At 39.9% G+C, this 60948-nt stretch overlaps 3 protein-coding genes across 7 annotated transcripts; 1 reads left to right on the forward strand and 2 right to left on the reverse strand.

Moving 5' to 3' along the window:
* Window positions 1-6800: 6800 nt before the first annotated feature.
* On the reverse strand, window positions 6801-39137 carry rhbg (Rh family B glycoprotein). 2 transcript variants are annotated; one of them, XM_072679523.1, is made up of 10 exons: window positions 38270-39137; window positions 11854-12040; window positions 11606-11756; window positions 11148-11295; window positions 10887-11053; window positions 9619-9756; window positions 9287-9420; window positions 8314-8432; window positions 8078-8151; window positions 6801-7888 (listed from the first exon to the last, which is right to left on the reverse strand). In XM_072679523.1, the coding sequence occupies exons 1-10, from the start codon at window positions 38295-38297 to the stop codon at window positions 7811-7813; spliced, it is 1224 nt and encodes a 407-aa protein (XP_072535624.1). In that variant the 5' UTR covers window positions 38298-39137; the 3' UTR covers window positions 6801-7810. The 2 variants fall into 2 exon arrangements, with proteins under 2 accessions (XP_072535624.1, XP_072535622.1); XM_072679521.1 differs by lacking the exon at window positions 38270-39137 and adding an exon at window positions 16122-16372.
* hapln2 (hyaluronan and proteoglycan link protein 2) lies at window positions 31667-38830 on the forward strand. 3 transcript variants are annotated; one of them, XM_072679525.1, is made up of 6 exons: window positions 31667-31824; window positions 32429-32526; window positions 33840-34199; window positions 35292-35408; window positions 35587-35769; window positions 38196-38830. In XM_072679525.1, the coding sequence occupies exons 2-6, from the start codon at window positions 32448-32450 to the stop codon at window positions 38471-38473; spliced, it is 1017 nt and encodes a 338-aa protein (XP_072535626.1). In that variant the 5' UTR covers window positions 31667-31824; window positions 32429-32447; the 3' UTR covers window positions 38474-38830. The 3 variants fall into 3 exon arrangements, with proteins under 3 accessions (XP_072535626.1, XP_072535627.1, XP_072535625.1); XM_072679526.1 differs by having other exon boundaries at window positions 31667-31801; XM_072679524.1 differs by lacking the exon at window positions 31667-31824 and having other exon boundaries at window positions 32360-32526.
* Window positions 39138-39226: 89 nt separating the features above from the next.
* Window positions 39227-58432, reverse strand: bcan (brevican). 2 transcript variants are annotated; one of them, XM_072679520.1, is made up of 14 exons: window positions 58403-58432; window positions 51927-52015; window positions 51178-51570; window positions 50728-50902; window positions 48882-49009; window positions 48473-48766; window positions 47466-48341; window positions 43774-44814; window positions 43436-43543; window positions 43128-43286; window positions 42440-42522; window positions 41561-41705; window positions 41152-41334; window positions 39227-41053 (listed from the first exon to the last, which is right to left on the reverse strand). In XM_072679520.1, the coding sequence occupies exons 2-14, from the start codon at window positions 52006-52008 to the stop codon at window positions 40941-40943; spliced, it is 3780 nt and encodes a 1259-aa protein (XP_072535621.1). In that variant the 5' UTR covers window positions 52009-52015; window positions 58403-58432; the 3' UTR covers window positions 39227-40940. The 2 variants fall into 2 exon arrangements, with proteins under 2 accessions (XP_072535621.1, XP_072535620.1); XM_072679519.1 differs by having other exon boundaries at window positions 58281-58409.
* Window positions 58433-60948: the final 2516 nt, after the last annotated feature.

Genomic DNA, 60948 nt, shown 5'->3' on the forward strand with positions numbered 1-60948 from the left:
CTTTATTGGTTGTCCCGCATCTATCCGTAGTCATTTGTGGATATTTTTTCATGTCATTAGGATGGGAGATGTCAATGGCACCTAAATAAAGGAGTACTGGGGAAGAAGAGCCCAAAGGCTCTTTCAGCTCTGTGATTCCACCTAGTGGCCACAGCTGGCTGTACACACACCCACCCGTTGTCTGAGCAGCCAATGTCACATTCACATGCATGCTTCCGCTCATTTTGTCTGTTTATTCTCAGAGGTGCTGGTGCTAATTTCTTGACTGATGACAGCACTGTGCAGCCGGAAGTCTCTGTGAACGTGCAGTATCCTTCCGCCTCTCTGGGAGAGGTGAGAGAAAGTAGGGCCCATGCTTTTCTGGCTATGTCATCTGTTCATGCACCCGCTTCACGGACTCGGCGGCTCATCAACATGCAGTGGCCCCACTTTGTTCTCTTACTGTGTTGCCTTAAGACAAAAGAGTATTGTGCACACTCCTCCTGCTTTAATTACAACGAGGAAAAGCAGGGTGTGTGAATTGCCGCTTGTGTGTGTGCTAGAGAGTAAAAGTGTGTGACTGTGTGTGTATTGCTGTGCTGGTGTGAACCACAGTATGCATTTTTAGTGTGAAAGTGTTTATTCCCAGCTGGGATTTATTGTGTATTCTGCTGCATGCAATAGATTGTGCACACTGCACATATGCCAGTAGGTGTGTGTTGTGTGAATTTAGCCTTATGCGAAGTATATGCTCTGTATATAAGTATTGATTCTGTGTGTGTGTGTGTGTGTGTGTGTGTGTGTGTGTTTGGAACGGGGTGCAGCTGCGAATGCGTTGTTGCTTGTTGCCTTCATGGAAATTGGCATCCAATAAAGCAAACACCACAAAGGCTGTTTGTGTTCTAGGAGAGAAGAGGAGTGGTGGAGAGAATAGGAGAGGTTGGGAGGGGTTATGGGGACTGGACAGGAGCAGAATTCCCATCGGAGTGCTGGTGCCATCACAGCATTCCTGTCTCTCTCCCTCCCTCTTGCCCATTTCCCACCCACTAACTCCTTCACACCCCTGGGTGAAACCCCCCCAAATTATTAATGCTCATATTCTCCAGTGATGTTTAACTAGGTGTTAGTAGTGTGTAGCAGGTGTGACTGTTTGTCTATTTAGTGATTATTCTGATTTTATGAATTACTTATTTAAAAAATATTTAATAATTCATTAGAACACATAAAGTACTATTTTACCTAAATGTGCTTCGCTAAACTCATCGTTATAGCATAGTTTATAAATACAGTTAGATTGTGATTAAGGGTCAACATTACTGATTTATTCCAAAAATAATTTCTAATGAAATGCTCTTAACTGTAACATAGTTGTATTAATTCACACACTTTTATCTCAGTATGTTAAATCCTAACAAATCTAGTCATGTGCAGATCTTGAGCTAGACACCACTGACCAAATGTTTGTTGCGTTTCTGATAATTAGTAATCAGTATCCTAAAATGTAGTTTTTGCAAACAGTATGCTTACTGCTTTTCTGATCATTTGTCTGAAATGAACACTTTAGAAAATGAATATGAACAAGAAATGTGCCATAGAATTTTAAATAAAACATTTTCTGTTTTATTAAATGTCTTTTACTCCAATATGTTAGTGATTAGAATTCTGCTGTGAATATGTACAGTTTATTAAAGAATAATTAAAGAAAGAATCATTAAAAGATCATTTTATTTGGGGTGCACAAACGTTTATTTGGCTATATATTTATTAATAGCACAATTTTAAGCATATCTCTCTAATATTGTAATTATTATGCAAATTAAAACACATAGCAAATTAGTTTTATTAGCAAACTTTCAGCTGTTTGCAATAAACCCAACAAACAAGACCCTAGGCCATTCCTCATGTACAGTGGCCCTCAGTTCACTAATATTCTTGAGTTTTCTGCTGCAACCGCCTTCTTTAAATCCCACCAAAGATTTTCTATGGGGGTACAGTCAGGTGACAGTGACACTCCAGAATCTTCTAGGACTTGTTTTGAAACCATGCTTTGGTGGACTTTGAGGTATGCTTGACATAAATGTTGGAAAGTCCAACAACACTCAAGCTTCAGCTTCCCAGAAAGCATGAGATTTTCTCCTAGGATTAGTACTAAAAACACTTGCCATTAATAGGTTGAGTAATTCAGAGCCTACAGTTATCATTAAAAGTGCTATTTTGTCTTAAATTGGGAGAGAAAGCACTTTAAAAGCTATTTAAATCCCTCTTGTTTGATTGGTTTATTGAAAACAGCTGTAAGCTTATAAAATAACCCTAACTTATAGTGGGATTGAATAATTTTAAGAGCAAACGTAATTTCATTCACTTAAGCTCAGTAGCTGCATTTTATACTGTGGGACAAATGAGCTAGTACACATAAGCCATATTTTGCTAAACAATCTGAGGATAAAAACACTTTTTGGTTTCCCTGAAGAAGTTCTGTGATTTTTAAGGTATATATATATATAAAAAAATGTAATTTAAAGGTTCTGTAGAAGTTCTTCATATAACTTTCACATTATGTCGAGGAACTTTAAAAAGGTTCTTTACTCTTGCATATCTAATTTATAAATATGGTCCTCAAAAGAACCATCCATTAAATGTTTTGTGGCTCTAAAGAACCCTTAGTCACCATTATTTAAAAAAATTTAACATTACAATTATTGTATTTTTCTGCTGCAAGTTCTGTGCAAAAGGTACAGTAAATTGTGAGGGGAGGGGGAGGGATATATGTCTATATATAATCTTGCTTCTCCAGATAACTCTTATGATGAAGTGTATTTCTCCAGCCTGAGAGAAAACAACACACACACACGTCTCTGGACAGCTGTATGAGGGTTGTATGTGCCCCTGCACCATTACAAACTCCTTCAACAGCACACACTCAATTAAGACTGCATGAAGACTCACCCCACTTGACCCATCCTGACCCCTGACCTCAGGGTCATGCTCCCCACAATGCCAGGCGTGCGCATGGATGCGGTGGGGTTGAGGGGGGGGTCAGTCAGTGCCTTTGTCCTCCTCATGTCCAGCCTGTCTACGCTATAATGCTTTTAGTGGTTTTCCTGTTTAATAATGGTCCCAGCGAGACTTCCCATTAGAGATGGATTTATTCAGCGGAACTGAATAAACCGCTAAATATTACAGCTGAAGAATTGGAATCCGAGGCCTGGAGAATAAGTGCTACTGTTTAGTTTACCTGTAGCAATCACATTCATTTACAAACAAGCCATTACACTGGAATGACACATACTGTCTGTGTTAAAACACTCCTAAAAAGGCCACAACTGTATTATTTCTTTTCTGCAGTTTTCTGAATAAAGCACTTGAAATTCATTCATCTCAGTGGAAGCAGGTGTAAAGTGGGATGTCTTGCACAAAAGCTCTTCTATACATTGTTTGAGATTGTATTCAAAGCCATATAACAGAACAGAAAAACTACAAGCTTTTTTTCCACAAGAATCACACTTGATGTTAATGGTCACAAGGCCATTTCCTTGCTTGTTATCTCACGGCATGCCCTGGTTGTTCTTATTCGGTGAGAATAGTTCCTGCATATACGTGTGTATTTACCACAGTCACATGCATACGGCCCTCCCAGTTGCTGTGTCTCTCAGCAGGCTGGTATGGAGCATGTGAATATTGCCTGGAGGAAAAAGAGAGCCTGAAAGGGCTTGTGGCCCCTGAGCACCGCCTGCCTGTAATCCTGTTAAAATGAGCTAAAGTGAGGCACTATCCTCATGCAGAGAGGCTTTCAGGGGCCACAGAGGGCAGCAGCAGACGCCTTTACCCACTCTACACACTCCCACTGACCCATTCACAAGGTGCTTTGTGTCCTACAGCAGGCCAGGCTTACTACCTTGGCTTGGCATGTACGAAAACACATATGCACTCATATTCAAGATAAAATGCATGCATGAAAAAAAGCAATACAATTGGGTCAATTTTTTTTAGGACAGTGGAAATTTAGGATTTGAAATGAAGCAACCAAGATGTGATTGAAATGTAGACTTACAACAATAACTCAAGGGGTTACTCAATAGGCTGCATCTTACAGTTTAAGATACATGTCCCTCCATTTTGACAAGTAACATACTATCCATCCATCACCTTATTCACTTCTTTCTAGCCAGGGTCATAGTAGGTATAGAAACTACCCAGCATCACTTGGTGCAAAGAAGGAGTACCCCTCGGACAGGGCGGTAGTCCATTGCAGCGTGTCACACACACCCAGGGGCAATTTAGCATAGCCAGTTTATGTGTATTTTTGGGAGGAAACCTACATGGACACGGGAAGAACACACCCAAGTCCTTACAGACTGTAAGAAGAAAAGGATCGAACCCACAACCCAGCCTCCTGGAGCTGTCAAGGTGCACACACTACCTACTGTGGCACCATGCCGTTGCCTTGGGCAAACTAACAATTATATATGTAAGGATTGCTTTTGAAGTCTGGAACTCATGGACATCAACAGCATGCTAACTGTCCTCCCCTGATGTGCTCTGTTTTTAGCCTTTACTGCAACTACTTTTTACTTTTGAGGTCAGGTGACTGACTTGACTATTATGTTTTTGATTTTTTCTAAAGAAGCTGTTTAGATGCTTTTGCAGTATATTGTGGGTCATTAATTGTACTATTAATTAATTGTCATACTAATTGTCCTATCAGGTTGGCAACGTTTCACTGAAGTAAAGTGCTATGAACTTCAGAATCCAGCCTGCTATTTCAATCCACAGTCATAACACCACTGGCCCAGTTACACTGGCAGCCATTAATGCACATGCGGTAATGCTTTCGCCTTGCTTGGGGGATGATGTGTCATGCTTACATACTCTTTTCATCCCATTGTTCTGGTACAGCCTAATCTTAGATATCATCATCTCCTCACCATTTCTGTGATCATCCACTTTACGTTCACATTTACAGCATTTAGCAGACACTCTTATCCAAGTGCTTCACTATTTACTCAAGAATAACCTCCACTAGTTTGAATAGACTAAAAATTCAAAGATACCTCTAAGCTTAGACACTACTAAACACAAGTCAATGTGGAGACCATACTTTCAGTGTCAATATGGAGACCAACTTTAGTTGTCTTGAGAGGTCTTCTAGGCCTTTTGGTGTTGCTAAGCTCGGTAGTACATTTCCTTCTTTTTTTTTAATAATCTACCGAATTATTGATTGAACCATTTCTTAAGTTCATGACTATATTAAGTTCTACTACACCATGATTATTATATTATGATTATGATCAGAGCAGTTCAACAGTATAGATGGTTTGCTAACTTATATCAATAATTAATAAATGGTGCTGATTAGAGGATAGGTCGGGTCCCCCTTGTGAGTCTTGGTTCCTCCCAAGATTTTTTCTTCCAGCTCTGAGGCCACTGTCGCTGCTGGCTTGCTCACTGGGGGTCTTATATTTTTCATGTCTTTTTATGTTATTTCTTTTTCTTTTTTTCTGTCTTTTACTAATTATTGATTATGTAAAGCTGCTTTGTTACAACAACAGTTGTAAAAAGCGATATGCAAATAAATTTGACTTAACTTGACTAAAGTTCCTGCTGTCTCTCTAGCAGGTTTCTTTTCTTTTCCAGGCTAATGATGACCTGCTTCACTTGTAGTGTCACCTCTTTGACCCCATGAACAGCTATCAGTTAGCATGTAAAAATGCAAAGACCATGTATCTAAATGTCTGCATTTCTTAATCAATTAAGGCAGCATTTCTGCCAAACCTCTTCGTCGTAAGTGCTTCATTTCCAAACTACTGTGATGGTGTACAGAGGCGAAATTACTAAAATACTTGGACCGGACTGTACACATGTCTGAAGTCACATGTCTGTGTTTTATCAGTTCAGTAATGTACCCCGGAGTTCATTACCATTCAAAAAAATGGACAAGCTTCCAACTACATGCAAACCAACCAATTATGTAAAATCGTTTTCCATTAGCAGGCCTAGTTCTTTTCTAAATCATTGCAATTATGATGAGATGATTAAGCACTTCAGCCTTCACCCATTCTTCAGCGCCCAGCTGCTCACCTGTGCAAAGCCTGGGAAAAAATCAGGCTCCATCTCACACTCAGACGGAAGTGAAGGAGGGGTGGAGCTCTTCTAACATGGCCCCCACTGAGCTCCAGGCGCTGCTAACAAACGTGCTAGCAAAACAAGGCCGGGCCTTTCTCTCCACCGTTTGATCCCAGAAAGTGAAACTGTGCTAATTACTGCGACGGAGACCATCTGGACCCAGCCTTAACCCTTTCCTCGTTAATTGTACACATAATTAAGTATTCAGATGTTTAAAAAACACTTTCACCCAGAGCTCTGCGGTTTGGGATTACTGTTAACCCTCACATGATCTGTAAGAAACAGTGAGATTTCCATACTGCTTTGTTTTACTTTAGTCTCCACAACAGGCTGTTCATGCTGCTCGTCCTTTAGAAATATATAATCCAACTAAAAAATAAATAAACATTATATATATATAATTAAAATTACTGGATTAAAACTTTAGATTTAAGGAAAGGGTTACCATTAGGGACCCTCATTTTTTTCTATGATAAATTTCTCATTAGACAATCATCAGCTCTGACAGGTCAACATTTAAACTGGTATGATCCTTTATACTGTGATATTAACCCATAGAAACCGTACCAGGCCTACCCATTAGATACAGCGCCAGAAAACCTAGTAACAGCTAAAATCAGTAGTTTATAGATTTTATAGACTTTGTATCCCCCTGTGCAAATTTACTGTAAAACCAAAGACTGAACAAACATGACAAATATTTTCCAAACAGACTTTATTGAATTCAAAGGACAATAATGGAATAATAGTTCAGTTTAATGCCCTAACAAAAATAACAAAGAAGAAAATTGACCAAAGCTGAGCGGATTTTAGGGAGCATAACTGGAGTTGTTTTACTTTATAAAAGACAAATATAAGAAAGAAAGAGTTTAAGAGCTTTATGATCTGTCTGTTTAAGACCTCAACATTTATAGACAACTGGTTTGTTGCATAAAAGCATTTGTAATGGAATGTTGTTTGCATGGGCATGAATCTTTCATTGTAAGAAAAACAGAAATAATGGCATTTTCTTATAGCTCTTATCATATTCACAATGCCCTTTAAAAATGCAATGCAAACGACGAAAAATGAGGTGTGATGGGCAAGAAAGTCCTAATCAACAATAAGTATTTAGAGCTGCCCGTGAAACCAGCAGTCTAGCCTATCACCTCTCACAGCGCACTGCAGCAGAATTAAGCGATACTGTAGCACCATCTGCTGGCTGGAGAGAGCAGGAGTTCATTTGAAATGAATATGATAATAATATAAAGTAGGTGATAACTCACTTTTTGGGTATATTATTTGATAAATTCAATTTTTTTAAAAAGTATTTGTGCTTTTTTGGGCACAAATCTGAAGGATACATTAAAGATATTAATGGATTGTTCATAATTCAAAGGTAGTAGCAAAGAGGATTAGGTTATTGTTGCTGTGTGTTTATATGGGTCAGATTTCTTGTCATAGGTCTGTTTTTACAGTGGTAGTGTGATAAGCAGTGTATTACCCCCTATTCCCTAGGGGAGTTCATGTTTACACACATGAATCGAAGGTCTGTGTAAATTCATACCTCTGCAATACTCACACTCAGTTTGAGTGTATACCCTTTTAGGTGTGTTGAGGCAGGTAAATCAATACACACATACAAGCACGCACATGTTCACACACTCTCTCTTTCTTGCTTGCTCTCTCTCTCTCTCTCTGTTGTTACCAAAGGCCGATTTGTAATTTATCAATTGAGTTTCTCCATCTCCTCTGGTGCTGTTTTCACTAGAGTCAGCTCAGTTTTAGGCTCCTCTTCTCCTGGCATCTGAGACAACAATGACAATATTACAAATCAATTCATGACGGGACAGGAAAAAGAATGGAATGATCTAATATGTGTAGCGTTGGCATTTCTCACAGTGCACCCCCGCAATTAAATTACATCTGCCTTGATTTGTTTTATAGTTTTATAGAAAAAAAAATACAGTAGATTTTTAAAATTAAGCACATTTACCTCCCAGTAGATTGAATCCTCATAGCAGAGGTTGTCTGGTGGGGCTCCATAAATGGGCAGCTTCAGAATGAACCCTGAGAACATACACACTTTAATATGAACCTTACACACTCTTTACAATAGCTTCAGTGTGCTTATTACCACCATAACCTTGTTATCACTTCTGAAAGTCTGAAAACATCATAGCGAGGCGACATCATGTTTTTGAAGCACTTTGTGTCTTTCTTATTACTTACCAACAATGAGACCACCTAACAGGGCCATGCCCAGGGTCACACCCAGAGAGGCGGCTTGCATCCCAGCCTGTCTGGCTGCAGATGAGCCTTTGGCGATTTCAGGGAACACGTCGCTCATCCTGCAAAATAGATCGGAAGAGAAGAAAGCCTCTTATACACTTACCTCTAACAATTACCTTAACTTAACTTAGTGAATTACTTAATTATGTACATGCCACTACGCTGATTAAAAAATGAATTAAAATGTACTGCTTCATTAATGTGCACATTCATTACTCAGGTAGAAGTGTAGATACTAGAGTTTAAAAATACTTCTATAGAAGTTGAAGGATTAACTTAAGCTTTTTCCTTTTTTATTAAAGTATTGGGTTAAAAACTACTAAAGTATAAAAGTAAAAGTAATGTAAGGAAAACAAATGCCAAAAGCTAAGGCCGCGCCACAGTGCGCTATCCCACCTCCCCAAAAAAACATTTTTCTAAAAGTCATAATAACTCTAATGTTATATTAAAATGTTAATGTTGAAAAATGTTGGGATGCACTAGACTACCTGTTTCAGCTGCAGATCTGCCCATTGAAAATGAATTCATTTTAATAATATCAAATATATTAAAGAACCATCTATGTGCATTACTGAGCATTAACATGTGGTTCATAGAACGGAAAATATGTTGAGTAGTTGCCTATACGTATTGTAATGGTGCAAAAAGTCAGTAACTTCAGAGGCATGTGATCAGTAACTTTATTGAAATGTAAATATGGGGCTTAGTTGGGACATTTCACTCGAGTTCTCTTGAGTCTCTGCCACATGTCCTTGCTGGAGTGTGATGTGACATGTGTATCGCTTACAAACCAATAGGGTGTCAGAATGGTATATGTTTATACTTCTCATCCAACCACAATCAAATTCACACTCTCCGACTGGCGCAATTGTATTGTATTGTAACACTATAGAAAGCATAGAAGAGTTCTCACCCTAGGCCATACACGTCAGTGGTTGCGGCCACAGCTGTGACGATCCCAACGATAGCACCCAGGACACCCGGCATGCCGTGCAGGTTATGGACACCACATGTGTCTTGGATCTTCAGCCTTGACTCTAAAAAGGGCTGCCCGAGATAGAAAATGGAACAACAGAAGCACTTTTAAATCTTAAGTCCAATTTAAGTCTAAAATGGTTCTTTTAAGAACCACTGTTGGTTCTATAAAGTACCTTTCAACAGATGTTTTATATGATTACAGCTTTTTTTTTTCTCTCAGAACTTGAGTACTTGAGTTATAACGTGGTGTTTGAGAGCACTACTCACCGAAAGGTACTTATAGCCCAGCACAGAGACTGTCCCAGCCAAGAATCCAACAATCATGGAGCCAAATGGAGTCAACATCATCTCACCAGCAGTTCCAACAGCAACCCCTCCTGCCAGTGCTGCATTCTGAATGTGCACCTAAAAGATCCAAAGGATAAGATTAGCAAATTGCCCATCTAAGTCCCTCAGCCAAAAAGATGTCTCCCTGAATGCTGGTATGTGGTTTAACTCCACTAACTGCCACTACCTCTGCTGTTGCATTTTTTAAAATCATACTAGCTTGAAACATTCCTCTTCAGATAGCCATCAAAAATGCTACAGTGCATTCTACAGATGGCACCTGCCATTCACTCGAGTGATTTCCACAGTTTGCTATTGCATCTCCTGAAGAGCAGTTCAACACAGCTGTGTTACGCAATGCATTGTAGCCTATTGAATAAGGTTTTGTATGTATGAACCCTCACTATCTGAGTACACAAGCACAACAATCAACATGAAACGCCTGAAGTGGTCCTAGAACGGTAACCTGTTTCACCTTGACATAGCTGAATGATGACAGTTTGGTACGTGGAAGTGATCTACTATGAACGTCAAACACTGTTGTATCCTCTTCCAAAAGCCATATGAATTAAACTGAACTGAAAAAACAGACCAATTCAAAAACCCTAAAACTGTTCTTCAACAGCCATTACTCATGTTATTTACACCCCCAATATTTACGTATGTGAAAGCCTTTCAAGGCAAAACGCAACGCTACTTCAGGAGAAGATGCACAAGGAAGCAAGACTAAAAAGATTAAGAGGAAGAGCAGGAGGGGCTGCTGAATCTACCTGAGTGCCAGTCAGGTGCCATTCTTAGGGCTAACCTTACCAGATGCTACTCCTCAGCTAGCTAACTGCACACCATGTTGTTTGAACATGGAGAGGACCCAGAGAGGACACCAACATTATCCAGGAAGTTACAAAAAGTTTGTGTAACAGTCCTAAAAGTTATGTTAGGTTAGACTCTGCTGCTGTCCGCTCTCACACACGGACTTAAACCGTCAAACAAAAGCAGAGCTTATCTGCCTCATCAAAAAATAAATGTAAAAAATAATGTAAAATTAAGAAGGCATGACAGCTTTCCAATATTCCACTTAAAAACCATTTTCTGGGAAAAACCTATCCAAGAACCTATCATCTCATTGAGAAATATGCATATGAAGATCCAGTACACCACCAACACCCACTTAATGCTTTAGCACCGTTTGCCCACAAGGGGGCACTCACCATGTCCAGTTTTCCCTCGTGGCTGAGCAAAGCAGAGAAAGCATATGTGGCCAGAGTGCAAGCAGCCAGAGAGTAGTATGTGTTCAGGGCAGTGCGATGCTGGTCATCTCCATGAGCTGTGATGGCCGAGTTGAAGCTGGGCCAGAACATCCACAGATAGATGGTGCCTAAATAGAATCCATCACAAAAATCACTTCATTAATATCCGAGATACTATGTTGAAACATGTTCTCCTGCTTCTAAGTAGATAATGTGACTAACCAATCATAGCGAAGAGGTCCGAATGATACACAGAGCAGTTCCTGCTCTTGCTCTTATCCAGGTTTTGTCTGTACAGCACACGGGTCACCATCAGGCCGAAGTATGCTCCAAACGTATGGATGGTCATAGACCCTCCAGCATCTTTTGCCTGTAAATACCAACACATTTATTAATACCCAAACAATGTTGTTGTTTAACTCCTTGTGCTGATAACTGACCAGGGTCCAGTGTTCCTAAAAATCTTAGCATTAGGATTAAATGGCAGAGAGAGAGAGAGAGAGTTCAGTTTGATGCTCTCTCGACCATTTAAGAATCATCTTTGTGCTAAGATGTTTTTGGGAAACCCGGCCCAGATTTCCATTTCCATGAACATCTGGTCAATCTATTTTTTTTACTTTGATAAAAAATAATTAAATAATCCAAAATACTCAAACATCAAATAAATCATATCTACTCACCCCGAGAACAGAGAGCAGGACAAACTCATTGACTGCAAACAGAGTGACTTCAAACATCGCCATTATCAGCATCTGGACAGGGCTAGTCTTCCCTAGTACTGCCCCGAATGAGATCAGCACCGAGCCAGTGCAGAAATCTGCATTTATCATGCTGCAGGAGAGAGAGTTAAAGGTTTTTAGTATGTTTAGACACACAGACAGAAAGACAGGGAGACAGACACAGACACAGGGCAACCTTAGCATCTCACCTCTCCACTCCGACATGGATCTTGCCTCCATGCATGCCATGGAAAAAGCCCTGCATGAGTGTTGCCCACTGCAGAGAGAAGGCTGCGATGAGGAAGTTGAATCCAACACTGCTGAAGCCATAACGCTGCAGGAAAGTCATAAGGAACCCGAAGCCGATGAAGATCATCACGTGTACATCCTGGAAACCTAGTGTAAACACACAGCAGAAACATAAGAAAAATAAACCTAAACCACTCTAAAAACAGGTTACCTGTTCTTTATATAGTACCAGAACTCCTAGACATGTCTTAAAAATAGCTGAATGACTTTCTCACTGTTGGGTCTGACAACTTAAAAAAAAAAAAAAAAAAAAACATTGGAACCACGCTTCACATCCCCTCAGTTACTTTCCATCAGTATGCATTGTACAGTATCCCTATAAACATAGCTGACAGGTTTTCATGATCTGATTATTTAATTGAGGGCATCTAAGGGCATCCGAGTGTACTGAACTTGGCATGTACTTCATGTGGGTGTTCCCACTAATGCCCCTTCATTAGACTCATTCTTTTTGCCTATCTGCCCCACACTATCAACACAATGATGCTCTGTGCTGTTGCCAGGCAACTAACAACTGACACTGGCATCAATGAAGATGGCAGAGTCCCTGAGGGCAAACTGTCCCACATACTCTAAACCTTCACTCATTGCTCCTCTCTCAACAAATAACTGTACAAACTCACATGAAAAGAGACTGACATTCAACAGACTATTCCTTTCATCCACAGTTACTGAAAAATGTACCTTTACCTACAGTACTGGTGTAGCATGCATATAAATTAGATACAAGGCATAATCATTATCATATATATATATATATATATATATATATATATATATATATATATATATATATATATATATATATATATATATATATATATATATATCCCATGTGGGATAAAATTCATACCTACCCTGAGTTCAGAGTCATTTCAACGGATATTGTCTTTAAGCTTTCAACCACCTTTTACCCTCAGCTACAGTGTTAAATGTTATGCAGGTATGTGTGCATAAACAGGGACCCAAGTCCCTCATGCCTGAAGTGACAGGTAACGACTGGCACAGGTAACCTTTCTAACAACTATCACATCACTACTCACATTCCTCAACCCTCCTCTATTCCACAGAAGGCTTTAGTAAGCCAGAGACTAGGGCGTACCAGAGTGGCACTACCATTTGATCTCTGGATGGCAGTGGCATCGCTGCTTCCCCTATCAATATCTGTAGCCAACATAGATGTCTGTTGTAATTCTTCTCCCTGTGCCTTCAGATGTCCAACAGGATTGTGTTAGTGGCAGTTTAGAAAGATCACTCAGATGATTCATACTTTTGCCTTCACAAAACAATTATTTTATGAAATCTATGTAAAAGGGGGAGCAAAGGCAACATATTTAATTTAGTAAATGCGTTTGCATTATTACTTATTTTTTATTTACTCGTTAAAGGTTAATTCATTGAACCACTGAGCCAAATATAAATATATATATATAATATATATAAATATAAAACCAAATATCAGTGGACAGATTAAAGTTCGGAAAGAATAACTTCTGTCACTTTTGTAGTCTTTGTTAAAAACTGCATTTGTTCTCTGTGTATGATTGTTGGGAATCTTATAGTTTGTGTGTTTAACAGTTGTTCCTGAGGAAGGTTTATCATGAATGGTGAATGAAAAGAGCAAACACCAGAACAGACAGAACAGCGTCAGGGTGTCTAACAGCCTGGTGTGACAAACACAAATGGTGCAATTCAAACAACAATACCAGCCTACAGGACGACTCAAGGTCAACTACAGGACTGATGACACTGGCATCAAGGAACATACTCGAAATCTTTACCCCACCCCCTCCCCCCATATCGGTGAAAAAAGTTCTTATCCAGAACTATCATGTCACACAGAAAATTTGTCATTAGGGGCCGTACTCAAAGGGACGCCAAGTGAACCATCGGGCTAAGACACTGCTGCTATGACCTGAGATCGCTGGTTTAAATTCCTGCATGCTGCCATTAGCAGCCTGAGCCTGGGAGAGCACAATTGGCCTGGCTCTCTCTGGATGGGTATATGGTTCTTTCTTTCTCTCCCCCTCCCCACATCTCTTTAGTGTGATGCTGGTGGCGTCTGCTAGCTGAGGCATAGCAGCTGGGTTACTAGCACATTCCATCAGCGCCAGTGAAAAGAGGCGGTTTTGGCTGCGCGTGTGTAGGAGGAGTCATATGTCAGTCTTTATCATCTCAATGTTGGGAGCATTATATGTGATAGGGGTTTGGGTAAATGGCTAATCTACAAAACTGGGTAAAAAAACAATTCAGGTATAAAAAAAACCCCAGAAAGGAGTCTTGCTCAAGGAATCTTATGATGTACCAGTGTGCCACAGGAAAGGTGGTGTTGTTACCCACTACACCAAGATGAGACTGATCAGAGAATACATCAAAACCCACAGTTTACCAAAAACAAGCAATATGTAAAAAACAAACAAATTGTATCTAGCCTGAGTTAAGCCACTCATCTCAGAAGTCTCAGAAACCTCCCGCTTTCCCTCAGCTATGGTGGTATGCAGGTGTGACCTCCGTCCTTCAAATGAGAAGTGACAAGTACAAACAGCACAGGTGACCTTTCTAACACCTTTCACAGCCCCTACCTACTGTCTTTAGTGTTCCTCTATTCCAAAGCAGGCTTTAATAAGACGTCACCACACTGTATAATTGCAGATATTACCACACTGTATAACAACAGTGGAATTGAGCTCAATGATCTACAAAATGTTCCCTTTGATTTCAGTAGGTTTATAGTTTTAATGGAATCTGAAAAAAATGCATTATATGCACTAAATGTTTAAATCACAATAAAAGGCACATGAAGAACTGTGTAGCTTTCTGAGGTTAAACTACTGTGAGAATTAACATCATTTACATTTCTCACTTCTCCCTTTCTCACCTCAGTGCCACTATGACTTATTTTTAATCTTCTCTGTAAATGTTACACCCAGGTGAGAAGGAAAAGTCAACTGCCAATACAATTCAGATACTTACTTTCACATTCATTGGTTCTCTAACCTGTTTTGGTTGTGAGTGAGTTGTGGTTGTGAGGGAGTGTTTCAGCTGTTATGCAAGAACTTCACTGAAGGGAGCAAACATGGCATAGGACAGAACAGAGCGTCTATTACCCTAGTTTGATGAACACAAAATTCCCAAATTGAGGCAATAGTACCACCCTACATTCAAGAACGGAACTGATGAAAAAAAAGTGAAATCAAGAAGGTCCCACCAAATGGTGGACCCACTATTCCAATGAATAAAAGTATAGCTGACACCAAATCACCTGCATAACAGGTATGAGCAAAAGCACAGCCATGGCCCTTTAATGCATGCAGCACTAGATAATATGCTATTTTATTTTTAATTGTGTTCATGCACTTTGTCCCATACTCCTTAAAAATATATAAATAAATAAATAAAATGAAAGAGCAAAGAGACTCCTTTAAAAAACTTTGAACATTCAAATTCAGAAGATCCAGTCAGTGTGGATCAGAAAATGGTCCACTGATATTGAGCATCTCAGTATTATTCATCAGTTTCCAGTTTCAGTCTGGACATTGCACCTCAAGCCATTAGGGGCTTGATCCTTTTCTAAAACGTCACTTTAGGTCAGTGGTAGCAGAACTTCTTGCACATCTCAGGGTTCAAAAGATTGTTTTAAGGAACCACTGGAGGAATTTTAGTACTCTTGCAGGCTTCTGAAGTCTGGCAATGACAATGGCTCCATTATCTTGTGTATGTAGAGAGCCTAGACTCTTTATTGCACGGCTAATAATTGCACAATAATAACGAAACACCTGACACCTGTTTTTGGGTGTGTTAGCACAGGGCCGGCACAGAATATGCAGTGTGTGGAATCCCAGAGTAGCTCTGAATTTGCTGAACAAACCGATTTAGCTGTCTTCAGTTTACTTCATTTGGCAAGACTTGCACTGATTTATTTAGCTACAAATATGACTGACATCTGAATGATGTGCAACAAAGCCCCAATTCTGTGCAGCTAATTACTTCAAGTTATTACCCACTGAACTGTCACCCAGTGTATTTCTCACATCATTAATCAATGCTTAGATCATATATTTAATGAGGGTAAAACGCTGGCTAGTTAAAGCATCTAACGTTGTTTGCAAGAGTGAGTCTCTCTCTCTCTCTCTCTCTCTCTCTCTCTCTCTCTCTCTCTCATACTTACTGGGATAGCGATAGTAGAACTCGTTCTCATAGTCTGTTGGCTGTGTCTTGTTTTTATGCCATTTGTAGGAACTGGTATCATGGTCGTACTCCACAAGTACTCCAAAGAGGATGATGAGAATGACCTCCAACACGATGCAAACGACTGGCAGTTTCAGTCGCAAATTGGTGGAAGATTCAGTCATGGTGTCCCCTCTCTCTCTCTCTCTCTCTCTCTCTGACTCTATTTCGCAGTGGCTAAGCTGGTCACAGCTCCTGGACAACAGGTGTTTGGAGTGACAGTGCTGTTGAATGAGACATGTCTTTTTGATGGTTGGATTGACCCGCTTGTCGCTCTTGTTTACACCCACGTCACTTAAAAGTCTGCTGATTGGTGGAGGCCCGAGTTTAGAGCCACACCCAGTTTGTCCTTGCTGCTGCAGGAAGGTTAGAAAGAGGCAGGAGAAAAGTAGAAAGTCTAAAAAACTGGTTTTACTGCACATGATTTGAGCATTCAGAAAGTCTGCATGATCAAATAGTAATCATGCCAGTGTTAGTCTCATAGGAATATATATATTTTTAAATAAAGCAAATATAATTAAATATTACAGAATATTACTAGTATTTCTATTTACTGTAGCAAGTGTGTAGATTAACTTGGTGACAACAGGAATATGAACTGATGTACTAGGAACTAGATACTGTAAGTAGATTGTGACACATGACACTCACAGGGTTAGAAAATGTGCACAGATCTAGATCTCAGGTCTGTCTTCACCTAATCTAACTTATATCAGTTTCACTATACACCACTTATGTGAGTAGTTGCAGCACTGTGAGAATTTCGCAACATTCAATTCTAAGGCCGTTGTGAGGTCAGATGCTGATGTTGGGAAATGTTACATTACCCTGTTACCCAAATGTTAGCCTGTCTTTTTAAACATGTCTTTACATATAGACATAATCTAATCGAAATAAACAAATTCAACTGAAGCAGCATCATACAGGAAGATGGCAACATCTTGCATCTAACAACAGGGGGTACACATTAGACTCAGCCCATTTCCTTCCTCTATACTCTACTCACCCACCACATCACAAGCTCTGTCAGGTAGACTACTCCCTTCCTATGTTGCTGTGGCTGTTTATGATCTAATCAGTAACGTTTAACATTACATGAACTAATATATGAACATGAGACGATCCTACACCTAAAGATTAAGGTTGCTGTGTTTTTTTCTGGAACAAGGAAAGATAACAAGAACACCTAACAGTTAAGGCTACACATAATCTTCCCTTCACCTATACACTAATCACCCATTACATTGCCTTAATAAAAATTGTTAATAATTTAATTAATAGACATGTACTGTAAGTTAGGACACTTTGCGCCCTAATAGCTGGTATTCCCTCCTTTCGCTGAGATAACTTCAAATAGTCATTTTCTATAACTGTCTACCAGTCTCTGACATCGACTGGGAGAATGTTTTCCCACTCCTCTGTGCAGAATTGTTTCAGCTATGTGATGTCTGAGGGGGTTCTAGCATGCACAGCCTGTTGCAAATCACCCCAGCAGGCAGATTTGCTGCATGTTTGCATGGTCCACCTTAGCTTTAGCTTCAGTTTCTGGACAGATGACCTTACATTTTCCTGGTGCCCCTGTAAAACAATAAAGAATTCATAGTGGATTTTGTGATAGAGATATTGCCAGGCTCTGCTGCTTTCCTCCTTGCTCACATCCCAGCAGTTTCCTTCTGATGATAGATGCTGTACCAGGCAAGAGCGACCTGCAGATCCCGTGTTTTCATTTTTGGATTGTTGGAGACTTATTTACACAGCTTATGGTCTGCTCTTCTGATGAACTTGCTAGGATGGCCTAACCTGGACATGTTGGAAGTTGTTTTGAAGTTGTAAGTTTTTTTGTGGACAGTGGAATGGCTGATATCTAATTGTCCCAGAATCATATGTATGTACAGCCATAGATCTTGCCATGGTTATACCACTCACTTTTCAACAATCAAGAGCAAACCAAACTAAATGTCTGAGGTTTAAATAAGACAGGCTCTTCCAGAATCCCCTCTAATGATGTTCTAATCATCAGTGTCTAATTTTTGGCATTTTTGTAGTATTAAATGTTGGGGTGTCCTTACTATTTCCTCACACGAAAATTTGCATTTCTATAAATTACATTTTACAAATGTATGTTTATGTTTTATTACCTATGACAGATACATGATACATACACTATATTGCCAAAAGTATTTACTCACCCATTTAAATCACTGATTTCACGTGTTCCAATCAATTAAACGGCCACATGTGTATAAAACCAAGCACCTGGGCATGCACTCCTCTGTGCAATAAGTCAACTGTCGGTGGTATTATAAAAAACTGGAAGCAATTCAGCCACAAAGTGGTAGGCCACGTAAAATGACAGAGCGGGGTCAACGCTGAGGCGCTGCTGAGGCGCATTGTGCGCAGATGTCACCAACCTTCTGCAGAGTCAATCGCTACAGACCTCCAGAACTTCGTGTGGCCTTCAGATTAGCTCAAGACCAGTGCATAGAGAGCTTCATGGAATGGGTTTACATGGCCAAGCAGCTGCATCCAGGCCTATTAAACCCTAATTAAGAATGGGATGTTACTTAAGTTCATATGCTTGCAAAGGCAGGCGAGCAAGTACTTTTGGCATTATAGTGTATGTGCGGGTGTGTATGGGGGTACGTTTATGAAGATGTGTGTGTCTGTCTTTGAGAAACTGAGAATAGACAGGTTGCAACATGCCAGTATAGAGAGCCAGTAATCTCTATCTCCATCTCTCCTGTCTGGTGTGCACCTTTAAAACTGCCTTTGGTTTTGGGGAATTTCAGTTATTGATACTTTTGAGACCAACGGTGTGAGATAGCATCTGGTCCGTCTGGTGCATGAAAATCAAAGAGGGTAAATGGGCAGAGATGGAGAGTGAACTGTGACAAGTAACATGATTGGGGTTTTACTCCTCTACTGAAACTTCAGAACATTCTCCAGACTGAGCCCAAATGAAGTTTCTCCCGCTGCCCTGTTCACCATGTTATATGAATCCACATAATGGCTCAACTTTCTAAGTATGTACTTTTCAATGGCAAATGTCTTCCTGAGCAATAACCTTAAGTGTCATCCAGTATGTCACCATCATTGCTGGCAGGGACACCACATGGGAGTGGGGGTTGTTTTGCAGAATTATTAGAGATGTGATACCCAGTGTTATATCTTTTAATGTGGCCTAAAATCCCTGGCAGCGCCCCTGATTGCTGTAATTGATGTAATTTTATGTGAATTGTTTCTTACTTGTAGATCACTGAAACAAGAAAATCTCAACACCACATTTGTGTGTGATATCATATCATAAAACCAGTAATAACCCTTAATATAGTTCACTACTTTGGGGTTTCATTATTTTGTAGTGGTGTTCGAAAAGGTAGTAGGCCTTTTTTAAGGGAATTGTTGGAATCCCACAATGCACCGTAATATATATATATATATATATATATATATATATATATATATATATAAAGTGTACCCAAACAGACATGGAATACCCATAATTTGTCACAATTGGTTTGGTTTGAAGATTCATGTACAGCTTCTCTGAGGAATATGCAATCTGCTGTGTTTCATAACAATCAGATGTCATGGGCTATTCCAATTAGTTTGGAGGAGAAAAAATCTGTTGGAACGTTATCACATTTCAGTCATCAGCACACTGTAAAAGTGACGCACTGCTGATTGTATGGCTGAGTGAGAAGTCAGCATTATCATGCATGGATGCACTGACTTGTGACACATGACACTCACAGGGTTAAAAAATGTGCATAGATCTATATCTCAGGTCTAACTTCACCTAATCTAACTTCCATCAGTTTCACCATTCATGTAACCTTCCTGTTTTACCATAACAAGATTTCAGCTTCTGAATAAAACCATAACCTCACACGCTTTCTCTCTGTTAACTAGCTGAATGCTTTAATGGTTCTTTGCAGGTATGGATTATGCTAAATTATGTACAGACTGGTCAGTTATTATTATCATCAGTAATATATGTTGGACCTGTTACACATACAGATGAGCCAAAACAGTATGACCACTCACAGATGAAGTGAACAACTGTGGTTTGAGGACCATCACGCAGAGTTCCAGGTTTTGCCCTGGATGCCAAATTTCCCAAATCTCAGTTCTATTGAGCCTATGTGGATATTAGTCCAATCCATGATGGCTTTACTTTGCAACTTACAGTAGTACAAGCAGACTTCCATAGTAGAAGATGCAGCGTCCATAGTAGATGATGAATAATTAATAGTGGAGAGTAATTTGTAGTACATACTGAAAAAATTATAGAATATGTAGATACTGAATTATTTACTGGGCACACTGAATAACTCATTTGAATAATTCAAAGTGGATACTGAACAAATCATAGTGGATACTGCATAGTCCATAGTAGACACAGAATAATTATTATAACTATAATAATTCTTCATAATTCATAGTAGATACTAATTTACAGTGAATACTGAGTAATTCATAGGGGATACTGAATAGTGGGTCATAAAACAGAAGCTCAAAAACAGGACAAATGTTCAAGGTGTTAAGCACCATTTTAAAAGGTATCTAGATTACAAGACATTTAACAAGACCTTTACAATACAATACAAAACGCTACTATATAGTACAGCTAGCCTCCTGTTCGCCACAGGTTTCTTATAACTGCACTTCAAGCATGCATGTGAAGTGAGTGTCTGACACATTATCACTACAGTGGCTCCTGAACCATTCAGATAAGACAATCCAGCAATCAGTTAAAGTGTAGGAGCATGTGAGTGTTTGTATGTGGGGTGTGAGCTCGGGGGAATGCTTGAAAAGGAACTGGCTACCAGAGACGCCAGTGAAGATCATGAGAGATAAACAAGACAGAACCTGTCTATTATGCAATTACGATACTCCTGTCCACGTTTCAGAGCTGTAGTTTAGTAATAGTAGTTTCCAGATGATTCAATGCTAAATATGACTTGAGTATTAGAGATTAATACATAACTAAGAAGTTGAGAGGTTAAAGAAGTTAAGCTTTTACTTTCATGTAGTTGTGTAACACACTTATCTGCCAAAGCTGCACCTGCATGGCTACACAGCACTGGTATGGCTACATGAGTGCAGAGCTGGATGCCTGAGGGAATCAGTGTGTGTGTGTGTGTGTGTGTGTGTGTGTGTGGGAAAGCAACACTGTCAGAATGAACCATTTTCGTCTTCTCTTTTCTTCTCTGCCTCTCTCTGCTTATATGCATCCTGGGAGCCGCTGACGTTTGCATGGCTAGAGGGGAGAGAGAGGTTGATTCTACATTCCTATTCAAAAGATTTCAATCTACCCTTAGGTGTGTGTGGAGAGAGGGAGAGAGAGAGAAGACTGTCATGCGTCGTAAAAATGTCAGCTATTTCACAAAAGAGAAGAAGAGCTAACTCTGTCAACTAGTCTATGTATGTAATCTATGTACGTGGCTTCACTAATAGTCTGGCTATGTTCAGTGCAATTACCTTAAAGACAACTTTGCATTGATGGGAAGTAGTTTACTAATGTAGAAATGATGCTCCACTGACTTGTAATAGGGAGAATAGCGCCGCAGTCATTGCTACTACAGGCTCGGCATGCTCCTAACAGGCAAGCCACCGCTAATGAGAACTGCGTAACTCTGCATAACCTGTATATATACATATTTGTGTACAATCCTGTAGTGTTACTCTACCGCCTCAGTCCTCAAGCTGCTTTCACTTTCAGTGGTGGTTCTGTATTGCTCAGCTTGTCCAGAAATGCTTGTGTAAAGCATGTATAGCTTTACTCTCCTATGTTGGTGGCTCAAAGCATGAATTCCACTTCCTGATTGTAAGGGGAGCCCAGGAGCAGGACATTTTTGCATAATCCTGATTTAATGTATAGCATTTCCAGCACACGTGGAAAAACTTATTAACTGTAATTTTTTTGTTTGTTTTTTGTTTTTGTTTTTTTGGAAGATGTGGATTGATCAAAATAGAATACCTGCTAATTTACTGATTACATATTGACTGATTTGACCTCTGTTCTTTAATGATCATAGTTTATCTGTTTCTATGAATACTTTGTTGCCTCCTTTCAGCCTGTTCCTAAGTGGTCAGGACCCCACATGACTACCACAGAGCAGGTGTTATTTGGGTGATGGGTCATTCTCTGCATTTACTGCAGTGACACTGAGATTGTGATGGTGTGTTAGTGTGTGTGGCGCTGGTACGAGGGGATCAGACACAGCAGTGCTGGTGGAGTTTTTAAACACTGTGTTCACTTAATGTCAACTTTCTTAGACTCTCCAACCTACGTTGACTCCACCTTGTAGATGTAAAGTCAGAGACAGAAGCTCATCTGTTGCTGCACAGTTTGTGTTGGTCATCCTCTAGTCCTATATCAGCGGCCACAGGAAGCTGCTCACAGGATGTTGTTGTCTGGAATGGTGCTTGGTGGATGATGTGCAGTGCTGAGAATAACCCACCACCCAAATAATAGATGCTCTGTGGTTGTCCTGTGGGTTCCTGACCATTGAAGAACAGGGTGAAAGGAGACTAAGTATGCAGAGAAACAGATAGAGGCCTCAGTAAACAGCCTCTGCACAAGGTTGTTGTCACTTCATTGTATTCCAGTGTATTCTATTTTTAATGTAGTTGGTAGTTAATCACATTCTGAAGGCCTAACAATTGGGAGATCAGTTGATTCTACACTATATTGACAAAAGTATTGGGACATCTGCTTATTCATTGTTTCTTCAGAAATTAAACTGAAAAAAGAGTCTATCCTGCTTTTGTTAGAGTAACTGCCTCTACTGTCTAGGGAAGGCTTTCTACTAGATTGTGGAGCATTGCTGTGACAATCTGACTGTATTCAGTAAGGTCAGGATGTTGAATGATCACCACCCCACCTCATCCCCAACTTTCCAACACATCCCAAAAGTACTGAATGGAGCTGCATCATGCCAAGAGCACGGTATCCTTCTAGCCCACACCTGGTATTAGGAATAGTGCCTATAGGTTTATGTTTATCTGCTCCAGAGAGTTCTATGATATTGTCAATACTTCTGTACAGGGACTAGACAAGCTGTGTATGTGCATTTGAACATCTGTGTCAGCAATGGGTGCAACAAAGTAGCTAAATGCATTTATTAGGGGGTGTCCACAAACATATGAACATATAGTGTACATGCCTATATTACTCACAAAGCAACAGGTTTCATGATTCTAAAAATTAAATTAAAGGAATGAAAATGTAGACATGTACATTTAGTCAGAGGCGACATGAAAAGATATTACACTGGGCCGCACAACTAACAATTCTGCCAAAATTCGCAATTGATAAATTTTTAAAGCCCCTGTCACTCACAGGCCCTTGGAATCCTCCTAAGTCACCTACCCCCTCTCCCCTCCCTATACCCCGCCTCTGCCTTCAGTTCCAAGAAATCATTAGCCCTTCTCTGAAAGGAAAGAAGGCCCTGAGGGTTCCCCCAGCATGTAAGAGTTTGTGAAAAGGGTTACACAGAGTGTCATCAAACCATAACCCAGCATGAGTGTTATAAGTCTACCTGAACGTTCTAACTCTTAATTTTATCTGCTTAACATTTCCTTTTCACCCCTTAATGCAGAAAGGCTTATTATTATACACTACAGCATATTATTCAGTAACTAGGGACTTCTGTACAAGCTGGTGGGGCTTTTAATGTGTAATAGAAGTTTGTAAACACTTGTGGTTCATAGGCTTTTTAGGAGTCAACATACATTGACATTACAACTGTATCTGTTTAAACACGAATACTTCTTGAACTATCAAATATGTTTTTGCTCTGTTCATCTACTTTTAAGGTTTTGACAGATTACCCATACTTTCACTGAAATACAATTCATCTGTACTTTATCCTCTCCTGTTTTCTTCACCAGCCCTATGCACAGAACAGTGTTGTAAAATGTCTGGACTTTGATCTGATGGGGGGCCAGACAGGTTCAATCACAGGATCTTGAACAACCAGAAGGAGAGCATGAAGATAGAATCAGACTGACAAATTTAGCAAAACAACGGTTCCTCAGGAATGTGTGGATATATTATATTTTTTCAGTCATCCATCCATCAGTGTTTTGCTATAGGTTACAGAGAAATTCAAAACCGACAAAAAAGCAATAGCAAAGAACAAGAGCTGCATTCTTGTGTTAATGGGGGTGGACTAGTACCCTGAGACATACTTTCAGGGGTCATTTTGTACAGTTCACACGCACACAAACATACATCTATAGTACTGTGAAAAAACAGAATGTGTAGTCAAAACCATTACAGCATTGGAAGAAAGGCAGAAAACACATACTTGGCAGAAAATCACTCGAACAGCTGAATAAAAGTTTCTGTTTTTAGTGTGATCATCATTTGACTTTATTACAGCTTCTATTTTTTCATACTTGCTTTCAGTTTCTCAGAGAAATGAGGCTTTACAAACTTTACAATGTTCAGTCGAAGAAGCTTTTTCTGCTTTTTACCATCCAAATAATCCCAAACACATTTGATGACGTTGAGGTGTGGACTCTTGCACAGTGAGTCCATTGTTCTGAGAACACCAGCAGCTTAAACAGTTATTTGATCAAATTTCCTTCTTTTTTGTTTATTTCCAGTCTTTCAGTAACAGCCCATTATCAGCTCAATATCCCACGAGACTCATAACACTGGGCCTCATTTATTAGTCTGCATTAATCTGCATCAGATTCATGATTTTTTTTAACACATGGCAGATTTGTTCGCAGTTATGCTCTTATAATAATTTTACTTTTTGTGAAAACTTTGTTGGTCTGGTTCATATCCCGGGTCAAAGAGAGAACAGCTGACCTTGCTTTCTCAGGGATGCGTTGATGGCACTGCCCCATATCACTCTTACTATAATGCTGGTCAGCCCAGGCATCTGTTAGCTGTTGTTAGGCTGGCTTTACATGTATCAGAGGAGAAATGCGCTAGCTTTCACCCTCCTATCGTTGGGGGCATTGCTTGTGTTAGGGGGAGTCTGAAAATATTTTAAAAACATGAAAAAAATAGGGCCCTGTGTTGGTAAATAGGGCCCATTAGGTCTTCTCACAGTGGGAGGACGGACTGAAACACATGGATTTTTGGAGAGTGGAGCTTGATCGCTAATCTTTTTCAAACATGAATACTTTAAGTGCTGTTAATCTGATGTGGGCAGTTTTGGTGGTCTACCAGGTTGTAGTTGGTTGTAAGGAGTTAGGAATTCTCTGTATCGTTTAATTGTATTTAAAGTCTAGTTTTCTAACTTTTTAACTTCATGGAAATAAAGTTCATGCAAGGTGGTATCTGACTTCTGTGCAGTGCACAGGCCATAAAGAAGATTATAGTAGTCACAATAAAGAAGCTTCCAAAATATACCACATCAGATAGTGTGCATCAGATACTGTGGTATACATGGAGCTGACTTCCCTTTAACTGATATGAATGAGATTCCTAGAACAGCAAAGCCAGATGTTTCTTTCTTGAGAGGTTACTTGAGTTTAAAAAAAAATTAAACAACACTGCTTGGAGACTGCTGTAGAATGTGATGACACTTCTCTTATAGAGCAGTCTTCATTGGCTTGTGAAAACCTGTTAAGTGATACTTGAGGAGAACTTGAGGGGAACTGCGTTCTGAACTCTCTGTCACATCAACAAGGCCCCACATGAGTGGTATCTGCTGCACGTAGAGCCTGAGGTACCTGATAGCAGCTTGCTAAAACGGCCTCTTTTACTCAGAAGGAGTTCAGAACAATGTGGGACAGTGGCCTGAGATCATTGCGTAGTTTTCCTCACAAGGCCTGAAGCCTATGCATATACTCATGCAGAAAGAATACTGTAATGCAAGCATTTGAAACTCATGTGTATGATGACATATGTATATACAAATGCAATGCTGCAGTCGTTACATCAGACAAACATAGTAATAGTAACAATTAGCTGATTACAGGTTGTAGGTAAATGCCATTATCTTATTTGGTCCACATATAAATCTCTATATATAAATCCCTCATCTTACCCAGACATTGTTTTACCCTTTACAATGTGAGAAATGTATGTCATCCAACAACCTTCTATTTTCTACTCCCTACTTCCCTACAGTCTTACCCTATGGGATACAAAATACAAAATCAAATCAAATCAAATCAACTACATAGGAAGACATGAAAACCTAACGCCCCCAGTGAGTAGCCAACGATAGTGGCAAGGAAAAACTTCCTCAGAGCTGGAAGAAGAAACCTTGGGAGGAACCCAGACTCGCAAGGGGGACCCGACCCATCCTCCTCTGGTCTGAACTATTTATAAATTAATTAAATAAAAGTCACCAAACCACCAAGACTGTTGTACTGCTTAGGTGCAACATATTCTTAATCATAATATAATAATCACGGTGTAGTATAACTTAATTTTGTTGGTTGTTGGACAATATGGGCAATATTACATAACATTTACATTGTAGCTGTTTGGTGGAAGTTAACCTAATGTTATGAAGCTAAGCAAAGTTTAGGAGTTTTGTCCAAATCTTTCTACTGTTCCCCCTAAACAATAATTTAAACAGTATTTTGTATTATGATGTATGGTTCTCAGCTTCTATAGTGCAAAAAATATTATAACATTTTCCAAACAACTATGCTATATACTATATTTTTGTATATTATGGGATGTTCCACATGCCTCCCAAACCACTATAGGAATAATCTATCTAAAATCTGTTTATGGGGAGCAGTGGGAAAAGCTCCTAATGTTGGGCAAAGCTCCTAATGCTGTCTTTGCTTACCTTTATAACATTAGAGCATAACATTAGGAAGCTCTGGAAAGGAACTGCTATACTTCTATATGTCCAAACACCTATAATATAAATGTGATGTCATATTGCCCTGGTTATGGTCACATAAATATAGTACATTAAGATACTTCATTGTTCTTCTTTTAGGCAAGCCAGCACAGGAGAGTATACTTTCTAATTCTAATATTAGGAAGGTATTCACTCTGCTAATGAGTCCAAGCTTAAAATGTGGGAAGTTAGCAAGATGTTATATGGTGGAGATAAAAAAAAAAAAAGATTTTTAAGTTGAGGACGCCCTCGTTTTTCCATAGGTGCCAACGCGATATTGTTTAATTAAGGTGATATTCGAGGGTCCTTAGTTCAGAATGAGAAGAAAAGGCCACTCAAACCTGTGGCAGCCAAAACAAACACAAAAACAAATGATGAATGAGAGGTGTAAATGTGTAACCTTGGGCAGTGGTGGCTCAGCGGTTAGAGCGCCGGGATATCGATAACAGGGTTGTGGGTTCGATTCCCGGGCTCGGCAAGCTGCCACTGTTGGGCCCTTGAGCAAGGCCCTTTACCCTCTCTGCTCCCCGGGCGCTGGAGTTGGCTGCCCACCGCTCTGGGTGTGTGTGTGTGTACTCACTGCCCCTAACACATGTGTGTGTGTGAGTGTGTTCACTACCAGATGGGTTAAATGCGGAGGACACATTTCGCTGTACAGTCCACGCTGTACAGTGACGAATACGTGCACCTTTATCCTTTGTAACTGTTTAGAGGATATGCTTTTGCGGTTTATCAGATTAGAATAGTTTAAGATTTCAATAAGATTCAATTTACATTTCCATCAGATTACAGTACTGGAGCTCAGCTCTGCTAGCCTGTCTAGCTCCGGTGCTCTCCATGCCAAATGTGCCTCTAACTGGGTTTTTATCTTCTTACAGATGTATCTACTGTCAGAACCCCCATATATATCACTGCAACTCAAGTAGGGGTGGGCGATCACAATACTACACAACACAGCTGTAACTGAAATTTAAGAATGACTCATAAAGTCTCAAAAATCATGACCTTTCTATTAGCTGTGGCTATTCCACTGTTCTTTTAGCATGTTATTCAAAATAACCAGTTCAACATAAACCTTCATATTGCAGACAATAAGTAAAGACCCTTGCAAGACAATTTGGATGGTCACAGCGTTCCAAAATGGTCAATTGTTGAGGATCTCAGGATCTCATACTGCTCTGGTTTTAGCTTGTCCCACTCTTCTTGCACTCTTCTTGAAATCCACTCTAGTGCATTTCTTAACTGTAACTTTGTCATCAGTGATCCTTCAGAGATTATTGGTGGGGTTTAGATTTGCTTTATCTATTTTGCAGTGTGACAAGGGGCACCATATTGCATAAAATATTACTAGCTGATTGGAATATGTTCTCAGAGAAGGAACTGTGTTGTTAAAGGCACACACTTTGGGTTCAGTATTTCTTCCATTTAATGCTAAACGTAACATTTTGCATCCGGCCCAACTAAATTAAACTTGCCCTCATTAGCAACTCTAAGCCATGAAAGTAGTCTTCTGATTTAAAACAGGAGAAGCAACAGGCATCAACTCGAACCTAGAATTATGCATGACAGTTACCCTTTAGGCCACTCTCATTTTCTTACAAATGTTTCTGTCAGAAGCAGAACTGAACAACCTTGGAGCAGGGACTAACTCTAGGCAATGACACCGGGGTTGGAGAGGCAGTGGCTGTAGCCTAAAGCACTAAATCTTGATCGTCAAGGCTGAGTATGCTGAGCTAACAAATAAAGAACAATATTTAAAGGTGACACAGAATTATTATTTGTTTATTTTATAAGAATAAAACAGACTGCTGTTCCTTTTATTGTGGGCCCATAGCCACATAGTGTAGTATAATTTAGCCTAGTGTAGCTTTTAACACTGCAACTAGGAGCCATATAGTGTTGTAGTCCTCTCTGGGTCCTCTTAGCGTCCAGTCAGCATGGTGTATAGTTAGCTAGATGAAGAGAGTGGAGTCTGGAAAGATTAGCTTTAAGCGTAACACACAGCTAGCAATGTCATATTTTTACAGTTTAGTTAAGTTACAGATAATGGGCCTACAGTGGTCCGCTGTTCTCTTGCCATTAGGGTGTGTACATTTTGGTGGCTTAAATAGAATGAGTAAAGTTGTAAATTACAGAAAGGTTTTGAAATTATGGTGTAAAACATGTTTTACGGCTCTAAAGTGTGTTTTTCTTTTGACAGAGGACACAGCTGTGTTGCAGACTGTACTGAACTCTCATTATTGAACTATGCAAAGATAAATACATTCTAGGGCACCTTTAATACATAAAATAAAATGTAATATACCTTTGAAATTTTTGCTTATTAGTCTACTGACAGAACGGTCTGACGATCATCTCATCCATTCAAATCTATGTGTGTTTTTTTTTTCTATGTGTGTATTCTTGGGGAAAAGAAGTTCAACAGTGACACTGTGAAAAAGCTGTGGGGTGCCCAGGTTTTGGGGGGATGTTCCTGCAATAATGTCAATCTCAAAAACATATAAAGTTGGCCCAACCAACAAGAAGTGTGGAGTGAGTAAGACGAGGACTGCACACAGCCACTAGGGGGAGATATTTTCTAGATAAATAATAAGGTAAGCATGTGTGACAGTTATTAAAAATATAATGTAGTTTTCAGAGGGATTATCATATTTATTTCCACCACATCCAGAAATATTCAGATTTTTAGCGGTCATGACCTTTTGAAGCGGGTTAGTCAAGTGTTGGCAGGCATTTCATGCGAGCCACCAGCAACAGATACAGGCAGCACCCACATGATCTTAAGCTTCAGTGAAAAATACAGATCGCTTCTGCTTTGCCAAGCCACCAGACAAGTTCTGCAAACAAACTGATATCAAATTCAAAGCACGCTCTTTCATTTTACAACCAGTGACTTTAGGCACATGACGATAGATGTGAACAGAGTTCACAGGTAAAGCAGGCCATTTCTGAGAAACCTCCACAAATCAGATTGCATAACATTTTGACAAACGGCAACTTCAGACTTTACCTCCTGTACAATCTCTACTGCCCTCCACCAGTAGCTATTCTGCTCTCTGGCATGTGCCCCTGTCTCCGCAACTCCAACTAACAAAGAACCTTTGCTACTACACTCATATTACACACATTTTAAAGAGCTAAAAGGAAATATAGCCTATAGACTCTATGTAGTAGTCTATAGTAAAGTTTACTTCACATCATCGCTGAGCTGAACACTTTATTATTTGACAGTACAATCTGAGGCTAACTAATAATGATAATAATAATAATAATAATAATAATAGGTACTGTTAGATATTCATTTAATGATCTAAATAGGCTTGAGGGGGGGGGGGAGAGAGAGAGCTGTTACCTAAGCCTGCCTTTACGAATACTAATTGCTGAGGAGCAGAAAGAGTCCCATTGATGAATCAGCACAATAAAGAAGGGACCCAGAGGAAGCTCCAGAATCCTATTATCTCACTTTTTTCCCTCTCTCAGCCTCTTTTCCTGGTTGCATTTGTGTTTGCTGTTGTCTTTTGGCTGTAAAAGGGAGGCTGGTGACAAAGTCATTATTGTGCTCAGAGTCAAACAAAGAAAAGCAGAAGGCCCACTCGGCTTCCTGTGTCTGGTCCAGCCACACTAAAGATGTCAAAGTGTGCACAGTCTATGAGTTACAAAAGAAATCTCTCAGACTCAGTACAAAATATCCTATACTGAGTTTTAATATGGAAGTTTTCCATATTGAGGTTAACAGTACTGACAGGTCTTCTCTATATCATCACTGTCACGCAAAAAAAATCCACCTGCATCTCCATTTTTGCTGTTTTTCACTTTTTGACATGCAGTTGTTTCAGGACTTCAAGATTAGTGGACCAACATAAATGCTCTATCATGACTTGGTTGAAAGTTAAAAGTTGCGTGGACGATGATGATATGATGCTCAGTAGATACGCTGTACAATGCTTGGTTGGGCAATATTTGAGATCTCTCAGTCACTTGCCATAATTCTAGTGACAGTAATCTTGTGATTCAAATTTACATTACATCTACTCTGCAGGAGCTCATTCAACACTGATGATATGCTGCATTGCCCAGTGACTATGAGTTAAAGTGGGCAATTGGTTCTGGCCATTTAAGGGGTTAATTAGGAAACGAGTGTTCACCACAGGCAAACCCTGACCTCCTGGCTGCAGGCCACAAATGGGTCTTTCATTTCTAAACACAGCCTGTTGTAGTCAGCTGTGTACATCACTTTTAATCTGCTTTAGAGAATCTGCTTTCAAAGTTCCTTAAATCGACTGTTAATTAGACCATGGTTGTCTTATAAAGTGCAGAGAATCATGCCATTACACCAGATATGAAGGACAGAAGATATGACTAACAACACATTTTAATAATACATCACTTTAAGCTTTTTTGTAGTCAGATTTGACTGGCTGGTGCCTGTTAACACGCGCTCCTGCTGCTCATATTGAGTTGAAACTGAGAGGCGAAGAGAGAGACAATGGGAGTCTGTCTGAATGTCATTAACATCTGGAACAGAGGGTAGGACAAACTGTTTACTCTGTCCAGAGCTGCAGACATCGGGCAGCTAGATCAGCCTACTGAGAAGGAGCTGAGGAGAGAGGGAGGGAAGAGAGAGAAAGAGACAAAGACAGAGAGAGAAAAAGACCCTAAAAGATGGGTATGATGGGAAGTGACTTTTGAAGTGGATCAACAGACAACCTGTCATGCTTTGTAAGAGCCTGAATCGTCTTGATTCACCACTCTGAAGGAAAAAGCCTGAAGCAGGAGTGCATAACAGGTTGGACACACGTTTCTGGAAAGGTGCTTTATGATATTATACTGTTATTGGATTGTTTAGATTGTAATTCTGCTACTGTTGTTTGATTCATTGGTATATCCATGCTGAAGCAGCAAACAAAGCTTGAATACAGTTTAAAGTCAAGGGAGTCCAGGTCCAGTCCACAGCCCAGCCCAGTTCACCATTTTCCTTGTTTGGATGCACTTGATACATTCATCTAAAAAAAAAAAAACAACCCCAAGGCTTTCTTAACATGCTGGAGTTGGAAAACCACTAAACTCTAACTGAGGAACTCCACAACTGGACTCTGACATCCCTGCTTTATGTAATGTGTTGATGGCATGTCATTTTGTGTATATGTAATTCTATTCTGTGCACTTTATACAGGGCATCCATTGCATGACAGATAACTGCAATATACTGTATATGATTTGATAAATGCTTTAAATTGTTGAAAAATAACAGTTTTTAATCAAATAATCTTTAAACTGTCAAAAAACAACCTTTTAGTTTAACGCCTCAATACTCAGGAAGGAGGGCTTCGTTGACCTCAATCAATGTAAACTTTAATGTCATCCAATATAATGTCATCCAATACATTGGGACACTGAATGTTATGTATTTTAGCCAGGGAAGCTGCTCAAATATGAACTGCGCTACTTTCATGGTGGTCACTGCCAGTTTACTCTCATGGGCTGATGCCTTTCATCACCACAGCAATAAAGGTAAGGATCAAGATCAGTTTGAGATAATGTGTTAAAATGCATGTTGTTGGTAACATACATGTCCAAAAGCATCCAGACACCTCTTCTAATTTGTGAATCTGTGTACCTGAGGTCACTAATGCTAGGTTGACCAGATGGCCTCTTTTTCCTGGACGTGTCCTTTTTTCAGGGTCTTTAAAAAACGTGTACAGCCAGTTATTCTAAGTTGTGTAAAATGTGTGGGAGTGTGCTTGGGAGTTCAAATGTGATTTAAGTGATTTGATCGCAATCCAATCACAATGCGACTTAGGGATGTTTATACTGGCTCTTCATGCGAACAAGTAACATCCATACGTGATCTAACCACCAAAAATGCATGTTAATTCCATAGATAACTCCCTTAGAGCCTGTTTACACATGGTATTACCATACGTTTTGTTTCCGGATAGTATCTGGATCTACTTTGACCAGATTCTGTTTACGCTTGTCATTAAAATGCATCCTCAGTGTGACCAAATGAGAATAGATTTTTCTTTCTTGCATAAAAAGCACACAGACACATACATTATTCTTGTTTCACTTCCTGTAAACAACAATTTCTCATTAAAATGACCTTGCTCCAGGACACTGGGAACAGTTTAGAGGAATGGTGGAACACTGCTTTCATCTATCGGTAAAAAAGCATGATCGTATTTTCGCACACCAAAACACATGAGAGAGACAGAGAGGGTGATCAAGAGTGAGAAAGTTCCACATTAATTATTACTCTTATTTAAATATTTTGAGAGAATTCCCCCACTGTGGGACTAATAAAGGATTATCTTATCTTATATTTATAAAAGACATATTTCTGTATCAGTTTTCCCGGTAAATGCATTCCATGTACACTTGTATTAAATGTGGACACGATTTGTCTCTGTCTCTCTCTGAATGTGCTTTGAGTAATCCAATTGTTATCCCATCACAATGTGCCTTAGGGTGTTTACAACTGGCTTTTCAATTTAGGCTTGAAACCCCCCTGAACTTTTACCACAGTGGTCGCCTCTTTTCTAAAAAGAAAATGAATGCAATGAAATAAAATAGATTTGAATGAATAAATAAGTTAAAATTTACACAGCAATGTTCCAACATGTTGTGTGAAGCCTTCCCAGAAGAGTAGCGGCTCACTGCAGCAAAGAGAGGACAGACTTCCTATTATAGAATGAACACTGGCTGGGCAGGTTACCTTGACATCTAGAAACCTTTGGGCACAGTGTGACCTTCAGGCAGGTCAGGATAGTTGTGCTTGTTATGTCAAATGTATACATTTCTAATCTTTCTAATCTGAAAACCAGGCAAAGAGAAGGACCTCCAGTATCTAGTGGAGCCACCGGTGTACGCTGAGGTAACGGCACGGAGAGGACAGAACATCACCCTGCCGTGTGTCATGCGGACCAAACCTCCTCACTACAGAGTGAAATGGACTAAAGTCGACCCCCTTCGTCGAGGAGTGGAAAACATTATTCTCATCTCGAACGGACATGCAGATAAACACTACGGGGTCCTGGGGCCTAGAGCGAGCCTTCGCCGTGCGCATGCGCTGGACCTCTCTCTCCTCCTCTTTGGTCTCCAGCTGGAGGATGACGGCCAGTATCGCTGCGAGCTCATCAATGGAATCGACGATGAAAGCGTGGACATTACTCTTAGGATTGAAGGTAGAGGAACGATTCTGTTGCATCTTTAGCTTCTGTGTACATCACTGATAAACGAGGATCTGCTCTGAGGCAGTTAGGTACCCTACATTTACCTCTGCTTAGGGTGAATTAGCTCAATGTGGGGCAGTTTTGCATTAGGGGTGCGTCCGGTTTGAAGATTACTCCACTCTAATCTATGATTGGACAGTTGAGACTTTTTTGGTCACATGCCATCACAGCTTGCGCTAACCCAGGGGTGGGCCTTTCCGGTCCTGGGGGGATAGATTCCTGCTTGGACACACCTGATTCAACTCACCTGTTAATTGGCAGGTTTAGTTGGTCTGTCTAAACAGAGGATAAACAAACTGTGCTGGACTTTAGACCCTGTTGCCCACTCATAGTTTTATTGAGAGCCAGTTAGAGCTTGACTGCTCAAGTCACTGAGATGTGAACAAAGGCAAAGTGTTTTAAAGCATGGTGTTGTATTGCAGAAAAACTTTCACATACTATGTGGACAAAAGTTTTAAGACACCTGCTCATTTATTGTTTCTTCTAAAATCAAGGGTATTAAAAAAACACACATGGTCAGTGTGGTTGTCTGTCTAGAGTATCTGTCTCTGCTCTAAAGGGAAGGCACTCAACTAGATTTTGGAACATTAATGTGAGGTCAGGATGTTGAGTATGTTGATGATCCCCACCCCTCCCCACCTCACCCCACCCCAAAAGCATTGGATGGAGCACCATCATTCCAGAGAACACAGTTCCACTGCTCCATAGCTCAATGTTGCAGGGCTTTATACCCCTCTAGCCCATGCCTGGCATGAGGCATGATGCCAATAGGTTCATGTGTATCTGCTTCAGAGTCCTATTCAATTGGCAGTACTTCTCTGCAGAGACTAGACAAGGTTTGTTTGTATTAATTTGTGTTAATCTGTGACAGCAATGGTTGCTACGTAAAGTAGAAGACTACATTTATTAGAGGGGGTGTCCACAAACATTTGGTTAGTTTGTGTGTATGTGATTGCAGGTGTATTTAGTAGAGTTTACACTTTTAAAATGTCCAATATCAATCTCTGCCATTTTAAAGTAACATTTTAGCTGCTTATGTTTCAGGGATTGTGTTTCCTTATCAGAGCAGCCGTGGTCGGTACAAATTGACCTACGTTGACGCTAAAGATGCCTGTGCAAAGCAGGATGGCACACTGGCAACCTACATGCAGCTTTACAGAGGTGATGAATAACATTTACATTTAAGACTTTGTATTCACTTTAGCGTTTAATCAGCTTTTCTTATCAATTTCATATTCAAAACACATTTGGCCTTCTAGATGAGAAAGCTGATCATATTTTCTTAGAATTACACTATTTCAAAACTCATCTTTAACACCTACCATTATCCCCTGTGTAGCATGGACAGAAGGTCTGGACTGGTGTAATGCCGGATGGCTGAATGATGGCACAGTCCATTACCCAATTCTGCACCCACGGCCAGCCTGTGGAGGAGACCTTCTCCCAGGGATCCGCAGCTATGGACCCCGGCACAAGACCCAGGAGCACTACGATGCTTTCTGCTTTACTTCTACCACTGAAGGTGAGCAAATGAATTCTGCATTGTAAAGGGCTTGATAAGGTCTGTAAAAATATTAAGGGAATGCTTAATGTCTACAGCACTGTAGTTTACTCATTTTTTAACCCACCTGATTCAATATCAACAGGCTTAATTATCTAAAACTTGAAGGTGTAAAATAGTTGTCTGCTTGAGAAAGTGCCTTACACTGCAGTCGCAGTCCAAGCTCATCGGTTGCGTCATCATCACTTAAACAGAGATTTTGGGAAAGTGGGCAGTCCTGAGGAACACAGTCAGGAGGGATGGTGGGCTCAGTTATGAGCTGAAGAGGAGAAACACAATCCGATGTTGTTTAAGTACACAAGAGAGAATCTGTTAGATAGAGGAACTATTTCTTTGGTGACATTTGAGCTCCTACCATGTCCATTTAATATTGGCAGCTTGAAATGTCATCTTGCTGATGTGATGGAAGCAACTGAGTTACAGAGAACAGTGTTGTTCAAATTTTCCATTCACTTCTTAGAGTTTATTGTGTAAAATCCTCAACATATACCAGGAACAATGTCTTTCCATATACTCTGCATTGACAGACATATGGGGACACCCAAACATGACATATGAAGCATTAAGATTACCCTTCACTGGAACTAACAAGAAACAGGCCCACACTATTGTTTCTCCTCCAGCTGGTGTTTGGGCATATCTGCATTCAGGTGGGTAGCATACTTCTGGCATTCTCCAGGAAATTCATCTGTCAGAGTCCCAGGTGGTGAAGCTTGATTTATTACTCCAGAGAACACTGTCCTCTGAGTCCAATGGCAGTGTGCTTTGTGCCACTCAGACACTTGGCACTGTGCATGGTGGGGTTTGATTCCCTGGCAGGGGGAAGTAGACCACACTACACCAATAAGAGTCCTCAGACAAGATTCGCAGTACGTTCGCCTTTATGTGTAACATGCTTTAAATGTAAGTCAGTCTGGATAAGAGTGCCAGTGGTACAGTGTATCAGAAAAGTGAGTACACCCCTCACATTTCTGCAGATATTTAAGTATATCTTTTCATGGGGCAACACTGACAAAATGACACTTTGACACAATGAAAAGTCTGTGTGCAGCTTATATAACAGTGTAAATTTATTCTGTGTGAGAGCTGTACTACAACATTGAACACACCTGCCCCTATGCACACCTGAGAACTAGTAACACTAACGAGTCATATGACATTTTGGAGGGAAAATGACAAGCAGTGCTCAATTTGGACATTAAGGGGTGGAGTCTCTTAGGGGTGTACTAACTTTCGTTGCCGGTGGTTTAGACATTAATGGCTGTATATTGAGTTATTTTGAGGGAACAATACATTTACACCGTTATATAAGCTGCACACAGACTACTTTTCATTGTGTCAAAGGGTCAGTGTTGTCCCATGAAAGGATATACTTAAATATCTGCAGAAATGTGAGGGGTGTACTCACTTTTGTGATACACTGTATGTAGCTAAATGCTGTAGGGATTGCATGGACGTATGCACATGTAAATAAAAAAACTGGCTAAAATCGCTGCACCCACTGATTACAAGCGATGCCCACATACTGTACTTTCATGTAGTGTCCTAGGCTCTCTATTACATTATACATTGTAGAAAAAGAATGTGTGCTGTCATTAGTTACTAATAAATTGATTGATTGGTAAATAATGATTAACATGCTTTTCAGCCAATCACAGTCATCTAATGGAGCTGTCAGGTGAGGAAAAAACTCCTCAAGACAGGTATAGAGTGAGAATTGAAGTGGCAGTGAGATAGTTTACATTATTTAGACATGAAAAGCAAATTTCAGAGGACTGTGTAGTTCAGGCACTCGCTGTCCTGAATACCTGGAGGCTGGTGTTGTTCTTATGTCATTCTTTCTGCTGATAAACTTATGGCCTACTTAAAACCCCCTAGTCACCACATCCAAACTATAGTGCATACCAGTGTATCCCCAGTGTCCCCTTTGTGTGTGCAGTTCTGCCGCTCCACAACTCAATGCTGGGGGGTTTTATACCCTTCTAGCCCACATCTGGCATTAGGCAAGGTGCCAACAGGCTTATGTGAGGCGTCCACAAACATATGCACATGTAGTGTAGCTATAAGGATGAGTTTCTCTCCGTATTGCTTCAGTGTTTTAGCATTAGCTCATCAGAAAGGGTAGCTTCCACTGCTTAAACCTGTCACTTGTTACAAACAAAACCCTGCTGATTTATTTCTAGAGGATTTTCTAGTAAAAACTAGAGGCTGCCAAGGGGTCTCAGCTGAAAGTAACACAGTAACTAAGAAAGGCAGCCAGGACCAGTCACAGTTTTGCAAATGGTCAGTTCTACTGTGCAGTGTTCCAGAGCACAACGGATGTGTATGAATGAATGCATAATCTACTTTTGATCTAAGCCACCCTTATATTTTTGACTCTCACACAGGTTTAGTATTCTATGTCCCAGGACTGCTGAATTTCTCAGAAGCACTGAATGCATGTAGGAAGGAAAGAGCGAACCTGGCTCGTGTAGGACAGCTCTACTCATCCTGGAAATTCTTACGTCTGGACCGCTGTGATGGAGGCTGGCTGCAGGACGGCAGCGTACGTTTCCCAATCACCACCCCAAGGGAGCGCTGTGGCGGAATCTCAGAGCCAGGGGTCCACAGTTTTGGCTTCCCCAGCCAGGGCTTGCGTCTTTATGGGGCTTACTGCTACAGGTAAACTACCAACAACATTCGACTGCTTATCTTTCACCTGGAAAAAAGCAACAGCTGCACTGCTACAGTTCCCAGACATACTGGAGAACTAAAACGGGAATTGCAATGATATTCCAGCATTAGTGGCCATGCTCACAGCAATAAGGATGTTGTGGGTAGTTACAATAGCAGATAAAGGAATGAGAATTGATGAGTCTGGCAGTTTGTTTTAATTCAGTAAAGATCTGAAATGTTCAGCACAGAAACAATGATTATTTATGTTGTTTATTTTGTTAAAAAAACAAAAACAAGAAAAATGTGTTGTGTGGGGCAATACAAAGATTTCAGCATGGTTTTAGGGTTGGCATATGTTTAAAGGTTTATGGGATGTTTTCTGTTTTCCAATTTGTGGGTTGTGAGTTTGATACCCGGGTCTAATAAGCTGCCAGTGTTGGGCCCTTAAGCAAGGCCCTTAACTCCCTCTGCTCCAGAGGTGCTGTAGCATGGCTGACCCTGTGTTTTGACTCTTTGACTTTCTAAGCTGGAATATGCAAAGAGAAGAATGTCATTGTACTGTTTAAGCATAATGACAATAAAAGTACTTAAAGCTTTGCTTGTAATTGATTACCAAACATTTTTGATTTCTGTTTAAATAAAATTATCGCACAGTTTAATGCTTATGTAATATGAGTTATTTCAAATGTTAATGAAATGCTATTGGATTTACTTGAAAATAAACATGGACTTAATTCGAAATTAAAATAAATAAAATCATTGATATTGTTAGTAAAAGGGCTGTTTTATTTATGTTTTGATGAAACCCCGAGAGCAAGTACTGCATTTCATGTTCTAACAGTATGGCACCATGTACCAGATGGCACCTTATGGCTTGATTTTTAATCTGACATTGTAATACAACATTGTAAGATGAATAAAAATACCCATGACAGTGTAAATCATTGTGGTCTTTACCTATTCTAGGCTACTGCTTCTGAAATACGAATTTCCAGATAGTGAATGGGGAAAAAATCAAGTCACAAATAAATTACCACAAAAGGCTTGTTTACAAAATCAGTAAAGTGCTTCACAAATCTCAGTGATACATCTAGTGTTGTTGTTTACAATATTAGTTACGCAATCACCTACCTACTTTTACAGCTAATGAAATGGAACACCCATCCAAATGTTTTTCTTTTCTTTTGAATCAGTCTTAAAATAAAAAATAAAAAACTAGGTTGAAAACTAGATTCTGCTTTTCCAATTATTTAAACTAATGGTGCTTTTTATATTTGTTTTTAGTGTTATGAATGCAGTATAATGTACAATTCTAAATCAAGCTCTTAAGTGAAACAATAAAAAAACTAAAGGCCATAAGGACAAATCTAAATGTTACCAAACCAGAAAATGTGTTACTAAAATGCAAAACTAAGAAATAAATGTTGGATTTTGGTCAGTGAAAACATTGTTTTTACTCATGATGTTAGTAAGCAATTTTAGTAGGAAATGACAATTCCCCAGAGCAAGTCAGAAACCTGAAAAAACTGAGCACCAAATTGTTTGAAAAGCTTGTGTTTTACAGCCAGGCACAACTTAATTCAGACTTCAGAAAGCCTACTATACGCATCCCATCTAACTGAATCTAAGAATCGGTGTTGACTTAAAGGCTTGATAAAGGGTTTATTATTGGCCTAAAGCTCTAGAAAGGAACTGCTGCAATTGTCAGGCTGTTTTTGGTAGCGTAACAACAAATTTTAGTAAAACCTTGTTTGTTAGTAAATTCAGTGCTGGGTAGCTGTATAATTGATTTCTAGACCTTCAATCTAAAATATCTTTAAATTCAAACTGCAAACTACTTGACTTTAAAGGTGTTTTGCATGGCTGAGGAGCACAAGTTTTACTGTGTGCAAGTGTATGAATAGTGGCTGCTGAAGAGTGTTATTAGCCCCATTTCCAGTGTCAGACTTAAACCAAGGCTTCAGTGAAGGCTTTGTGACTTTAATCACTGAAGAGGAGCTGTTGCAGTTTTTTACGTCTTGTTGGGTGACATAACTTAGATTTCAGTGAATGACTACCCTACCCTGGTCTAACTGATATAATCTGGCTTTTGAGACATTATGGCATTAATGGACACTCTTGGTGGCATGAAATGAAGCTGTTACAAGACACTGGCAGTTTCATTCAGACCAGCTGAGGTTTAAAGGTATTTGTTCAATTATTTTGTCATTTTCACTTGTGCTTTAATGTCTACTGGCATTGATTGGGGATGGCTCTGCTCTGTATTTCATTACTGGTTATGTTTTTGGGTCGTAGAATTACAAAGTAGGTAATTCAGTGTCAGATTCCAAAATAGGAATGTGCATGAAAGAGTGGAGGTGAAGGTTGGAAGTTTGATGCGCATACGTCTCTCCTTGTAAAACACTGTAAAAAGCATGATGATTGATTTATCTTGAATGAAAGATGAATAGCAGAAGAGAAAACTAAGCACTAATGGGTTAATAGGATCTTGATTGTGATGTTGCTTTTGCTGTGGTTGTGTCTTCTATGAGTAATGGGTCCTGGTTCTGAGGGGTGGGTGTGGCATGACCTCCATTTGACTCTGCTGGTTCTGTTGAATACAAAATGCATTCAATGCCAGTGAAGCATCAGTACACTACTGTGGTCAAAAGGTGAATGACAACATGTCATAGTGAAATTATTTCTTACTTGGTGTACAGGTGATCTGTGGCTCCTCCCACTGCCCATTGCTGTTGCATGTGATAATGGGGTTGTGTCTCTGAATGAAACCCTCTTCGCAGTAGTAACGCACCTGAGCGTTAGCCTGATACCGCTGGCGTCGCTGACCAAACAGCTTAGCATTCATGACAAGAGGGGGCTGGCCACAGAAAGCTGAGATAGAAAAGATAAGACAAGGTATGATAAGATGTGAACATAACCAAATGAAAAAGCAATCAACAGACAACAGAGGGCAATGTAAATGCCAATACCACCATCTTCTCTTTAGATCTTTCATTTTGATACTTCACACACATCTTAATTACAATTGTATAACACTGACTCCCCTTTATTGGAAGAAAGTTCCTTTATGGGAAGCTCCAATAGGTGGCATACTTACCAATGCCCTTCTTACAGGTGTAGGATAGATGGTAGTTACAGGGCACATCACTCCAATGTCCAGCATCATGCCATACCATCACCACACAGTCCTCTCCCGAGAGGAAATAACTATCAGGCTGGCCACGATACCAGTTCTCATAAAGCTGGAAGAGAAAGGAAGAAGAGGTTAAAAATGTTCAAAAGATCACTACTTCACCATTATCCAGAGGTTTCATTAGTGTATATTGTTATGAGTACCATTATATACTGAGTAAGTACTTAACCTACAGAGATTGACGGGATTGACCAGCTCTGCAAGGACTGTTGCCATAACAAAACCCTTACTAAAATAAAAGACATTGCTTTCTTTGATTACTAGCTGTTTATGCTCTAAGAATTACAAAGGAAGAAAAGAGGAAAGCCCAAAAGTATGCCTTTTGTTTGCACCCATAACAAGCAAAAGTAATTAACAATCTCATTAGATGATTACGGTCTAATTGATATCTTGCAAACAACCTGCTACTATGCCACTGAACAATTCTATTACCATTTCCATTCCACTATACTACAGTATATGTCTGTATACTGTAAATATGACTTGTATATTGTAGGAGTTTCAGTGTTTTGGAAACAGGATACCACTGGGCGGCCTCAGTATTTATGTTGTATAAACACAAACATAAAATGATTTCAGTTGCAAGTTATAGCACTTTTAGACAAGGTGGCTGTTGACTGTGAACTGCGACAGTTCCTGGAGCTTTGATTGTGATCAGGAAGATCTGACAACTTATGCGTAAATATTTATAAAAAAAAACAAAACAATAACAGATCATATACAATATTGATTGAAAACTAACCTAGGATGGTTCTGTAATGTCTGAGCCTATACAAAACTTACCAATGGGTTACCATCAGACCAGTGGAAATCGTCCTCAATGGTCCTATCATTGAGACCAGTCCACTGGTACTCCCTGTATTTATCTGTAGATAGAAACATGGATGTGAGTCAGAATGCCAGATTACCATCACATGTACAGGTCTAGACAAAATATTGCCTCCAAGTCTGGCTTCAAAGGGCTTTTAGGAAACATAAATCACCATTTGTTGTCTGTAGACAGGACAGAGGGATTAAAGTAACACAAAATTATTGTTTCTGCTCAAATCTCTTCATACCTGCTTTTGAGATATATAATGATAGTGAAACAGAATCTAATGAAATATAACCGGTTGCAAACTAGATAAACTATCTGTACTTTTTGTTTGTTTGTTTTTTACCCATGTCTTAGTTATAATCATTTTATGCACAGTAAAAGCCTGAACAAGAGTACCATGCTGATATTGCTTACATTTTAAAATAGCAAAGAGAAAAGAAGAATATGAATCTGTAATTAATATGAAATAGTAACAGCAAACTAAAAAATGCAAAACACCTGAATGTCATATGAGTAAAATTACTTTTTTGTTAAAATAATGCACCCTTTTCTCTTTACTCTTCTTGGAAGCCTTAATCATTAAACAAGAACAAGGAAAACCAGTTTGAGATCAGGGACACAAAGCAGCTTCTGTTAAGATCAGTTCAGGCGCACCATTGATGAAATGCTGTTCTTCAGGTGACATGACGGAAACCAGGTGACCGCCACACATTCTGCAGTGTTGCTCTGCCACCTCCCAGCTTTGACGTTTTGAGAAGTGTTTGTAACAGTTGCCCTGGAACTTTTCCCAGCCTGGTTCACACTGCTCCAGATCTAAAGAGGTACACCACTAAATGTCAGAAAGCTCACAGACATCAATCATTCCAATTTGTCTTAAGATAACCACATTATGGTGGTTAAAGACGTTGAAGAAGAGCATATAAAATTGCCTTCAATTCTCATTTGGGTCATGTGTAACTCACCTGTCTGGCAAAAGTCACCTCCATAGCTTGGTAGGCACAGGCATTTGACAGCAGCACCACTGTCTACACATGTGCCTCCATTAGCACATGGGTTCAGAACGCAGCCATCTAAAACACAAAAAAATTCATATGTTTTAGAAATGGTAATTTCTATTAGGATTGTGTGTGAAATAAAGTTTAGGCTGGGGTTAGCTTGCAAACACTGACTTGGTCTTGGTCTTGCCCACTAGATGGAGCCATGAAGCAAGAGAAACTGGTTGTGCAACTGATCTGTACCTGAATAAGCACTGTTGCCCTAAAGGGGGAACCTACGAATGTTATGATTATGAAACAATTACCTGAGATGCCTGTTCTGACCACCATTCTCTGTGTTGCTGTGGTGGTTATGGTGGTGGGGTGTGTCATGGTTGTTACTTCATAGTTTTCTATGCTGTCCTCCGCAGTGGTAGTTAGATCATATTCCTCATTTTCTTCATTATCTGCCACAGTAGTGGAAGGGCTTTTTGCCTCCTCAGGGTCTTCAGTGGTGGGAGCTGCTGTAGAGTCAGGCTCAACTGAGGGCTCAGGGTTGTCTATGAGTAGTGGGGTGTTGCCACTGAACTCCACATCTCCTTCTGCCCGAGACTCCTGTGGTGGGGTGTGAGGGGCCATGGTATCCCAGCTAGGGGTCGGGGTCATAGCTGGTAGCAGTGTGACTTCGACAGTAGGAGGAGTTGTGCTGGACTTAGTCTCAATAACATCAGCATTAATTGCGTCTGTATCATTAACAGCATATGTCATGTTCAGAATCAGCAGGTCTGTGGAGTTGAAGGGCATTATGGGGGTCGTGCTGGAATAGTTGAAATCTGGGTGCTCTGAAAATGAAGATCTGCCTCCAGAAGACTCTTCCTGTCCTGATGTTTCATCCTCATGGCTGCTGCCATCATGGACAGAAGTTGTTTCGGTCTCAGTAAGCGAAGTGGTTGTGGTGTACAAAATGTCAGGTGCCACTCCAAGCCCTTCTTGCTCAACTTGCTCCACTTCCTTCTCCAAAGTGCTAAAGTCAGAAACAGTGCTACTCACTGGAGCATCTGAACTGGCTTCCACCATCTCTGCCTTCAGAGTAATGGATGTGCCCAACATGTGAGGTACAGGTGTAGTCAAGAGGGTCACTAGAAGGGCATTGTCATGGTCCCCAGAACCGTCAATGGAAACTGCTTCTTTCTCTTCCTGAAGTATAGGGGTTATAGTCACTTTTGCAGTGTGATCACTTTCTTTATCAGTGGAACTTACGGATACTACTAGAGATTCGGCCGAAGTATGTCCTGCTTCCTGCTCCACTCCAGTTACAGTAGAAAAAGTGTCTGTAACACCAGACTGTTCATGACTGGGATCAAAACCTGTCAGAGAACAATTTAAATAAATTCACTTCTATTGAACAAAAGATAATTATCATGGATATACAAAAGATATTACATTTAACAAATTACATACAGCGATACACAATATATAAATATAAATAAATAATAAAATAACCGTTACTGTAAATAGTTTAGTGAGTTGTAGATGAACTGATCTCCAAAAGACAGACTTAAAGATACAACATCCCTTTAAACATTTTCTGGATCTGTGTATTATTTTTGCTTTGCTTAATTAGAGCACAATGCAAAAGTGTGGTCACCGCAATACATTTATTTGAGCTATCAGGTAACTTTGTCTGAAGTCTCAGACATTAATTAGCTTGTAAGGCTAATGTTCACAGTCATTATTAGGAACCTATTAAGAAATTAGTCTGGGAAACAAGTTTGACTGCAAAAGACTAGAGCAGAGGTCTTAAAATCTGGACCTTGAATCCAGTTTCCAGTCCTGGGGCCTCATTTATAAAACTGTGTATATTTTGGAGTGTGAGTGTGCACAAAAGCTGGAGATGGCAAAAACCTTTGTGCGCAGGTAAACCAGGTCCCTGCAAAACATGCATGAATATTTAAATGTGTTCCCCATTCATTCTGAGCAGGATAATGGAGAAACACAAGGCAAAGAAAAGAACATTGGGAGAATGCAAAGTAAAGGTCCTTGTTTCAGAGGCCGAGGCAAGGAAGAATGTGGTGTTTGGTGGCCACAGTAGTGGCATTACTAACAAACACAAGTTTGTTGAGGGCAACGTGTGGCTGCAGCTGTTAATAATGTTAGCTACACAAGAAAGTTTTAAAAAGTGGTCAGACTTAAAAGTCGACACAAAGAAAGAAATTGCTTTGCACAGGCAGAATGTAACTGCAACTGGTGAGGGACAGGCACCGTCTTGCACCGAGAGGGTGCTCATGAGAGGATGGCTTTAATAGCTGGGGAGCCCCTTTAAGTGGAGTGGTGAGTGAGAAGCACAGCACACACTCCTACAAATCTGGCAGACTTTTTCAGCAATCTTCCACCTGACATGTCTAAACAATGCCATCAGCCTTTTAGTAGCACGATTGCGTTGCACAATAGAGCGTGACAGAGCGTGCGTGTCATTGTAGCATCTCTCTTCTCTGCTCTTTGAAAGCTATCAGTCGCCAAGAACCCAAGGGTTGTAAATATCTGTATCTTGACAGGTAATGCCCGATTACGTAATGTTGGCCTTTCTAAACCTGTGCCAACTCAGCACACAGTTCCATGAGGATGAGCTCATTACCCAGTCATCTTCGTTCACAAATGAAAAATCTTTATGATCTCTGAAAAAATGTTGTTGCAGTATTTGTCGGTTGGCTAAGTCTTCGAGGAACGCCAAAAACGCCATTATGACAGACAGTCACTGCATCACTCTTTTCTGCCTATTTATAGAACTGTGCTTTTCTGCAATTAGTTACAGGTGTTTCACATTTAATTATCTGCAACTATTACCAGCCCACAACATTCTACTCATTCTAATCTTTATTATGGAGTTAAATTTGTTGAGAAAAGAATACAAAAAAATACTTAAACAAGTAAGTGTTAATCTTTCTCTCTCAGTCTTGATTTATGTGGTATGAACTGATATCCCTGAGGATGGTTTGCGCAATTACTTGCAATGCTCTATTTGACCACATGATGTCACCAATACCTGCTCACTCTCCGCAATGTTTTGCCTCTTTTCCCTGCTTAAATGTACGCTCGCCTCTGGACTTTGTAATCCTTGGTAAGTGGGACACTATGTAGCCAATCAATTACAGTAACTGGATTATAGGTCCAGTTCTGAAGTTCTAGAGTGATGGTGCACTGTGCAGCTGGGAACACCTGCAGAAATATGACTTTCATTAAAAAAAAAAAAAAACTTGCATCATGACCACAAAAGTCTCATGTCTGATGCAGTTTGGAAACAAGTCATGTGGACTTCCAAAATGCTTTTAGGCTACAATAAGCAATTGTTGTTAAGCATAGGATAGGTTGGTCATGTTTTGGGCTTGTGTTACAGTCGGTGGCATGGGGGAACCATTTATAACTCCTAGAAAGTGGATAGACCTCACAAGAGCAGTGCATGCAGGACAGCCCAAAACTTCTGTAACTGTAAAAATTGAAATTGAAAGTCAACTGGACACTACTGCCACTTTACTACCAATATATGCACATATTTATTCAGTATTGTCATCTTTCTGCTTCATTCCTTATTATTTATATCTGTACTGTCTTTCATCTCTTGTTGGTTTCAAATGCATATCTTTTTTTTATTTTATTTTATTTATTGTTATTTTTTTGTAAATGTATTGTTTGTATTGTTTTACTGTGCAAATTAGTATTGTGCAATTGCTACTGGCTGCTAAATTTCCTTCGGGATCAATAAAGTATCTACCTGTCTGTCTATCGGTGTTAAAATATTAAATAAGTGCATCATCTTTAACTGTATTCTTTTAGGAAATCAGGCCATCTTTTACTCTTTTACATCTTTTTCTCTACTCTTTTACTCGCTACTAATAGTAACATATTGTTAACATTTGATTGGCTATGTTGACATAGGTCTCTTGTGTTTCCTGGAACATTTGTCCTACTACCAAGCTGAAAATGACACTTCAAAAAGCATATTACTAGTATCTCTGCTTACTCTCTGTGGTAGTTTCAGATGAAGAATGCTCAGTAAAATCTTCTTGATTCAGGGTGACGAGGGGAGAAATCTCAGTAGGCAGTGTGGTCACTTCATCTTCTGATCCATTTTGAGTTGTGTGGTCTAGATCATCATATACTCTTGATGGTTCAGTGGTGTTTTGTTCATGTGGCTCTGTCACAGTAACATTTTCATACACTTGGTTTCCATCTTGACCATCAAGACTGGCCTCTCCTGCAGTAGTATGTTCATCCACATAGGTTTCATCCTGATCATCAAGGTTAGTTTCAGGCATGGGTTGGAAATGTTTGGATCCTCCAATCTCCCGAAACTCTGTGGGCGGCTCTATAATGTAAATGTCTGGTTTCCTCTCTACATAGATTTTGTATTCTATTTGCTCTCCGGGTTCCAGGTTCATATCTGGCATAGGCTGATAGTGTTTATGATTGTGACTCTTAACCTCATAACTAGCTGTGCTATTCTGTGTATCTGAATCTTCTATTGGCATGGGGTGATTACGATTGGGCTCTAGGTGAATCTCTGGTACTGATATAATAGGGTTGGTGAGCACATCTTGCTTCTGAGTTGATTCATATGTTGCTGGAGTGGTAAGGATTTTACTGCTGACAATGGTTGTATGAAATTTATCAAGGGGGGCTGATGTAGCATCTTGTTTCTCTGCCTCTGCTGGTGTCTGTTCACTGAATATGGAGTAGGTCTCAACAGCCCCCTGAGCTTCATTCTCTGTGTGTTGAGTCACATGACCCAGACTAAACTCTTCTTGAGGATAAGTTAAGGCCACAATGTCCTGGCCAATGTCTTCTGGCTCTGTTGCCAAGTAATCTACAGGGGTAACTGTGTGAGAATTAAGGTTTCCTGTGAAACAAAATATAGACAGAACAATGAGGTTTATGCAGAATATAATTTCACTATTGATAATCAGCAACTACAATTAATTAAAAAAAAGAAAAAAAGAAAGAAAATTAAAACAAAGGCATATTTGTTACCCCTGAAGCAGTATGCATCGTGGCGTGTATGAGGCTCTGGAAAGCCTGTTTGGTTTCCATAGCGATACACTGTCTTGACACCAGGTTCAGAACCCCCACATCGTTCGCGTGGGGTTACAATGGGGTAACGTACACTGCCGTCAGCTAGCCAGCCTGGGCTACAGTGGTTAAGGCCATCATTCCATGCAGCATATAGCTGGCTAGTGGAAGCTAACTCTGCACCCTGCTGCTCACAGTATGCTTTAGCCTCAGCCAGCGTGAAGCGCTGTGGAGTGGACCCATGGAACACATCACCTGAATTTAAAAAAAAAGGGCAGAATTCAGGCAGATATTATATGACATGCTATACCTGCATTTAAGATGTGTCTATTAAACATAAAAACTGCCACAATAAAATAGGACTGATTACCATGGATGTTCTCTATATAGCAATACACATCATAAAGCTCATCAGGATCCATCATGCCATAGTTTCGGACACCTGGCAGACCATCCATGTCTCCAAAACAGCCCTCACGGGGCATCTGGATAGGGTACCTGAAGAAAGTTTTCATATATATTACTGTAAAAGTTCACAGGATAAATAACATACAAAGCTAAATCACCAGTTATTTCAACAGAATCATTCTTATCTCTCAAAGTATCAAAGTAAGGAATATAATCATGATCTTCTGAGGAGGTACAGAGGACTCTAAAATTGTTTTAAATTGTTAGGTACCAGGAGAGGTTGTCAGTCATGTAACCTCAAGAAACCTGAAGCTGTATACTGTTTCCACCGAAGTAACCCTGATGCTTGGGGTATATTTACATTTACATTTACGGCATTTAGCAGACGCTCTTATCCAGAGCGACTTACAAAAGTGCTTTGCGATTTACCCAAGAAAAACCTTAGCCAGTCAGAATAGACTAATAGTTCAAAGATACCTCTAAGCTTTAGACATTACTAAGCACAAGTCAATAGGGTGACCATAGTTCTCTGCTATTCGTCCAAGTATTCTCTGAAGAGGTGGGTCTTCAGTCTGCGTTTGAAGACAGCGAGCGACTCGGCCGTTCGGACACCCAAGGGAAGCTCGTTCCACCACTTCGGTGCCAGAACAGAAAAAAGCCTGGACGCTTGTCTTCCATGGATTTTGAGGGATGGCGGGTCGAGCCAAGCCGTACTTGAAGCTCGAAGGGCTCTAGGTGCGGATCGGCTTTTGACCATTGCCATCAAGTACGGAGGGGCTGGTCCGTTCTTGGCTTTGTAGGCCAGCGTCAGGGTTTTGAATCTGATGCGGGCAGCAGCTACAGGAAGCCAGTGAAGAGAACGCAGCAGTGGAGAGACATGGCTGAATTTAGTAGCACTGAAGACGACCCGTGCCGCTGCATTCTGGATGAGTTGCAGGGGCCTGATGGTGCGTACAGGAAGACCAGACAGAAAAAGTTGCAGTAGTCAAGTCTTGAAGTGACGAGAGACTGAACAAGCACCTGAGTGGCCTCTCTAGAGAGGAAGGGTCGAATTCTCCGGATGTTGTACAGAAGAAATCTGCATGACCGAGTTACATTTGCAACATAACCTGAGAACGATAACTGATCATCCATGACTACACCAAGGCTTCGAGCGTCTGTAGAACATCATCTTTCTGTTGTACATCATCTTTGACATTTTGACTTTTTAATATCTTGGAGATGAGCCCTACAACTGCAGACAGCAATTACAGCAGAAAACCTGATATTATTGCTGTGATGTTGCAGCAATGCAGTCATGGGTGAGGAGGATGTACATTTGTGTGTGAACATAGCAGACACTCTTATCCAGTACAACAAAAGTCCACTCAGTTTTCCACTCAGAAAACATCTCTATCCATAGAGACTGCAGATGAGGATGTTCTAAAAAACTGGGATAGAGGCATTGGCCTACTACCTAGACACATTTGCCAAAAAACGCCTTGCTGAGAAGTCTTTTGCAATGTTTCTTGAAATCTAAGATTTGTAAAAAAAATAAAATAAAAAAAAGTGGACCAAAATTCCTCCATAGTGAAAATCTGAGCACCAGTAATAAGAATTACATTATTACATTGTTTATAAGGACATTAAACTTGTGACAAACAAGCATATATCGAGCAAATAAGTTTGGTACTACCTTTATACTACCGCTACTACTAGTACTACTAATTAAATGCAATTTAAAGTAAAAGATTAATGTTCCTGTAAATGCTTTATTAAATGGTATAATTTAAAACGAAACTCGTAAAATATGTTATGAAGCAACTGACCTTACAGAGCCATCTGCTAACCACCCAGCATCGCACTGTTCATAGCCACTGTTGTAGGCAGCCAGAAGCTGCTCTGGGGTGGCAATTTGAGCTCCAATGTCCTCACACGCATCTTTGGCATCATCAAAAGAGAAAGCGTAGCGACTGGAGGCATGTCGATAGTGAAACACCACGCCTGGGGACATTCAGTACATTAGTACTCCTTTGAGTTTGTAATGACACTTTTACTTGTAGACATAAAGTCAAAAAGAGAATCTTTTGCTGCACAGTCTGAACTGCACTCTATAATTATGGAACTACAAAGAGCTCCTATGTGATAAGAGGAGCTGATATAAAAGACAATAAGTATAGAAAAAAGGAGGTGTTAATGTCATGGCTGATCAGTGTAAATGAATAAATCAAACATGATTTTAAGGGCTTTATGGCTGACGGGGGCTATGAGATAATTACCTTTGACTTTGATCTGAACCAGGTCATGAGCATCCTCCAGGCCCTGCTGGACCTCACAGCGATAGAATCCTGTGTCATTGTGCCTCAAGCCGTCCAGTTGGAGAGTAAGGTCAGCTGGAGATGAGGCATAGTTCAGCAGTGAGGCCCGACCCTTGTAAAGTTCACTGACCTTCACCCTTTCCCCTCGGGCCACTAGGATTTCAGTCTCTCGTCCAGAGGAGAGTATGGTCCACTTCACTCGCGGCATGGTAAGCACAGCATGCCGGCCCGTTGAGGACAGAGTTGGTGAAGGCTGTGACAAGGACACCAAGCATGGCAGAGTCATGGAGCCTCCCAAAATCGCAGACACAGGAGGACTGCTGGGAATGTTAACTTGCAAGACGCTGGTTTCATCTGAGGAAAAGATATGACATAACTCGATGTGTGACACAACATAAATGAGAGCCGCTGACTCAATAATTCATGAACATTTGTGGGTTTCCCATACAACATTTGAATGGTGGTGAAATAGCCCATGTAAATCTAAGAGAAAAGTCACAAGAACTGTAAGAGAACCAGCAAATATTTAAGCAACAAATTAAACAGCTCTGCCCTTGAGTTTCTTACCTTCACAGTTTCTGTGAGGAACCTTAAACACATAGAATGCTCTCTGGGGATATGCAGCAGTAAAATACTGAAATGCCCTTTCCACCCTATGTGTCAAGTCTCATTCATCATGTCTTGAGTCTAAGAAAGTGAAGGTGACACACCTGCTGTTGGTCCAGGTCTGGGGACAGCAGAGGACGGCAGGACAAAGGGACAGATGGTGCACAGTACCAAAGACAGGAACATCACTGATCTGGGAGCAGAAGGAGAGGCTAAAGTGACTGTTTTTTTGACAGGTAGAGTCAAGATCAATTGCTTACTCTACAACTGTGGAGGACAGAATGCTGAATGTGTAAACAGACAACAATTACATCACCTAGAAAAAAAAACAGCTGCTGTGTTTTATTTTTATTTAACTGAGACAAAAGATGCTAATATATTGTTTTGGGATGTCATTTCACAATTAGCGATACAGACAGAGAAAGAGTTCCAGTTCTTTGTGATTTTACTTTGAAGAGTTTGTGGCCTTGCCCTTTTACATGATTTCATACAACTTAAAACTTCATTATATGGTTTTACATTTAAAAAGAAATGAATATTAGTACAGATCTGTTTAAAGGCATGCTACCGAAAGACAAAGAATGGACATAACATAGAGAAAAGAGCAAGTAAAGAAATAGTTAATGCGGCTAATGCTTTCTGAGGCTCAGTCTCTCACAGCAGCTCTCCTCTCACAGGGTGTGGTCCTGTTTTATGTGCACATATTCTGCAACATTATAATTTTGTTACATCAGATTTTTATTTGTTTTGCTTAACTTTAAAGGCATCTATGTTGAGTGACTTTATGTGTGGTTTTTACATCCACATATAACTTTTGACTCAGCAGTTGGGGATTGCTGAATAGGGGATCTGGCAACCCTGTGTTCTCTCCAGCTGGCATGAGCCAAGACTCAGTAGGCTTTGGGAGCTCTGGGGTGTGCTCAGAATTCTGATGACGCAACAAACTCCCAATCTGTCCTTAACGATCAAAAAATTACATTATACTTTTTTCTATGTTCTTTGCTCTGTTTTTACCAGTGTGTTTGTTTCTGTTAGTAATTTGATAAACTGCATGGCTAACTGAGTAAAGGGGGGACTTAGTCATGTCTCTAAGAAAGAGTGGAAAAAAAATAAATAATAAGAGGACCACCTGCTAGACCCATTTCACTGGTATTTGTAAAGGATGAATGAACTGCATAAGCATGCTGCATGGAAAGTTCCTGAAAATCAGGTCAAACATGACACTGGTAGACACATTTTCAGCAGCCTTGCTGAATTATAAATGTCTGCTGGGTTTTCTGATGTGTCATTTGTACAGTACTTTCTGGAATAGTGTTACAGACAACAGAGGGTTGCATCTTAGCATCTGAAACATGTACAGAAATTTCTGTACAATTACATTTGTCTGTGTTATATCAGAAAACAGGTCAGTCAGTTTAGGCTTACATCTTATTGTAATTTACCTTAATTATGGTGGACTGTCATAGAGTCGAATTACAGAAGTCTCTCTCTTATACTCTCTACTACACCTTTCCTTTTTTGATGAAATATTTTAAAACCAACTAAAATGAAAAAAGCTGCCTGCTTGTCACATGAAATAAAATATACTTAAACAACTTAATTTTTAATATAGCAAAAAGACAAGAGTGGGGATACTGAAGTAAGCTGGGTTAAATAAGTGATTTAGTGCACTGCTGGTGTGGGGTCAGTGTGAGGATAGTGTGGTGAATCACTTAACTGCTCTATGTTGATTTAAAAAAAGTCCCTTCCTCTGCAATAATTCTGAAATCTGTATTGCTAAACCAAGAAGAACACTAAAGCATCTGGGCTTACTTATATCATTTAAAAGAAAACATAATTCTCTGTCAACTGGAAATCCATAAATCAACACTGCATTTTTATGCAACCAGAAAGGTTTGCACAGAAATTTATATCTATACTTCATCCATCCTATTTTAAAATAAGTAAAAGAAAAAGACAACATAAAAGTTGTTCATGCCATTTCATTTCAGCAGAGGAAAGTAAAAAAAGCCACAAATCCTTGAGGTTACTCTGGCATTTATACTTTCAATTACAGAACAGGACTTCGCTACAGACATGACCCATTACGATTTGGATCCAGGGATCTGAAAGAAGTGGTTTACTGTAAGTATGGGACAGGAACTACAAAGTCCAAGGAAATCCACTCTGCAAACATGAAAGCCTCAGGTACACAAGAGCAGGAGCTCCTAATATCATTGTGTTTTGTTTTTTTTTTTAAGACATGGACAAATGAGGTCAGGGAAGTGTGCGTGTGTGTGTGTGTGGGGGGGGGGTGGTAAAAAAAGAGGGACAGGGACTATATGTCTGGGAGCAATGGAAACTGGCATTAACCACGTGAAAAAGGAGAAAGTGCTGTGCTGAGCAGAAAATCACAGGGTGTGTTATGGGCGTCTTCACCAGGGAGAATCTTGGACTTAATGCCCGGCTTAAGCTTGAGAGGAAATTAGAGAGGTGCTCGTAATTTTTGGTGGCAGTTTCCAGAAAGCCTTCAAGAAAATGGAGGAAACCTAAATGGTGGGAGAGACTCAGCAGGGAACACCTAAACTTGCAATCAAGCTGCCAGCTCTCTCCCCATTTATCTCAATTTCTCTACCCAGGAATTCACCGCCTCCTCTGTCTCTCTGTGTGTCTGTCTAGCATTTATAAGATGGTCTGACTGTTGTTAATTGTTAATGAGAGTATCTGGGCAGTCAGCTTTGATCTACGTTTCCTGAAAGGCACTCTTCCCCTAGTGGCTCTCAACGCATGGCCTATAGCCACAACCACATTTCCATAATCCAAAGGGAAAAGAAGCCGGGCTGCTCGCTCTGAGGGCGACCAGGGAAAACGCAGCAACCTCAGGAGTGCTTAGGCAGGCATCATGGCCAAGACCTGCTGTCTGGAATACAGAACGACTTTGGGAAATGGCTTAGGCTAGAAGAGAGGCCGGACCTTCCTGAGAGACGCCAGAGCAGGGTCATGTTAGGATGAAGAAAAGGAGGAAGCCAGAGAAGGCAAGAGCAGCTGAAAGAAAGAAGGGGGAGGGTGAATGAGCAATGCGCTGCCATCACACCAGATCCTCTGCACTCAGTGGCTGCACTGGGCTGTAAGACCATCACCCCACTCTTCAGTTGCCATATTTAGTTTTAATAAAACTAGTTTTATATGCCAAGTTGAATATTATGGCTATTCCCTTTTTCCTGTTTAGACAGTTAGAATTGGGGCATTATAAACAGCAGGACATGATTTTCTCACATGCTGCTATCACTGTGGAATGCAGCTATGTCTATTTCTTTCCTTCTATTCTTGACATTAGCCTGGCCATGGTCATTCATTGCTTACAAAGCCATGCACACCCCTTCTAACGGCGCATGACTCTGCCAGACTTGACCCATTGCCGGGGCAACCAACATCTTCTTTAGAAGCACAGACTGACCAGAACACATGGTTGGTTGATTAAAGCCCTCTCATTTGAGCACAGAGCCCCTTGGACATTAGGCTTAAAGACTGTGGTGATTCTGACTTTTTTCATCCCTTTTTTCTGCAGCATACGACAATGATTATAAACCTGTAAATGTATCTTGAGGGTGTGTATATGGGCACACACTTCAGTCTCACTATATTACAGATCAATGACAAACAAGAATTGCCTAGGAAGTTTAAAATAAAAACATAAAAGTAAATAAATGATTGTTCTCATGCTGGTTGTAAATGTATTAGATGTATACAATTGTTACATACATGCATTAACAATTATAATTATATATGCAATAATATTATATATGTATATTTCTTTTATGCCCTTGATGTATCAACTATGCAATCTTCAAGTGTGGATGGGTATTTGCACTCCAAGATGATGCAACCAAATTAGTTAATTATGAGTTTTGAAGGTAGCGATCAGTCTTCATTTGGGCCACCCTGTTCAATTCAAAATATACTATTGGACCTTCAAAGAGTGAAAAAGTACAAGGATGATCGGCTGCCAATCACAGCACAAGAAGAAACTGTAAGGGAGCAAAGAATTTTTGTGGCCAAAATAGGTGCCAAAGAGCTGTAAGATTTAGCATTTAGAGGCTAAATACTACAGGAGAATACAAAAGTGAGGCTAAACAGACTAATAGCTAACACTAGCCAAGCAAGTAAAGCACTATTCACTTAAGGCCGACCAGAAGGAACACTACTGTAGGTATCCTAGCAGGGAATCTTTCTTTTTTTTTCCACAAGCCTACCACGAATGAAAAATAGCATGTTTCACTGATGCAAAATGATAGGGTTGGACAATAAAAAAATAGGCTAGTAATTTGTTTCACCTCAAAGTCACATACTTACATCAAAGAACGACTTAAAATACTCAATAAATGCATCCTTATCCTATTATCCAAGATAGGATAATACATATGTCATTGTTGTACTCCGAGTTTTATACTGTACTAGTACTAAGGCTTACTTTGAGAAATCAAATTACACCATACAGCAGCCTGAAATTCTAATAGAAAATTCAATTAAATCTGAAGAATCTTTTAACCAGACAAAAAAACATTTAAGCATTCAAATGATTTTTTTTTAAGAGTAGGGCTGCACAATATATAGTTACAACGTCGCTATCGCAATGTATGCATGCGGCAGGATGTGCAGTCTCACTTAAGACACATTATATTAAACATGTTGTCTTACTTTTTGCTGCATGATACAAAAGGAAAATTAACAATGTTCTCATTTTTAATGACTTATCAACCAGAGGGACATTTTATCTGCCCAATATTATTTATTTTACTCTGATCTTGGATACACAGTGCATTATTAACGTGACGTGTTGGATTATTGACTTGTGGTGGTAAAAAGTCCTGTATTTACATACCAAAATATGTATCACAGAAAAATAATATTGCAATGTTAGCCCCCCCCCCCTAATATCATCCAGCCCTAGTTAACAGTGTACAAGTAAAGTTACAAATGTAAAAGTTCTACATTTATGTTTACAATTTCAATTTTAAGTGTAACTCAGTTGGAATCACAGTAAAACCACTGTCTAACAGAATCAGGTAATTACAAATAATTTCCACAACCCCACAAACAAATCTTCTGTACTCTCTTTGAACAATATCAAAGCTTATATTGTTGTATATTGTATCTTTTCTTCTCTTTTTCTTTCTTTCTTTCAATCTATAAAACAGTCGCACAGGCACATAAATGATGATTGGATTCAGGTAGAGTGGGCTATCAGGCTGAACAAAACCCTTCTGTATTCTAAGTGCCAAGTGGAAAATGTGTATCGTGGCTGAGCAGTGCAGCATTCATAATGCTTGTGAATTTATAGTTCTGGCTTAACTTCACATTTCTTGTAGATGTTTTGAAAGAATCTCTCCAGACTGAGGATTATTTAATAGCAAAAGCTAGCATGTGCATTCATCATTGCAAGACAAAGAGATTTCAACTAGACTAAAGAAAGTAGTGAATGTTGTGCATTTAGGGAGGATTACATTTATTTTGAAAAACAGTGAGACCCAATTAGATGTGGCATCCAAATCCTCAAGACAGACTTAGGTTACACACCTCAGTGAATCTCCACAGCATTAGGGCTAGTGTGTTGGGGAGGATTTTTGCTTTGTTTCATTCTTTTTACAAAGAAAAGAACTATGAAGTATTTTTGTATGTAATTACACCCAAATGGGACATTCTGATTCATCAATGAAAAAAAAACATCTTATACCAAGTTAAAATGATATGCAATCAATGATATACAATCAAACCATGCCATGATGATGGCATTATAAACAATATAAAGCAAAAGTGCATGCTGTCCATGGCACTGACAGATTTTTTTATCACACACTGTTTTGACAACTATAGCGAGCCGGTCTCACTCCAAGCTGTCAAGAACAGGTGGCTGTCTTCTAAGAGCCCTCTAAAAGCATCAGTGCTCTTAACACTCAGCAACTCTGACAAGCCTTCAAACAGCTCACTCATCATAACTCTTAAAATTCAGTGAAAAGACCTTAGGAGCCACAGAGGGAAGACGGAGACGTGAGCGTTAATGGATACCTGAAAACTTCAGGTAGTAATTTTACAGTAATTACAGTATTATACCAACCTCACGCTACTCTACAATACTCCAAGTACATTTTAAACTCACCTCCACTAAAACACCACCACATGCAAAATCAATAAAGCAACTACTAAACCTTTAAAACTTAACAGTAAGCACACTCAAAGCTAATGCAAGATGAATAATGCGCAGTGGTGTTTATAGAGCATCACACTGTAACAAAACTGTAAAAGAATTTAAATAATAAGACAGGCTTTATGGGTGGCCTGTTAACAGAAAAACAGCTATTCTCCCAAAACCACAGATACCACCTAACTAAACACCAAAAACAAAGTAAAGTAAGCATTGACTAACTTTCTAAATACTATCAACTAGGTAAAACACTGAATCAAAAGCTACTAATACATACCGCATCCCCAAGAGTATTCTGCTATAGTAAACCTTCAGAATACAATAATCTTCAGGCAGCCTGTTCTTTTAGCTCTTGCCCTAGAAGTGCGATTTCCTTCGGAGCAACAAAAGAGGACAAACCTGTAGCCTGTCCGCAGGCGAAGAGGAAAGAAAGAGGGAGGCAGAGAGGGAGAGTGAAGCAGAAGAGAAGGGTGGCAGAGAGAGAGAGACAGAGAGAGAGAGAGAGAGAGACAGAGAGAGAGAGAGAGAGACAGAGAGAGAGAGAGAGAGAGAGAGAGAGAGAGACAGAGAGAGAGGCAGCGCTTTCTGAACAGCCTCCTCCTGCCAGCAGACAGGGGCACACTTTCTTATTTGCCCTGAGGGACGATTAAAAAAAAAAATTAAAAAAAAAAGTAGGACGGTAGAGGACTGGTCATGCAGATGAAAATGTTTCAGTGTTTTCAAAAGCTGAATAGCAGAGACTGTTCAGAGAGATACATGCCCAGAGGCTGACATGTGAGCTCATGCAACCTCTGATTTTGATTTTTTAAAAATATAAAAAGAATAAAAAACAAAAAGAAAGTAGAGCATCTGCGGAGTTTCCCGTGTTGCTGATGCGGGCAGTACGCGAGGATCCTCTCCCATCTCTCAAAGCTAAAAGCTTATATGGGTTGTTCCCTCCGGGGTCTAAAACACTGAAAACGAGTGGGAACGCTAAAGCTCCTGCAGACTCTATGCAGTGATTTGAGGAACGCTCAGTAGCAGGACACCACTTACTGCGGGGGGAAAGACGTGAATAAAAATGATGATATGAAAGTCGTGACTGAGAAACAAGTTCACACTAGTGCTGTTCACACTAGAGCAATCACTGTTTCAAGCTCTCTTACACCATGCCTCCAAAAACAGACATACGGTCTTAATGGATTTAACTAGATAGCTATATAATATTGGTTATTAGTTAATATATATATATATATATATATATATATATATATATATATATATATATATATATATATATATTAGCTTTTCGTTGGTTTAGAGATCTACTTTGGTGTTGAGCCGAAAGAACCGAATTCATGTAGCTAGCTAGCTATACACTTGATAAAGCCATGCTTTTGCGTTTATAAACATTTAACGTTTATACTTGCCTACTTTTACACAACTGTGGCTTATTTAGCTACTCAGCTAATGATCACTAGCTAGCGCTAGCTAACTTAGCTAGCTAGTTAGCTACATGCGATGCTGTGCACCAACGTTATTTAGCTAGCTAGCGCTAGCTAGCACCAATAAGCTAATTTCCATGCGTAGCCCCTGGGCAGATAAGCATAAAAAATACTAGCACTAGCTAGCTAAAACCACAACATATCATACACACCCCACATAAATTACAGAAACCCACTATTTTAATAGCGCCAAATAGCTAGCGCTGGCTAAATCAATCGATATAAGGCTGTTGGGTTTAGCTAGCTAACATAGCTAGCTAGCAAGCTAGGAAACGTTATCTCATTCTGGACCTTAACTTGGTTAACCTTAGCTAGCTAACTATAGTGGATATTAAATAGTGGATATTTTACGGCAACTGACTTTATTATTTATGTATTTTTTTATTTAGTTTAGATGGTCAAAAATAAAAGGTGGTAAAAGTAAGACTTCTTTGCATTTTTATTGGTTTTACTTGTAATATACGTTAAAATGACGGGGCATTGTTTGGCCATATAGGCTATTTATTATTCTGGATAAATTAGCAAATGCTTATGTATAGATGTTCAATAACATAATTGCATGGCGTTAATAGTATTTAACACTCCCCTTTCACACATACACACTACCATAGTCCTACAACGTAGGCCTACTTTAAGCCCCCTGACCACAACATCCTAAACCCACAATATTATCACCCTATTTAACAGGCCCTATAACATCATCAGGAATCCAAGGTTCCCCAACACTCTTTCTGGCACATGATTTTCCTGCTCCAACACACCTGATCCTGGCTACAATAACTGGCAACAATCCTTTTCCAGAATGTGCGTGTGTGTGTGTGTGTGTGTGTCTACAGAGGCATGGAAAACCACTGCATGCAGTACAGGGCGTAGACCAGGACCAGGGTTGGAAATAAAACCCTACAATCTCTGCTGACTCTGAGGGAAATTATTCAAACTACCCAATAATGATGAGATTAGCATTAGTTTCCAGTCAGAACAGCACAGAGACAACATTATTCTCAGCTGAGAGCTGCAGTTGCCATTTCAGAACATGGCCAGGTAAACCACTGTGATCTCATTATCCACTGTGGTAACATAATGATCAGTATAATTATTTTTGTCGAAAGAGTATTTTTGAACATAACACATATTTCCAACTAAAATTGCTTAGACTAAACTGAGCAGTTGTTTATAAAGGACATAATTACATTCTTCAAGGAAAAAAACAGTCACTAATAAGTGGTCTAACAGCACTGTACACCCTGACCAAGAGTGCCAACCAGCATGACCAGTACGCTTGTTGAGCAGCATAAGCAAAACGGTTGATCAGCACAGCCACCATGACCACATTAGTTGGCTAGCCTGACCAACCAACTTTTACCAAGCTAGTTAAAGTTAGTCATGCTGAAAGACCAGCTTTTCCATCACATCCGAATGAAAACATCCAATATTCTGGTCAGACGCTATGTATGTTTTTGC

This window comes from Salminus brasiliensis, chromosome 5, assembly GCF_030463535.1.
Source record: "Salminus brasiliensis chromosome 5, fSalBra1.hap2, whole genome shotgun sequence".
Taxonomy (NCBI): domain Eukaryota; kingdom Metazoa; phylum Chordata; class Actinopteri; order Characiformes; family Bryconidae; genus Salminus; species Salminus brasiliensis.

Coding starts and splice junctions, on each gene's coding strand:
- rhbg (XM_072679521.1), bottom strand. CDS start 16,305: ATGACTGAATCTTCCACCAATTTGCGACTGAAACTGCCAGTCGTTTGC. Junction 12,041..16,121: donor GTTCTACTATCGCTATCCCA/GTAAGTATGAGA, acceptor TGTTTACACTAG/GTTTCCAGGATGTACACGTG. Junction 9,421..9,618: donor TGGGCTATAAGTACCTTTCG/GTGAGTAGTGCT, acceptor TATCTCGGGCAG/CCCTTTTTAGAGTCAAGGCT.
- hapln2 (XM_072679524.1), top strand. CDS start 32,418: ATGTATTTTAGCCAGGGAAGCTGCTCAAATATGAACTGCGCTACTTTC. Junction 34,200..35,291: donor CATTACTCTTAGGATTGAAG/GTAGAGGAACGA, acceptor CTTATGTTTCAG/GGATTGTGTTTCCTTATCAG. Junction 35,770..38,195: donor CTTTACTTCTACCACTGAAG/GTGAGCAAATGA, acceptor ACTCTCACACAG/GTTTAGTATTCTATGTCCCA.
- bcan (XM_072679519.1), bottom strand. Junction 44,815..47,465: donor ATCTGAAACTACCACAGAGA/GTAAGCAGAGAT, acceptor GTTCTCTGACAG/GTTTTGATCCCAGTCATGAA. Junction 41,706..42,439: donor GGTCTGATGGTAACCCATTG/GTAAGTTTTGTA, acceptor TTTCTCTTCCAG/CTTTATGAGAACTGGTATCG.